At 45.7% G+C, this 57,557-nt stretch overlaps 6 protein-coding genes across 8 annotated transcripts; 4 read left to right on the top strand and 2 right to left on the bottom strand.

Annotated features, from left to right (window-relative positions):
• The first annotated feature begins 26,082 nt into the window (after positions 1-26,082).
• Positions 26,083-27,764, top strand: COX6A1 (cytochrome c oxidase subunit 6A1). The gene is made up of 3 exons (XM_069031361.1): positions 26,083-26,240; positions 26,548-26,690; positions 27,495-27,764. Exons 1-3 carry the CDS (start codon positions 26,138-26,140, stop codon positions 27,573-27,575), a joined length of 327 nt encoding a protein of 108 aa, XP_068887462.1. The 5' UTR covers positions 26,083-26,137; the 3' UTR covers positions 27,576-27,764.
• A 1,142-nt stretch (positions 27,765-28,906) lies between these two features.
• TRIAP1 (TP53 regulated inhibitor of apoptosis 1) lies at positions 28,907-30,479 on the bottom strand. The gene is made up of 2 exons (XM_069031362.1): positions 30,270-30,479; positions 28,907-29,541 (listed from the first exon to the last, which is right to left on the bottom strand). The coding sequence occupies exons 1-2, from the start codon at positions 30,414-30,416 to the stop codon at positions 29,458-29,460; spliced, it is 231 nt and encodes a 76-aa protein (XP_068887463.1). The 5' UTR covers positions 30,417-30,479; the 3' UTR covers positions 28,907-29,457.
• Positions 30,480-30,486: 7 nt separating this feature from the next.
• On the top strand, positions 30,487-32,364 carry GATC (glutamyl-tRNA amidotransferase subunit C). Its single transcript, XM_069031359.1, has 4 exons — positions 30,487-30,625; positions 30,899-31,065; positions 31,446-31,549; positions 31,929-32,364. The coding sequence occupies exons 1-4, from the start codon at positions 30,527-30,529 to the stop codon at positions 31,958-31,960; spliced, it is 402 nt and encodes a 133-aa protein (XP_068887460.1). The 5' UTR covers positions 30,487-30,526; the 3' UTR covers positions 31,961-32,364.
• A 3,271-nt stretch (positions 32,365-35,635) lies between these two features.
• LOC138119469 (dynein light chain 1, cytoplasmic-like) lies at positions 35,636-37,883 on the top strand. The gene is made up of 3 exons (XM_069031360.1): positions 35,636-35,761; positions 36,306-36,443; positions 37,516-37,883. Exons 1-3 carry the CDS (start codon positions 35,651-35,653, stop codon positions 37,651-37,653), a joined length of 387 nt encoding a protein of 128 aa, XP_068887461.1. The 5' UTR covers positions 35,636-35,650; the 3' UTR covers positions 37,654-37,883.
• COQ5 (coenzyme Q5, methyltransferase) lies at positions 37,815-49,313 on the bottom strand. The gene is made up of 7 exons (XM_069031358.1): positions 49,149-49,313; positions 48,639-48,788; positions 47,931-48,155; positions 40,653-40,759; positions 38,996-39,084; positions 38,733-38,844; positions 37,815-38,616 (listed from the first exon to the last, which is right to left on the bottom strand). The coding sequence occupies exons 1-7, from the start codon at positions 49,294-49,296 to the stop codon at positions 38,515-38,517; spliced, it is 933 nt and encodes a 310-aa protein (XP_068887459.1). The 5' UTR covers positions 49,297-49,313; the 3' UTR covers positions 37,815-38,514.
• Positions 49,314-51,287: 1,974 nt separating this feature from the next.
• Positions 51,288-54,506, top strand: LOC138119367 (dynein light chain 1, cytoplasmic). 3 transcript variants are annotated; one of them, XM_069031139.1, is made up of 3 exons: positions 51,288-51,432; positions 52,000-52,137; positions 53,901-54,506. In XM_069031139.1, the coding sequence occupies exons 2-3, from the start codon at positions 52,006-52,008 to the stop codon at positions 54,036-54,038; spliced, it is 270 nt and encodes an 89-aa protein (XP_068887240.1). In that variant the 5' UTR covers positions 51,288-51,432; positions 52,000-52,005; the 3' UTR covers positions 54,039-54,506. The 3 variants fall into 3 exon arrangements, with proteins under 3 accessions (XP_068887240.1, XP_068887239.1, XP_068887238.1); XM_069031138.1 differs by having other exon boundaries at positions 51,288-51,438; positions 51,997-52,137; XM_069031137.1 differs by having other exon boundaries at positions 51,356-51,438.
• Positions 54,507-57,557: the final 3,051 nt, after the last annotated feature.

The raw sequence follows: 57,557 nt of genomic DNA, 5'->3' as shown, positions 1-57,557 counted from the left end.
TTCCACTGCCCCCAGACACGTGCTAAGTGCCAGTCTGCAGCTGAACAAATAGGAACCTCCCCTCCACAACTTGAGAGAGAAAATTCACTCCACAGACATTACCTGCCCCTTCAAACTCATTCTGGTGTTCCTTGAGCCTTTTTGTAAGGAAGGAGAAATCCACCTTCACTCCTGCTCAAAGGACTGCTTTCGTTAAGGCCTCTATAGATTTGCAATGGCAAGTATTTGACCTGCTTCAAAAATATTCATGAGACTCACATGCATTCAGTAAGGGCAGACAAGGAAAATCCTCAGCTCATGTTCTCCTGAGGTCTCGGGGTGCTGATGGCAATATACATCCTAATTACAGTATATAACATATTGAGAACAAGACCTTATCAGCTCTGGTGATGCTTTATTTGAGTCAAAGAATCTGGAAGTGATTGTGATTATTTCTCAGTAGATCAGAAAAAAGTCTAACCATGTGCAAATACTTTCAAGTAATTGCACTTTTCCCTGGCCACAGTGAGAAGCTTTCAAGACAGGCCACAGGTAACATCTGAACTGTACAAGAAAACTTAAGTCACCTCCAGAACCTGGGGTGTGCAGAACATCAAAATCGGCTGCTCCTATGCAGAAGAAAAAATAAAATTCTCAGGTATGCAGATTGCCAAGACAGTCCATTATGGCATTCATTAAGCTCTGAAACAAAGATTGCTCTTCTTTACAGACAGTACATGGTGTAATGTGTGGACAAAATGAGCAGGAAAAGCAGCATTCATTCCCCACAGAATTCAGTTCCAAGCAGTTACTGCAGACTTCCAGAAATGTTGCAAAGCAGTGCAAAACACAATGCAAGTGGCCCCTTGTGAGGAAGAAAAGCAAAGTGTACTCCCTCTTATAACATGATCACTGCAAGGCAGAGCAGTTCTCACAGAGCCGGTGCTGCTCTTTCACTCTTGCACCTGCTGTGAAGACACCATCCCAGTAAGTAGCAGCATTCTACAGCTCCCTGCTCTGCCTGTCTCAACAAGATCCTTCTGTGCTGCCTATGGATTCATCTCAAGATAATGTTCTTTGGTAGAAGGACAATCTGCTGATGGACATATGTAATTAGTAGCCTGCTGACAGGAGCCCTTTTAGCCTGTCTGTGGCCCCTTTTACTCAGGTAAAGCTGGCACAGTGATCCAGCCACTCATCCTTTGTTACAGCTCTATAAAGCAGAGGAAATAATTCAAAAAGTCTTAAAGGGAACCTCAGGGTGGAAAGCAAAAACATGACAGGTATTCCATAACTGAGGGACAGGCACCATTTTATCACTGTTGAAACAGCTCCCACTACTGAATCAGTGAGTGCTTGAGCTTTTTATGATCCTCCTTAGCACAGGTAATACCAGAACAAGGCAAAGAACTACCTCCTGCAACCATATAAACAAGTAAATCTTAGAGGGGAGAAGGGGTGGGATAGACAGAGACCATTTCTCTTCCCAAATACCGTGTTCATCCCAACTGAACGGGGATACTTCATCTAATAGCCTTTCTTTCAGTCTTGTTACAATGTGACCCTGATGCAGATAATGCACAGGTGATGCAGAGAGCACACACACCTGACACCTGGGATGGTGGTGTTGCCCCACCAACCTGCTGGCCTCCTGAAAGTTATGGACTACGCACCATACCCAGCAACCAGATCTCCCAGCACCCTAATTACACAACCTTGCCACAGGGGTCAACCCCTAGGAAAGGAAATTCCTTTAGGCATATCACATCAGATCTTCTTGAGATCCTTCCCACTTATTTAAGTCTCAGTCCCACTGGCACACATGTGCCACAGCCTTGCATAGTTGTTTTCTGAACAAAACTGGAAGCAAAGTGATTCCAACTCATTTTAGTATGGAGCAAGAAAAACAACTTTACATGGCTACAGGACAGACTGCAAATGTTTACTATAACACCCTCTTCCACCCACAGCCCCACATCCTGATGAAAATCAGAGAAATCCATGCCTTGGGTACAGCCTGTTCTTGGCCACAGCACATGTGGGTGCCAGAGACAAAGCACAGGGCAGATCCAGCTCGGCTTACTTCACCACTTGAGGCCCTGACCTTGATCATTCCCTTGGCAGAGGATGTATGTGGCGTTCAGAGGTTGCTCTCTGCAGTGTTCAGGCTTTTCTCTTAGCTCACTAAATATGTTACACAAAACACAGCCCAAAGTTACCACAGGTTTTCATAGCTGTGAAAACCAGACATCCTCTCTATGGAAATCCACCAGTTTCCCTTTAGCCTACCACAGCCCACTCAGGTATTCCTACAAACCCAAGAAAAGTGGCTTGTAACCTGTTCTCATTTGCAGACCCTTACAGGATTTTCACTAGAAATATGGACCTATACACAGTGACTTCCAGCCTGCTGCAGATACACCACATTTCTGTTGCAAAGTACATAGCAAGAATCCTTACAAGCTGGAGAAGCAGATATTAAGCTGGGTCAACTGGGACAACAAGAAAATATTACAATTGGTCTTTACCTAGGGAAGGAACCTTTGTTCCAGTAAAAAAAAGCTGAGAATTGCAGAGAGCTTAGGCACACTGACTTGTGTAGCCCATCCCTCATTTTGCAGTGATCAGCCAGGCTGTGCAGCCCAAGGGAGAAATCTCTTCTGGCTTGCTCTCTGTCTTAGAAGAGAGGACCAAAGAACACACATCCGAATGCTACCCATAAACTCCACTGGAATTAAAAAGCCATTCATACAAAGCCATCAGTAACCTCCTATACCCTGCCAAAGTCTATGACCAGGCACAGAAATGCCCTCCCAATAACTCTGAAAATTCCCTTTCAGAAAGGCTCTGACAGCTGATCTCTGTTACACCATTTAGCACCTGATGAGCAGCAACCAGGGAAGGGGATGCTTACAGTGGCTGCCGTGATGTGCATCTCAATACTGGGGCCCTGCCAGAGGCAAAGTCCTGCACAGATCTGAGGGGAGGTGGATTTCATCACTCCGAAATTGTGTCAGTGCAGCAGATCAGCCCTCTTCTGCATTATCACTCTGGCCAGCTGTTTACAGACAGTTGGCTTGAACTCCAGGAGCAGCAAAAGCTACTGTCTCATTTCTTGTGTCTTCTGTGTTGTCTTAGCTCTAAAAGCCATATGAATCCACAGAGATAAATCCACCCACCTCTGCAATTCCAGAAGTGTTTGCATCCTTCTATTATACTAAAACTGCCATACTAAGAGTGCCTAGCAGCAATTCCCCATCCTGCCTCTTGGCCAATGTGAAAATAGCTCTGTTATGCTAGAAGAGTTTGTCAGCTTGTCTCACACCCAGTTCTGGGAATACTGGTGTATCCAAAAGGCATCTCTCAACAGCCCATCATAAAAACAACCACAGGGCTGAGTACCGAAACTGGCCATGGGATGTCTGCCCACAGCTCCAAGGAGCTAATTTGAACCAGGCCAGAGCTGTATGGACTCAATAATTAAGAAAGAATGTACATGTGATTCACATGAAGTCAGTATATTAAGGGGTGAGAATGTATTTCAGGTCTAGAGAATTAAACCATTGTAATCAGAGAAGAAAAAAGAAAAAAAAAAATAAGTAAAATTTTTGCATAGACCTTAACTATTCCTTCAGCAGGACAAACCTGATGACTAGTTGTTGTTTACAACGATAAGGTCAGAGGAAAGGCCATTTCCTCTCAACAATTGTCAGAAAGGATTAAAACCTGCATTCAGGCTCGCTTTGAACTAGCAGGTACTCCATTCCCCGATGGTATCAGGATCCATTCAGCTCGGTCTCCGGCAGCCTCCGGGGCATGTCTCCATAATGCCCCCATTGTGGAAGTATGCACAGCACCGCTTCCTGCAGTGACTCCATCTTTATGAAGCTTCACCCTTGTGGTCTGATACCCAGGGCAGGAAGCAATCCTGCAATCACTGTTTAATTAGTCATTTCCAAAATCTGCCTCAGATGAGAGTTGCTGCTGCTTGACAGCTTCTGGAGATGGCGGCTGGGAGTCAGAAACATCACTACCAGATTGGGAAAGAAAAGTTGCTCGCAGGATTTGAGGCGCATTATACTGCAGCTCGACAGGCCGCATTCTCCATTTCCACCTTTTTTTTTTTCTAAGTAGAAGGATTTGAGCAGATGAAGGGACCATTGCACCTTCTGCAAGTCGAGACAAAAGCTGATTTATAACAAAAGTGGCTTTATTTTTGTTGATTCATTGTTATGGGATGGGCTTTGGTTGGCTTGGGTTTTGTTTTGTTTTGAGGTTTTTTTTCCTTGAGAAATAGCGTCTTTGCTACAAAGCAAATACTTCAAGAGAGGTCTGTCCCAGGAATTCCAGTTGCATACTTTCCTTTGTGGAAGTAAGTACTGAGCCTGAGAGGTTGCATACATGCAGCTTCGGCTTTTCCAAGTGAGATCACTGGAAGAGGTACTTCTTACCACACAGTCACCAATTTGAAAAGAATGAGAGTTACATAGTATTAAAATATTTGTCTAGATAATGAGTGTTTGTGTGTGGAGGAATGCTAAAGGAAAAAGTATGTTTGTTGAAGTCAAACTGTTTTGACAAACTATGATTTCTCTGTTTAACTAAACTATTGAGGTATTTAATGTCAAAAATGCCTATTTTGGCATTTTTTATGTACTGGACATAGTTGAGAAAAGCTTTCCAAAATAAAAAAATATGTACAATTATATAAAAAGTTAGATGAAGCTATATAAAATAACTTTTTTTTTCAGTTTAAAGACACTGAAATCAGAGGAACTCTGATCAAAAGAAGACAATGTTTTCAGAGTTAAATTTTGTAAGAAAGCTCAATCTAAAATGTGGTACATTCGGTAATAGTTCTGAAATCTCAACATTTCCCAGTAAAATGAGAACTTCTTTCTCTAGTCCCATTTTCCTCTGCTGCAACAAAATAATTGTAAAAGTTGTGTATGCAAAAAAATTCCTTGTGGCAGTAGGACAACTCTGCTTTTGGTCAGTCGGTTGTGAAGCAGGAAAAAGAAAATCAGAAGAAGAAAAACCCCAGATCAGCGATCCCACTGAGAAATTTACACAATTTTCAAGAAACTGGAATTCACAGAAGACACTGGAAACTGACTCCAATGGACAGTAGAAGTGGCAAGAGAATGATGAATTATTGTTGCTATCATATGAGAAGTTCCCACGCTCTCCCCAGATCTAGCATGTAACTTCTTATAACCTTGTTCAAATCACATCCTGTAATATGCTGGATCAGTCTCTGTACAGGGCTAATGTACACAGCTTCCAGCAGCTCACAGTGCAGGCAGAAAAAATATCTATTTGCTACAAAAAATGGTGCAAGTATGTCCTCAGAAGGGTTTCCTCCCCCCTTCTTTCTCCCACTAAGGCTATAGTAACTTTGGCAACAAAATCGAGAAGATAATGGGGATGAGACAATGTCACATGAGCATCCTTTCTCCTCAGCCACTCAAGGAGACAAGTGGCATCTTCTCCATGCTCCTTTCCTCTGATTCCATGACAATACCCCCTTCTGCAGTGATGTTTCTGGAACCACACTATGCTCCTCTGTAATGTGATCTCTCTCTTAAGCTGAGGTTTCTTGCAAAGTGCCAAAACACAATAAGAAAAATTCTTGTTAAGACTGACACGGATGAGAGAAGGGTGCACAAGAGTGCTGTGAGAGAGCTCAGGAACACCTGTAAGGTTATGGGCTCCATCCCCTCACCTGGGGGAACAAAGGCTCAGCATCCAGCATTGCCATAGCACCAACAGCCATCAATAAATTGCTCTTCTAAGAAAAGAACAGATGTGACAAAGATTGTTCCAGGGTCTGTAGCAGACCACAGCCAAAGCAGAAGAGTCTAAATGTGCTGGGCTGGAATGGCAAGGGAAGTCACAACTGGGTTCAATATAGAGGGAATTATTCTTACACTCAATTCATCAATTTATGGGCAAGCAATTCCACAGGCAACATTGACTTGATTAAACAGAGCCATAATGACAGTGAGTGTAGGGAAGCATCCAGCCAAGTATGCAAACTAGCCTTCTCAGTCTAGAATAAAAGCTTTCCAACCAATAATTTCATGCTTTTATCTATACGATCCTTAATACAGATACTAAACAATGCCAGCTCGACGTGGTGTCAAAGGCTCTGACAACCTCTAATTGATAATAAATAATTCAATTTCTGTCCCAATCCAAAACTGCTGAATCTTGGGACATGTTCCAAATAAATGATTAAAAAGAACTTTGAATGTAATTGTATCTAACACAACTGAGGATATTGCCCAGATGAAATTTACAACAACTATTCAGAGCTACAAAATTTCAATGACACTGTCAACGCTTCATGCCTACTAGAAAATGAAATGTTTTTTACACAGGCAATGGCACAGAGTGCATTTTTTATCAACAGCTTTATGCCAGCAACTCACCCAGGCCAACAGTGCTTCCCACAGCAGTGCAGTCTTTCCCAAAAACACTAAAGAAAATTTGGGAATAGGGTTTTGATGCAGCCATATCTTCATTGTTCTGTACAAGCAGAACTGGATCTTCCTTCTGATACACCTGAGTCTTCCCCTCTCCCTAGACTGCTTACATTACAATTAGCAAAAGTTTCTTAAGAAATTAACACTCTTAGTTCCTGGAAGGAAACTAGGGCAAGGTGTTTCAGCAGGAAAGTGACTATCAGCACAATCCTGAAGGGATGAATGCAGCATCTCAGAGGCACATCAATTGTTCTCAGTAATTCCCAAACTCCAAAGCCAGAAGGATCTCCGAACACTTACTGAAAACACAGGACACACACTTACAGAAACATCCTTACATAACATTTGACTCCTATTTTTCTCCCATATGTATAAATCCTTGCTGAAATCTTACTTTCTGAATCTGTAAATAAGGGATAATATTCACTTTTAATTATTTGGATGCAAATTTTTTGAATGCAAATTTTTAATTTTCTTAGGAGAAGGGTATATGTAACTGACCTGAAGTAGTGACTGTAAGAACTTCGTAGGTTCACCATAGATTGTATGTTAAGTTATATAAAAGTGCATATATATGTATATAGACACACGTAAGATACAAAAAGGAGGGCAACTAACAGAATATTTAAATATCACAAAAAACAAGGATACTTTCTTTATGCAATCTCAGTTGCACACACAAACTAGACAAAGATCCCACATGTCTTCAGAGCCTTGGTGAGGTGGTTGTTATTTTCTACGATAATGGAACAGTGGAACCCAAGGACAAAATACTGTAATGTCAGAAATCACTCTGGAAGTTGCTGAGAGAACTGGATTGAGCTCTGTGACCCTGTAACATTTTCACTGCCAGGTCACAGGTACAGAATGTGTGTTCACAAAGTAACTTTTAATACTTTGTGGTTAAGCCATATATCTGTAGGAAGTGTGTTCCTAGCACTTTGTTATGCAAAGTTCATTAAAAGGGAGTTTGCAGCAGTTCATTCAGAAATTCCACATGTTCAAGTCCTTTTTGAAAGACCAGAAGCCAGTGGCAATAACAGAGGATTCAAATTAATATCCTGATTTCTCATTGCACACCTGCAGGTTGGAAAGGACATGGGATGTTACAACAGCTGTGTGCTTCCCCTCTAGAAAACCAGGCAACACATCCCTGCTGGCAGCTTTTCTGCTGAACAGAAGGGATAGCATGGGAAGACTCGATCTAACATCTCTAATGTTAAAAGAATTTCTCTACTAAAAAGCCCATAAAAACAAAACAAGGAGGAAAAGCATTTCAGAGCTCCAAGAGGGGCCAGAAATGGGATAAGAGAGAAGTAGAAATACATATGATGTATTAAAAAGATGTCATCACTTCTTTAATGTGTTTTGTCTTGTCAGCTGTTAACATCCATAGCTGCTCCATTTGCAGTGGTACAGAAGATGGGGAAAGGCTGAGCTTGGAGCAGCAGCTGTACTCTGAGGGATGGGTAACTAGATCCAGCCTTCTCAAGCAGACACAGGGCGAGTGCTGCTGAGGTGAACTCAGTTTAATAGGTTGCTACTAACAGGCTTAGACTGATTTACAGGTGTTTGCCCTGAAATATGACCATGTCATCACTGCTAATCCTCTCCCCTTCTGAAATACTCCCACTTCAACGGGTAGCTATTTTTGGAGGAGAAAACCCACATATATACCAAAAAGCAACAGTGCTCTCTAAATCTCCTCCCACAGGAAAGGCAGCCTGACTATCACAAGAGACAAGTTGTCTGGTACAGCACAACACCAAACCCACAGTTGCCTCTGTCATGGTGGGTGCCAGCCACCTGCAAGTGACAGTAATAACAGGGATGTTACAGGGAGAGCGCACACAGACCTCTCATCCTCCTCCCTGGCAGCCTGGTAGAAAACCTCCTGTTGGCAATGCCAAGCCTGGGAAGCATAGCTGGCTGCTCCCACTGTGTCCAGGGGAACAGTGTTTCCATCTTTCTCTGCTGAACACTTCTCTTTTGCTTGCCCTCTCAGGCTTCTGACCTCTTTTCTGCAACTGAGTTTCCATCCAGCCTGCAGCCCAGTTTTGGATCCTGACACACTGCTGGAGACACACACTGAGAGATTCAATGGCCAGGGCACTGTGATGCTCTGGACCTGGTGAATCAATTCCTATTCCCTGCACATACTGCCCCAGCACTGTGGTAATGATTTACAGACATATAAGAGGACAGGGTTCACAGTCTAAGTATACTAAACAAAAAATTATTTTGGGATTGAATGTAAATTTACATAAGTAGATAAACTTTTTTCCTTAAGTAATATATCATATAGGTACTGACTGTGTTGCATACATCTGTGTCTTAGCTAAGCTTAGAGACTGCTGGGTACAGTTTCTAGAAATCTACCGCTCACAGAAAAATGCAGCTTCAAGGAGCTCAAGGCCATGCCAAGTCTCACATACTGAGCATAAGATCTGGTATCCTTGCTGCTGTTCTTTACTTCATACCCACAGAACCTGCATTTTAGCTATTTTGAAGCATAGCAACCCTCCCTCTCTGTCACTTTGGGGTTTTTATGTGGCAGATATTTTGGTTTTGCAGGGCCTGCTGTGGGAGAGGTGCCCCATCTATGAACCACAACCAAAACTGCTGCCAGAAGGAATAGCCTGGTGTTGGGGACCACCTTCCCCATCACGTGGGAGCTGCCAAGTGGGAGATACACAAACCCATCGCAGAGCCAAGCAATGCCAATCAGGATCTCAGTCAACTCAGTGTATTCCATAACTTAAAGAATCAGATGCATAGGCACAGGAATCCAACTTTTTACCCTGAAAAAAATGTCCAGAAAGCTCCTAGAAATTTTCACAGACTTTCTAAGCAGAAACCAAACAGGAAGCCAAAATATGCAAGTTAGATACAGGGATAAAACTGGATGAAAGTCCACAGTGAATGCGAGTTTCATATCTGAACTAGCAGGGAAAATGAATCTCTGTGCTGCTGTAAAACAGTCACATATGGAGCTCGCAGCACTGCAGGAACAATTCTGTCTGGGATTCCCCACTTCTTTTCAGTACTACAGAACAAACACCTCCAGCAAAAGCTGATGGTGACTCTAAGTGATGACAGTGCAGGGATCCCACATGCTTCATGTTTCACCTCCATCTCTCTTATTCTTGGCCCTAAAAGTACCATAATATTTTGAGGTATCTAAGTGTGTGCCAAGAGACTGACATTGCCCTTCAGTTTCTGTGGATGCCACTGCTCTACAAAAGTTTTCCTTGGGATAGACAATCGCACATGTGCATTTCTATCCTTTCAGTTTTGCCAATGGCTTCCTCTTTCCATTCCCTCCCAGCTTTTTCCAATACATCCTGCTTCTGTTGTTCCTCTGCCATGTAAGGAGTTCTCTGTCTATTCTTGGTTTTTTTTTCTCTAGCTCTGCACAGCAGCTACTTGCTAGTTACTCAGAATCCAAATAATTTAGGTCAAAAAGCCCAGTGAATCTGATGTGGTTTGTTTCACATAAAAAGAGTGAAATTGAAAACCACCTTATTCTTCTCAACTGAAATGCTGCATCCCTATTAATTCAGGTGTACAAATAACACTCTCTAATGCTGCATCAAGGGTTCTGCTGTGTGATTAAACCTGCCTCCCTGACCTGTAATTAGAAACTTTGGTTTTGAAAGGCAGTTTGCAGAGAGAAAAGGAGAAAGAAAGAAAGAGAGAAAGGAACCAGCTCTCAGACCTAACAATTTTGTTCTTAATAAATTATTCAGTTTTTGAAAGTTGAGCTGGATTTCCATCTGCTAGCATTAAAGACCCAAAGGGAAGAAGAACTGAAGGATTATCACAGCAGAACACAACAGTACAGAGTGGGGGGCTGGAAACCAAAACCCAGATGAGAAGTTCACTGTCCTCTGCCAGTTCAGCTGCTGCCTGTGGACGCCTGGACTTCCAGCAGGTCTCAGAGTAATGCAGAGTGACCTTCCACCAGAGTCCCACTGTGCTAGTCATGTGTTTGGGACATAACATTAGAAGAAAACCCCCAAAATTCATGGATGTTTTACAAATGTCAGCAGAATCAGGCAGTGAACACACAAAATAGTGATGGTCATGAGTACAGAAACAACATAGACACCAGATTGCATGGTCATACACCAGTAATATATAGCTTTTTCAAGACAAGTAATTTAAAGATGAATTATAAATTATTGAACTGATTTTTTGCTCCGGGGCAGTCAGACAGTACAGACCATTGTTCTATTAGAGATGCTAATCACTGTTAGTTGCAACCCCAAGGTACACCTGCTGTTATAAGGTGAACTTCTCACTTGGAAGTGGGGAGATAGTAAATATCTTTTTTCTCCTGGAGTCATAGTAAAATAATTACTATTTCTTCAGCCAAATGTTGACTCATTTTAACATTAAAACAAACAAACAAACAAGAACCAAAAAACCCACCAAACACGACCCACAAATAAAACACTCCAATTTCTGAAAAGGATGTCAGTAAGCTTTCCTCTTTCCACAAGCTGGGGACAGAACAAGCTTTTGAGCACTGGATAACACAGGTGATGAACTGACCCTGGGAGAGGTCTCTGGCCTTGTGTATTTAGCAGCTGTTTCCAGGGCTCTGCTTGACTTCAGATCAGAGAGATTTTGTGATGAATTCCTCCTCTGGTTACACCTATAATCTTTATGTTGAGGGTGTGACTGACATCAGTTTCAGTCTTTTATGTTTTCAGGCTCAAGTTTGCAAGGCCTCACACCAGGGGAATCAAGAGTCTGATAATTTTCTGCACAATTGTTTTTCTCTAGGAACTTTACCAGGTTGATCCAAAGTTCCAGGGCAGTCTTATGAATTGAGACATCAGGTTTAAGGAGGCTTATGTGAGAGAGGGGAAATCTGACTTTTACATCTCAAGGACCCTTTGGTCAAAATACCAGACGTCACTGAATTCTCCAATGTTTTATATCTTCTACTGTGTTTTTTGACATGCACAATTTTAACAAAAAGAACAGGCTAAATCTACCAAAATAATAAAATGTCACTGGTGGAAATGTCTTAATTCCAGTTTGCCTAAGTTTGTAAGGTACAGAGCCACTGGGGACCACAAACTAGGTACGAGGGTGTGGATCCTTGAAACAAAAGTCCTTCAAATTCAATAACAACAAGTTTAAGTAATCTCTTGTGTTTGCAGTGTGGTAGAGTCCAAGTTTGTCACAGAGCTGCCAGAACATAAATCTGATACAAACTACTTTGGATTAGATAGCACAGCAGAAAGAGCTTTACTAGGGTATTGTGACAAGTTTTATGAACTTTTTAAAGAAACAGAACTTGGAAATACTAACACTGTTGTTATGTTATTGTCTTGTGGGCTTGAATACTCAGCACTAAGAAGGGAAGAAGAAAAAAGCTAACAAATTCAGAAAAAGAGCAGTACTTGAAACTTGTATTAAGCTGCATTTGTTTTTCCACTGGAATTTTATGTCAGTGGTACTTAAAGCTGAGTCCTGTGAGTCTAGCATGCTCTGCCCTCCTTGGATGCAACTGTGGGCTCTCCTCCCCCCATTTTTACAAATCCTCAGTGAATACTGTGTTGCTTCACTATGCTTGCCTTTCACGGTCTCTCTCATCTTTTAACACTGGCATGCAATTACATAAGCAAAAAGAGGTAAAAAGAACTAGGAATACATCAACTTCCAGTGACTACCTGTCTCTGACTACCTTCAGGGACAGGGAGTGCCTGGTAGCCCCTGAGATGCACCACCTCTGCACCAGCACAGAGGGGAGCAGCCAGACAGCAGGTCCAGCTCTCTGCAGGGACCACGTTCAGGGTAAGCTACTTGTGTGGCTCTTCTCGGAGCTCTGTCCAACCCTGGGCTCCACGCTGGCTTGCTTGAGTTACTAACCAGTTTCTCTGGTTTCCAGCAAGTCATACATGGCCAGAACCAGCCCACATGGCTTGAAACTTCCTTTCCCACCTGCTGCCAAGGCCCTCTCACTCTCCACAGCCATCAGCAGAGTTGCTCAGGGTGAGGTGGCTGCCTGCCCTCTACTTCTCATTTCTTGTGGGCAGTTCACTATCTACAGCCTTTCCTTTGAAGATTTTGCTCTCCCAAGCAGGGATTTATTCAGTAAGTCTCACAACCTCCCTACAAATGCCTCATATGCCACCTTCCCAAGCTTCTTAGCTCCCCTGGCAATGTCTGGGGTATGTGCATGCCCTCAAGCAGGCTGTGTATGCATTGCTGTGATCGCAGCATTTTCCTCTTCAGGAATCCCTCATTCTCTCTTACAATAGCATTTTAATGCCCCATCTACCTCCATTCCCTGAGTAAATGGGTTCTCTAAATGTCACTGTCAGGGTTCCTGTGGACACTTACACTACTGCTCTAGCAGGGCACCCTGAACTGCCTCACATCAGGGTTTCTCTTTCCTTTTAACTTCGGATCTCGATTCTCCTCCAGTTCTGCAGAGGTTGCATACAAGCCCTGTATTTATCTGGTGACAGACCTTTCCGTGTGCTCACATGATAGCTTTTCTAGAGCAATAGACAGAGATGAAATAAAGGTATTGGTATGCAAGAGCTATCACCCAGTTGCTTCACATCTACAAGTGCAGTGGTATCTAAATTACTGCTGCTTCCCAATTCTCCTTTTTTGATTTCCCAGTAGTTTCACAAATTAGTGGTGTTCTCTCTCACAGTAATAATAGGAAGTCACTGAAATTTTTGTAATTGATCAGATGAATCATTTAGAAGTTATCCTATATCATGAAGTCAGAGAGAAACAATGACCAGATGAGCACACAGCCTCACAAGTTTAGCCTTGGACATTATGAAAATCAAAGGGAAACTTTCATCATTCAAACATTGAGCTGAATCACAGTGGAATAACCTTCAGTTGGTCTTGGGAAAAGGAGGGTTTATGTGAGTTTTTCTTGGTGACATCCCAAGTGATTTCCCAGCCTCCAGGCTGAATATGGTACTACACTGAAAAATAACTCTCAAAAAACCCCAAACAAACAAACAAAAAACCCAAAACAAAACAACAACCAAAAAACCACCAAAAAAACCCAAACCAAAACGAGGAATTGTTCAGCATCTATTAAACTCCAGTGACTCTGAAGAACACCTTCCCCATTTCTCAATACAAATGTTTTTCTAGCCTTCAGAATGCAGAGAGGGTTCTAAAAATCAAGCTGGGTTTCTGAGCATCAACAGAGGTGCCATTTCTACACTGCAGCTTTGAAAATATGATTAAAGCCTGAAGCACAATGCTGTGCTCCATGGGACACATCTGACCCACACGCTGCCTTTTCAACTCCCTGCTTTTTCTAAATCATGTACATTATGAGTGAATAGGAAGAAAATGTGTAAACAAGAACAGAAAAGGTCATTGCGAGTTCATTAATTCTGATCACTTAATAAGCTGTAAATTGAAGTGCATGAATTCCATTCTCTTGAACACCAGGATAAATTTGAAGAATCTCTATTGACTTAATTTATGCTGATATGCATTAGAATAGTTTCTGGCACATTCAGAATCAAAATAATTATTACAGCAACATTCAGGACCAGAAGGCACCCAGTTCCCATTTAGTAACTAAATGAGGGACAGACTTACAAAAGTAAAGAATTCAACAATTAAAAAAATAAATCTTAATTATTTTTAAAGGTGGTGCAGAGGCACAACCATGAGGGTTGTAAAATTTAGGGCTGCAGGAGTGGCCCGAAGAAGCAGAGTGATACTTTGTACCTAACTAATGAAAACACTGTGCTGTGCAAAAGAGCTACTACTGTCCTCTGTACCCACTTCTCACAGAAGACAAAGGTGAACTGCATACAAGGAGGCAACTATTTGAATAACTTTGTCAGGCCAATAATCAGAGTGGTACTGATACATTTCAGAGCCTTTTGCTTGCAGGTCCTCTCAGAGGTCATGAGGACTCCAGGAGGACATCTTCCTATGCTAAAACAAATATTGTTTTGGAATTCTTTACTCCGTGGTTAGGATGCTGTCCAAGAAATCTTACACTAGCTTTCTTGGAAAATAAAACACTTGGCCACTTCTAAGGACCAAAAGGCATAGTTAGTATCTTCCTGAATACCTTAAGTATCTAAAATAATGACAGATAAAAGCATCACAGTGGAAGAAACAAGCTGAGAAGTCTAAAAAAAAAAGAATTTAAATAAATCACTGGGGCTGCTCGGTTGCAATACCACGAAGTTTCCTCTGTCTTCTGCTGCTGCTGGTTTGTCTGCAAGAAAGTCCCACGAAGGCAGATCTAAAGCGATGCCCTTGAAACATGCGTCTGTGACTTCCTGGGAATGATCCAGCGACGTGTCCAGCGAGCTCCTCCTGCCGGCTGCTCTCCCGGCATCCAGGCTCGTGCCGATAGACCTCAATTTCGCTTTGGCTTTTCAGGAAGCTGAAGGGAGGCAAAGCTAATGACATGTCTTCCTTATTGTCATAGCAATAATGTCTCTCATATCACTGCCCACCCCCTCTAGGAGTCTCAGACACACAGAGGTCCTGTGGTCCATGCCAGGAGCTGGGCAGAGCAGCCGCTGCAGAGGAGCTTGGGAAGCCTGAGGAGCAAAGGTGAGCAGGGCTGGAAGCAAGGACAGCGGGGGCCTCCGTTAAAGGGGTACAGAGACACAGTGACCAAGCAAGAAGAGCAGAGCAGGTCTGGTGACAGTGACCACATATAGCCAGGAGATCAGTGAGCCCACAGGGATGTGCCAGGTCTGAGGCCAAGTCAGGAAGTCATCAGGATCAGTCACAGCCAGGTCCACAGTCAGGCACAAACACCCCTACAGCCCATCCCAAATCAGGACTGAGGATAAGGGCAGCTCTGTGCCATGGCTCCCAATGGAAGTGGGGAGGCCCCAGCTGGCTTCTCCCAGCTCTTTGGCAGACAGCTCTTTTCACAGCACTCTGATCCCAGCTTACATTCCACTGTATCATGACAGACCTCAAACACAGGCAGCCAAACCTGTAGGACAGGGGTAGGAGGTTGCAGAATCAGCTGGTGCACTCAGGGCCCTGTCAACACACTGCCCAGCACAGCCAGGGGAGAACATAAAAATTATTCAAAGTGCTGACAAAGGAACCTGGGTACAAATACGCCACAGAGGTTAGCAGTGTGCAAGACTGACAATCTGTACTTCAGCTGTTTCAGGGTCTGATAAGGAATTACCTCTGCAGGGCACTGTATGTGTGCTCATGTTTTGCCAGTCTGTTGGGAAACCCTTCTTTCTAGGCTGGAATAAAGAAAACTGCCACTGAGATGTAATGACAAAGCCTTTCCACATTTTTAGCTTATAACTTAAACCAGAAAAAAAGCAAATGTAAACTAATCCTGGCTTCCCATTAAAAAAACCACCCACACCATATATTCCTCCGTGACATTTCAGTTGCTCAGTTCTTTGGTCAAACTATGTCCTGAAAGAAGAACACGGGCAAGACATACTGGTACCCCATTTCCTACCTCCTCACAGGTGATATCTGCCATGGCCCTGCACTGGCAGGTCTTGCAGGTATGGGCATCAGTCCAAACTCCCAACCCTGCCTGCATGGACAGGTGAAACTTCCTGAGGTAACAAAGCCCAAGTGGCAGATAACAACAGTTTTCAAAAAGGGAACTTGTTGAATCAATAAGGAAAGACTAACCCTTTGGAAAAGGGTGTCCATGATTATCTCATTGAGTTACACCAGGAAAAATCATAGACAGACAGAGAGGGGAAGGGAAAAAGCGTGAGGTGAGCATCCCAAAAGTGTTCCCAGCTGCACTGACACACTGCTCTGATAAAGCCAGTCTGCCCTGCAAAGTTTACATGGATACAGTAGAGAGCAACGGTCTACTGAAAAAAACCCCTTATTTTATCAATATTGATTAGAAACCCCTCCAAATTATATCAAATATTTTGGAAAAAAGTCACATTTATGAAGAGGAACCCATAATTTTGCTGAGGTGGCCAGGAACATATTGTGTCTCCCTCCATATAGAGCACTGAAAGTATACAGGACTGTTACTAAATGTGGCTTCTCTGCCATGTAACTGTATCCCTGTACTTCATATTTCCAGTGTGAAAACTCTAATGAAACATTTTAAACGAAAGCAGTTTCCTTGGAGCTGCCTTCAACTTTCTTTTCCTTCTCTCTCAGCCAAATCTTCCTGCCAGGATGAATTCAGACCTAATGTCTGCTCCTCCCCACCAAGCTTTTGGATATGTGACAATATCCTACTCACTGGGAGCTGTGCCTGCTGGTGCCCATTGTCTTGTGTCCAGTTTGGGAGATGGCTTTTAAGGAAAAGCCCAGAATTAAATTTATGAAGAGTCCAATGATTTACAGGAATGACCAATGCTGTAACTACTTTGTGCACACATCTACCAAAAACTTGTGAGTCCTTAGTAACTAATTCACAAGACTCCAGCATAGGAATGGTTCAGGGTCCAAGAAAAAGCTTTTGAAAGCTTAAAAAAGAAAACAAAAACAAACTTGAAATGAGGGTCCAATCTAAAAATACTACAAGCCTGTGCATCCACTAGAGGTGTGGTAGTGGGACTGCCTACCAAGCTGCTGTGCAGAGCCTGTTAGATTCCCGACAGGCACCAAAAGGGGTTACACACAGCCCAGACAGAGCTGCAGGGCTCTGTGGAATGCATCTGTCCCAGCAGTTTGGTGCAGCCTGATCACAGCCACTGCCAAGTACAGCCAAGGCACTACATCATGACACTGAGGTCCCAGTGCAGTGACAGAACACAATGAAGGGTCTGAGAAAGGTGCTGCTCAAAATGGAAATGCCAGGTGCATCGCCCAGGTAAAAGAGGAGTGGGTCTGTGGGACAGGAGACACAGAGCAGCAGCCAGGTGTAGCAAAGTGCAGCTGATTAAGGCCCTGCATAATCCAGCAATGGTGCTGATGGTATGGTCAGACACTACCAGAAAGAAATCACATTATATGCCTTATTTACAATCAGTCCAAATCTGTAGAAACATTGTATGTATCATCTGTGTCTCACTTTGTGTGATGTCACCTAAACTGCCTGCCCTATATAGTTTTGGTACGTGAACAAATACATACCTTGGGAGAAAGTAAAACTGCTTTCTCTGTTAAATCTCCTCTGATAACACCACAAACCAAAAATCCTTTGCAGATATCTATCCAATTCCCACATTAAATCAGTATGTTGCTTGACAAACGTTTTCATTTAAAGACCGAGTACCTGCTAGGAATTCACAACTAGGCTTCAGCCCTTTGTCTACAAACTCTTAACTTCTCTTCTTCAGCCCCCCTGTCTCCCCTTCCATCAGTGTTCTGCAATTTGCCAGCCTCTTTTACATCTCAGTTATGTCTGCACGATGTGAGGCAGGCAGACTCATGTGCCCACAAACAGAAAAGCTCCTCCACCTCACAATAACTCAGCAGGCTTCTGCAGTTTTCAGAGCCTGCATTACTGTGTGCCCGTATCTGCTGTCAAATTACTGTCTGGACACAGGCTCCACAGCTAACTTCAGCCTTACCCCAAACATGAAACTGTCTCTGAGCCCTCAGGAACATTCATCTTCTCCTGCAGCTCTTCCTACACAAAGTGGTGTAAACCTGTCTGATGCTTCTAGGAAATAAAGAACAAGCTTACCCCTCCAAAGATGTGTTATGATTTTATGGCCTCTTTCTGCAACCTACTGAGAGTGGATGTGCTCCGTATAATGCATTTAAAACACATCAAAACAGATTTGAAGGGTGGACAGTTCTCCTGAGGTTTCTAAAGGAAAATAGAGATGAAAGCCATAAAAAACAACCCTCCACACACAGCAGAGGTTGAGAAGTAAAATTTAAACATAAGTTCATTTTTCCCTTTAGTGTAATTTCTGGCAGTCCCAGGACTGTTCTAACTTCTAGCTGCTTGTCATGGCTGCAACATCACAGCAGTGAGAAAAAACTCTGAGTACATTTACTCCAACCTTAGCTGCCTTCCCTTAAAACCCTTGCCCTGCCCTACTCTATCTGAGGCTGTGAAAAGACAATGATAATAACAGGAAGCTGCTCCTAGAGCTCCTACTAAGGAAACAGTTATTTTCATGTCCTGCCTCATTGCAAATACCTGTACATAGGAAAGATGACATGCACAGAACACACATAAACCTGTAATCGAGGCAAGTCAAGATGTTATTGACTGTAATTGCTGTTGTCTGTGTCCACCTTCTCCTCGAGGTGTCTCCACCTCCCATTACAATGTCACAGCTAAAGGAGTTCCCTGGTGGTCTGCAAAGAAGCAAAACAGCAAATGGCTAGAGAGAACTGATACTGTTTATATAACATTAAAGTTAATTCTAAATCAACAATTCAGAGAAAGTAATGTTGCATAAAAGTAGACTAAAAGAGATTTCACTGACAGACAGTGCTAACAGTGATATTTTGTATATATAAAGCATTCTGTACCCCAAATCCTCAGGATGTTACGAAAAACCCACTACCTTTCTTCAGTGTTTTGCAGAAAAAGTGAGGCATTCATAGGGTTTTGCAGATTAACTGACAATTTGCCACCAGAATGAAGAAAAGAATCCAGGCTTTTTAATCTATTAGTCAGTTATGTGCATTATTTTAAAGCAGCCCTTAGATTTACTCATTTTAGTGTAGGTTGGGTAAAAAAAAGAGCACTAAAGCAGAAATATGCATGTGTTCTGCATCTTAAACCAAGACTTTCCTCCTGGAATGGCAATAAGGATACCCTGCAGCCCAAGGTTTTCTATGCAGCCATAAATCCTTCATCCTCTTGACTGTGCTGGTAGCCAGGATAACCAATCCATATTCTATACCCAGTGCATGCTGCAGGAGGGAAAGATAACAAAGGCTGTGACAGAACTCCATCAGAGAAGTCCTTTTGGGCCCCATTTCCATCAGCTCATAAAAGGAACAGCCTAGACCCACATGCTGGGCTCTGCTAGGGCTGCTCCAGGCTGCAACTTTTCATTTGCAAGAGAAATGACCCATTCATTTCCCTCTAACTTCTGCAGATACTTCAGACTACTGACCTCATCTGCCAATGGCTCCCACCACTATGAGCCAGCATCATCAAACAGGTGCTCCCAGACAAAACCCTCCACCTTCCCAGGCAACCTGAACTAACACAGCTCCAAGAATCCCCAATCAAGGCTCTCAGGAGATTATTTGTGCATGGGCTGGGAATGTTCAGCCCTCAACTGAATTATTTCCTGTTCAGAAAAGCAGAGGCCATATATGACAAGGAGGTACAGATGAGGAGGTGTAAATTTCTCTTTGTCAAGTGAAGTTAAAACATGTAAGTGCAGACTCACATGCTTGTATGAGCGTGCACTTGACAACACAGATTTCTTCCCTGCAACTGCAACTCCTGTCAGCTACACCTCCTATTAGTGTGTGGTGCCTCAAGCACTCTGAAGTCCCTCCAGAAAACTCAGTGACTTGTGACTGGGAGTTCTCACCTCTGCAGTAGGTTTCCAGACTCAGTTTTATGACCAGGGATGAAAGATGACATTGCTACTTCAGCAGAGGAATCCCCGTGCTTGTATTGTATCCCAGGAAAAAGACACATCTCTTCAGACACACCCGTTTACCTTGGCATTCACAGCCTTATTACCAAGAGTATCACAATACATATTGACTTTTGTTCTTAACAACCCCATTCTAGAGAGATTACTCCATTCCACAGCTAAGGATACAAAGGCATTCGGTGGCTGAACTGGGAATTCAGTTTCAAGTTCAAGTTCAGAGTGCTGCTCACTGGACTAATCTCTGGACACTTTTTCTACTTGGCAGAGAAGTGTGAGTTGTCAGATCTGAAAGAATACTGAGGTCTTCAGAGGGAGTCACAAATACATGTATCACAGACTAATATCTTTGTCAATAAAAGTAGCATAAAAACAAAGCAAGCTAGGTCAGCTCTTCTGTTGGTCTCAAAAGAACACCCAATTATTAGAGTCAGCATAATCATCTTTAATAACTAAGCTGTTTTGGAAGCTGAATAGTTTGTTCCAAGTGCCACATAGACAGCTCTTGCTACTGGCAGAAGAGGACTGTGAATCAGAGCCCGAAGTCTGATGCAAGAGAAATTTCGGCGTTTCAAGCTGATTTCCCCAGCAGAGAACAACCCTGTTAATTTGAGAAAGTCCCCTGCCTGCTTTCTCTCTGAGTAATTAAGAGTGAAATCCTCCTCTCAGTGACCCCAATGCTCTCAGCCTAGGCTGATTTACACATGAAAGGAACCCTCTGAGGGGCTTTCTCCCTTTCACATTCACAACCAGGCAGGACCTATAAATAAAACCTTTCTGAAAACAGGAGCTTTCAAAAAGGTCTGTATGTGCACAAATGTGTATGAGAGAAAGGGAATGGCTGTGTGCACTCGAGGATGTGTGTTTGCATGCGTATGTGAGGCGTGGGTAAGAAGAATGTGCATTCACACACCAGCCCTCATGCAAACAAGTATACTCAGAAAAGCATCTGCATGGATATGGGAGCGTGCACAGGTGCTGGGGGCACTTAAGGAGCCAGAAGGCATATCCAGGCTGGTTTCCAGCTAGCACAATCCCAGGGGTTTGCCCCAGTCAGCTGAGTCATTCTAGAGTTACACATGGAAAAGCGAGAGCAGATTCAGACCCAATTGTTCATGAGACCATGCTTGTGATGCACTTTCCCTCCACAAAGCAGTAAAGTACTTGGAGGACAAACACCAGTGGTTTACACTGCTTTGGCTTTAACGAGGGAGGTAGCATAGACTCAGGTCTCAGGGTGCGTGTTCCTATGATTTTGACAGAAGGTGGGGTTTTTAAACGGCCACATATTCTCAGCTGTTTGGGAGAGAGAGTAGTGTTGTGTTTTCCAGGGCTGTCATTGCTCAAAAGTAATTTTTAGTTTTCTGGAACATTAAACCCCTCAAAGTTTGAAAAACAAACAGCGAGACAGATGACCCAATAATGAAGGTCAGGAAATCAAAAGGACTATGACTGCCTTTACAGTAGTTATAAACACAAAAATGCCTAGATATCTATCTGAACTATCCCTCCCCCACTGTCCTGTTCATCCATGTGGCTACAAAGTCAGGATCTCTCCCCTTCCATGAGGCCTACGGAGGACTCTACATAACTTCCAGGAAACTTGGCAGTTACTGTGACCCTGCCCTAATACAAAACAGGTGACAAGGAGCTCAGAGCCAAGCCAGGACAGACCACAGGATTTCACAAAGCAAGTTCTGCTCTGTGGGTCTTTGCCCCTGTAAGAGGTGGCTTTTTAAGACCTGGCTACATGATAATTTCACAACTGCAAATTATTCTACTCCACTACTCCTGACCAGCTGAATCATTTGCTTTACTGAAACTGTGCCTGTGCCATATGCTAATGCTAGCAATCGGGATGTAGGTATGTTAGAACCACTGCAGCTGCTCCACTGCTTGGTGGAAGACTCGAGGATGTGAAAGGGGGGCAGGAGCGGTGCTGCACCCTGCACCTTCTGACTTCATCGCTGCTAATCGCAGCTCTTGGATCTCTGTCTCTCCACCCCCCCCCCCCCCGCCAATTCTTATGCAAACATTTAGAAGAAGTAGACAGAAAAAAAGGCACAAATCAGGAGACATAAAGAGTGCGGAGCCTCACAGGAGCGCACAAAGCACAAAATGTCTCTTCTGCTCATTCAAAAGACTTCCCAGCTCCTTGCACTAGGCAAGACTGTGTGAGCACGGATTCAGAGCTCCCCTCCCACTGAGCTCGGAGCTAAAGCCCTCCCCCAGTTCCCAGGGTCTTCAAATGAAGATTTGCATAGTTGTTCCAGATCATTCCTGAGAGAAGGGACAATGGCTCTCTCAACGTCATCTTCCCCCCATCCTTCCCTCCCAAAGCTGATAAAGCCCTGGTGAAAAGGGGAACAAAGGATTTACAGATGTCAGATTATTGATTTCTGCCATTCCAGGACTACAGGGAGAAGATGAAGAAAACTTTTGCCCCCAGAAACTCTCTGAAGTTTGAGACACAGACGCTATCTCTGCAGCACGAATTCCGCGTTTGTTAAAACAGTATCCGATGGAGACAATATTGCTATTCGAGAAGGATGAGCAGGGCCCTGAAAACGCGAAAATGCAGGGGGATGAGATTACAGCCTCCAATCCCAGAGAGTGCATTTTGTTGTTCCCAGACCTGAACGGAGAGGCACTTCCAGTGAAAGCAGTTTGCCACCAGGCGGGCCGGGCCGGCATTGCTCTGAGCGCCGGAGATACACCCCTCCCATCTCATCGTGACTCATGCTGGTATCCGTGCCCTCTCTCTGCCACCCACCACTGCAGCTGGGAAAAGTAACAGAAAGAAAGGTGAGAGACGAGTCTTTGGCAAGTGACCTTTGCTTCTGAATCAGAGTGGAATGGAGGTTCTTAAAACTCACTACATTTAGGACCATTACCTGAAAGCCAAAGCTTTCTGCTCCCACAAGCATTTCTGTGCACGGTCCATATAAACCCGAGCTTGCTTTTGCACAACAAACATTCTTTTTCACCATAGTGTGTCAACTTCCCCTCTACTGAACTCCACCTCTACCAGCTTGCTGCAATCATTCAAATTGTGCTAAACAGAACAGCGACATGATCCAAAGTGTCACATGTCACTGCTGCACACCCAGCAGGAGAGGAGTACTGGGCAGCCAAGTCAGGTTACAGGAGTTCTGGCCTGACCTCCACCTGTCCCACCACTACTCTGAAACACCTTTCTCTTGGTGACTGGATACTACCACTTTATAGACATATATATATATATTTATTTTTTTTTTCAGAGATAACTCTGCAGCATTTCTGCACTCAGAAAATTCCTGGGATGCTGGATCTTTTGTAAAAATGTACCTGTTGAAAATTCCTCAAAATGCTGGATTTAGGCCTGGATTTTTAAAGGTGATCAGCTATTTTCTTATTTTAAAGCTATTTTAAAGGTGATCAGCTAAATCAAGCTCTAGGCCCTCAGGTCAGCTTGGGGAAAACCCACCTGAAGCCCTTTCTGCAAGGCACAATAATGAGTACAAGAGGGGTTTCCCATGCCGTGGGTCAATAATTTAGACAGAGCTCCAGAGCCAGAGTTGACTGTTCACTCATTTTCCACACACCTTTGTAAAAAAAACATGCTGTCAGGAGGACTGCAGTCATCACAGTGATAATAACCATCACATATTGCACAGTTAAACACATTTCATACAACTACATCAAAACATTATTCACAGTACTCTTAAAGTATCTAGGTTTCTTTCAATACCTGCCTGTCTTCCCTCAACTAAAAGAAATTATTCTTCTGGAATATTTTGTGTCTTGCAGCAGTCACTCCTAATTTACATTTAAAGATGTGAATCAGACCCACTACACTCCTGATACACCTCATACAGAGATTAATCACAGCTGTTGGAATTATAAAGACTAAGACAGACTCATTTTAAATCAGTCTGTTGCAGACTATAATGAACCTCCTACCATGCCCAGGTTCAGGACAGACTCAAACCCCATTTTCAGTTGCTCTCCATGAGCCCCTTGGAGCTCCATGGGTAGGACAAGGTGCACTTGGGACAGTTATGCTAAGAGTTGCCACTACTGCCTTCTCCAAAGAGCATTTTCCAGACTGTTAGAGGAGAAAGGGTGTCAGAGAGAACTAGGGAGAAGCAAACCTTGGCTGCTCTCACCTCCTGCTGAACACTTGTATGTTGTGTTTTGAGGCTACTGCAGCAGCAGCACAGCTCACAAATTCGTTTTATTTTAGAGAGAATTTTTCCTCATCCTAGACAGATGTTTTCTTGTTTTGCTGATTCTTTGTTTTCGCTCATCATAAACATTAGTGTCTGTTGCTTACCTAAAGTTCTTTTTGCTACAAACAAGAGTAGTTTTGTTTATGTAGCTCCCACTACAAATTTGCTTTAGGATACAGAACTTAATCTTGGTTTCATCAGTGAAATATTGTACAAAATAATTCTCGGATCTTCTGTTCCCCCCCAAAAAACACATGCAAATTACTTTTAAATTAAAAGTCTGATATATTAGATGTCCCATAAGCCTGAATCCAAAGGATGAAGGTGTGGAAAGGCAAAATCTACCTCCAGTGTGGATTTAGCAAAGCAGGTGTGTGCACATGGCAAGCCCCAGTGGTTTGAGGGCTGTTTTGTACAAAATGAATCATGTCCATGATGACAGAACAGTTCTGCAGATACACACAGTACCACCTGGGAATAACTTCTTTCAGTATGGAAGCAAAGCTGTCCTTAAAATTATTTATTAAATAAAATAATATTAAATTACTGGAAGAGGTAATTGTAATTAAAAAATAAAATAAGAGAAGAACAGAGAAACCAAAGCACTTTTAACAGTTGACAGTGCCCAGATACAGTAAACAACTGTAGCAATATTTTCATGCCAAAGTATGTTTCACAACAGCCTTCCAAGATTCTGGCTATCTTACCGTTCCTTTATGCCATATAGTAAATTGGACACAAGCCCTGCTCCAGGTGAAAAAGGGTAAAGAAATCCTGCTCCCCAGTAGCAAACACAGCTTCCCACCATCTAACAGCCATGCCACACTGCATGCCTTGGTCTTGGCAAAAGAGAAGTGACCAATTCCATGGGACCAAGGTGTGCACATTACCAACAAACCTCCTCCTTCTAACAACAACTGAACCTTGTTTGGAGTAAACCACAATTCCTTCATGTCATTCTTCTCAGACCAGCCCCTACCACTGCCCTTCGCAAGAGCTAAGTTTCTTTGCTTTTCTGCTGTTACAGTTTCTACATCCACCATGGGAACCCTCTCATTTTGCTGTGGTGCTTTAAGTGCTGAAAAATGTACTCTACACCTACACAGCTTCTGCCAAAAGTCAAACAGCTAACCATAAGGCTCCAATAAAGAACTAAAAGAGAACCTAGATATTTGTAATTTTTTTCCTGGAAATCTTGTCTTCATTCAAGTGATGTTATTATTTCAATAGAATCATCCCAGGAATACATGTAATTAAAAACACATTCGTGGTAACAGAACTGCCCCATTTGAGGGGCCCCTTGATCCCCTCATGCCTGGGACATCCCCAGAGCTCTTCCTGTCTTCACATCCCCAGGACTTCTCACTCTTAACTACTTATCACTCTCTATTTGACAGGAGGTTGTAGGCAGGTGAGGATCAGTCTCTTCTCCCAGGCACTAGCAACAGGACAAGAGGAAATAGCCTCCAGCTGCACCAGGGGAGGTTTAGCTTGGGCACCAGGAGTCATTTCTCCACAGAAAGTGTGATCAGACATTGGAATGGGCTACCCAGGGAGGTGGTGGAATCACTGGAGGTGTTCAAGAAAAAGCTGGACGTGGCACTGAGTGCCATGGTCTGGTTGACACGGTGATATTCGGTCATACGACGGATACAACGCCCTCAGAAGTCAACACCCACCTAAGCGAGTCTGTGTCTCTGTCACCGCCCCCAACACAAGCTCCACAAACCCCGACCAGCCTCGCTCCACCCTCAACACCAAGAAGGCGCCCGCCCCTCAGGACACCCAGCGCGTGACGTCACTGCCCCGCCCCTCCCGCCCAGGGCGGCGCGTGCGCGCAGGAGGCCCTGCTCAAGGTCAGCGCGGCCGCTGCCGCCGTCGGTTCCGCCCAGCGCGGTTCCGGTTCCGGTTCCGGTTCCGGTTCCGGTGTGCGGACGGGGAGGACATGGCGGTGCTCGGCCGGGTGTCCCGCCTGCTGCTTGGCGCCGCTGCCCCGCGCTCCCCGCCGGCGCGCGGCATGGCGGCCGCGGCACACGAGGGCGGCGGAGGTAACGGGGCTCTGCGGGGCGGGGGCGGAGCCAGGGCGCGCGGCGCTGCCCTTGACAGCCGGTGCCCTTCTCTGTGGGAACGGGGCATAGCAGGTGCTTGGTGTGAGCCCCCGCCGGGGCACCGGGGCTTAAACCGTGAGCCCGGATCCCTGTTACAGACGGGGAGGGGACACGCGCTTGAGCGTGGGACACAGCGTTCATTAGTGCCTCGTTAATGCGCTAATTGTATTTAACGTGCTGTCAAGTCAGTAATGCTAATGAAAATGGTGATTGTTGTTCTAATTGCTGTCCCGCTGCCCCCGCCCAGCCCGGATGTGGAAGACGTTGACCTTCGTGGTGGCGCTGCCCGGCGTGGCCGTGTGCATGCTGAACTCCTATCTGAACGCACAGCACGGGGAGCACGAGAGGCCCGAGTTTGTGCCCTACACCCACCTCCGGATCAGGACCAAGGTACTTCCACCTGCGATGTTTAGGAGCCCTCGTTTCCTCCATGGCTGCAGAGCTTCCTCTGAGATTGCCCCAGCATTTCTTTTTCGTTTGCTACATTGGCTGTGATATCAACTCATGGCTGTTTCTGAGGCAGTAAAAGTACCCATGGTATTCACAGGTCTTCCCACCCCAAAGTGATCCTCCTAATGTCTTGCTGAAAAGTTTTCAGTCCTAAAGGTGCTGTACTTAAACTAATACAGATCTAAAAACTAGCAGTGGAGATGCTAAATACTCAAACTTGGGGTCCTTATAATACAGCACAGTTGATCTTTAAGTAAGAGCAAAGACTGTGCTGTTTATAGACTGTGACTCCCAGCCAGCTAAGGGAGATGTTTTCCAACTCTTGCTTCCTATGTCCTGGGAGCCAGCTTGCTTAATTCACCAGCCTGTTGAGCTGTGTGATCATAGAATCATTTAGGTTTGAAAATACTTCTAAGATGGAGTCTAGCCTGTGACTCATATCCACCCTGTCAACCACATCATGGCACTAAGTGCTACCTCCAGTCTATACCTAAACACCTCCAGGGATGGTGAGCCCAGCAGCCTGGGCAATTTATCCCAACGTTTAACAACCCCTTCTGTGACGAAATTCCTCCTGATGTCCAGCCTAAAACCTTCCGTGGCACAGCTTGAGGCTATTTCCTCTTGTTCTGTCACTAATGGCCTGGGAGAATTGATGTTTGAGTCTGTATTGCTCTTGGTTTCTGATGCTCTAGGGATTGCTCAGGAGCTGCCACTGGCCTATTTTCTTTCTTCTTTCAACAGCGTTTCCCCTGGGGTGATGGGAATAAAACTCTGTTTCACAATCCCCACGCTAACCCTCTCCCAACTGGTTATGAAGATTAAAACCAAGATTCTGACCACAGCCGGAACTTTGGCTCTCCCCATCTTGAACCAGAATGTTGAGTGGGAACCATCATTTCATGGGGTCATAGTTTCAGAAACTGCATTTCTTCTGTGATGAAGCTGAGTGGTAGTGTGGTCCCCGTGTGTATTTGTGATGGGGTCCTTTAAATAAACAACTCTGGACATGAATTTCGGATTTGACTTGTTTGTTAACCTGAATTCTTAGAAGTTTTTTAGTTCAGTGTTTGCATAAAGCATTAAGATTTCCCAGAGAACACAGTGTATGAGCAAAGGGGTTTGACTGCCTGAATGTTAACATATGTTCCTGTGTCTGATAACACAAACAACGGGAATGCACTTGGCATAGGACATGAATCAATTTCATATTCTTCATGTCTGGTTTAGCTGATGACTCTAAACTCACAGCCAGAACAGATACGTAGATTAAAATTCAATATATACTGAAGCACATTCTCCATCATTGGCTTTTACAGTATTTATTAACAGTCATGAAGGTGGTCTTCTCTTGGTTCCTTCTGGCAGAGGGAGTGGCAGCAAAGATATTGAGCTAAGCTCTGCCTTCACACTGTTCACCTTTAGCTCTGAAATTTTCAGGTACATCAGCATATATCTTGCTCACCACTCTGCTTTCCATAAAGCTGCAGTCTGCACCAAAGTCTCTCACACAGGTTTTGCAGAAGAAAACACAATTTTGGCTCTACTGCTTATGTCTGTATAATGTGTACTGTGTCATGCAGAAGCTGCTTAAAGTAGAAGGGATTAATGAGCCAACAGCCTGGGCCTGTGCCAGTACAACCTTAATTTTCAAGTTTTTGCTCGCTAAAAGTCAACCATTTCCCAGTTCTTTCTATAACTTCTGTATTTTTTTTACGGTATGAAACTGAGCTCTCTCTCAACTATTGTTAATTTGGTTCTTCCCAAAAGGTAGAATGCAGCAGCTGCTTTGGCATCTTGCTGTTGAAAGGACTGATGGAGAGCAAGAGAGAATCTCAGAGTGGGTACTGCAGGATGTCCTTCCCCATGTTTCCATATGATTTTTTTCATCTGCTTACCAGTATGTCCCCAGGCCATAATATCTTTTACTCTTTCAACTGTGTTGGTGTAAGTAGGGGAGCAAGTGTTGCCCCATCCCTGTCTGAGGATCAAACCACAGGAATGTGTAAAGCTAAAGGAGAGAGAATTCAAGTTTGTGGTTGCATCAGTACCTCAGAAAAGGTTGAAGTAACCTCAGCATTAAAAGTCTTCAGCTGCTGAGCAGGCCAGCTCCATCACTCCTAGAGGTCACAATCAGACTCTACTGCACAGTTACCTACTTGAACAAAATATAACCTGGTTGTATTTATTTTAGCCAAGCTGTTGCAGGTCCAGCACTGCTTTTAAACCATCTCTCTTGCTGACACAAAACAGTGCTTAAGCCCTTCAGCTTTCAAGATCACATGAAACCACCAAAATTCAGCAGCATAGAGATGATACAAAGTATATCAACCCCCTCCATATTCTTCTTAAACACTTTCAAGCGTTATATAAATAAGCAAAAGAAATCAGCCACAAAGAAACTATCTCAGCCCACTCCAACCAGCATTCCCCCATTACATTCAGTAGGAAGTTAGTTCACATAGATTTTTAAGCCATTAGATGCTGAACCACCAAGAACTCACTGGAAAGGAGGCAGCAGTTAGCACATGATCCAGTCTTTTTTTTCCTTTTAGCTGTTTGTTTTCACAAGCAGAGAACATTTCTCCCTTCCTACGAGGGAGTTAACAAAGGTCCAAAGGTCTTCTCCAGGTGGCATCCACGGTATACCTGATGATGGTGCTTAGTCCAAAGGCTTGTATTAGTGACTCCACCCGTACAGCCAACATCAAGAGGAGTTTTCAGTTTTTCCTTTACTCGGGCCCATGAACTCCAGGCCCTCAATGGGTATGTCCTTCTCCTTGATTGCTTTCTGAAAAGAGGAAAAAAGAAAACCAGATAATTCAACTTGACGCTTTGTTATAGGGCTACATGATGTAATCTTTGGTACAAAACACAGAATCACAGGATCAATTAGGTTGTAAAACACCTCTGAGATCATTGAGTCCAACCTATGACCCAACAGCATCACGTCAACCAGACCATGGCCATGCCCAGTCTTTCCTTAAATGCCTTCAGGGACACTGACTCCACCACCTCCCTGGGCAGCCCATTCCAATGTCTGATCACCCCTTCTGTGAAAAAATTCCTCCTGATGTTCAACCTGAACCTCCCTGGTGCAGCTTAAGTCTATAACCTCTTGTCCTATCGCTTGTTGCCTGAATAGAAATTATCTAAAAATAAGTGATCTAGAAAAAGTAGTCTTAAAGCTGGTTTGAATAAAGCTTCAGTGTTAGAGTTAATGAAGGACGTACTGAGAACTCACTCAACTATAGTCCGGATCGTATAAAAGAAACGTGCTGCAGCCTCTACAGAAGTAGCCTTAAGGAGTTACGTACAATAAAATTAGGAGACACCTGTAAAATCTTCCATGTCATGACCGACTAAGGGCGAGATAAACCCAGAGCTGCGTGTCGGGGTCACTGCTGAAGGCTGAGGCTGCTCCTGGGGTACCAGCACGCCGGTAAGAAGGGTCAGAATGGGGGAAGGACGCTCGGGGCAGGGAGCGAAGGGGGCCCGGGGCCCCGGGGCCGGACGCACCTGCACGCAAAGTTGGTAGCGCTTGAAGAGCTGCCCGCAGGGGTCGCCGGCGCTGTCGCCCTTGAGGAACTTCTCGGCGAACCAGCGGTTGAAGCACTGGTCGTACTCGCGCTTCAGCTCCGTGCACGCCTCGCCCACGCTGTTCATCGCGACGGCCGCGCCGGGACGGGACGGGACGGGTGCGCCGCCGAGTGACGCGCATCCGGCGCGCGGGTGACGCCACGCGCGGATATGTGAGGTCACGCGGCGGTGGCGCGATGCGAGCACTGTCCCTCGAGCGGTGGCTCCGCGCCTGGCGGGCCCCTCCGCGACGCCCCTCACGCCCGGTGAGGTGGCACAGCGGGCACCGGCCGCAGGTACCGCCGCGGAGCCGGCTTGCCCCTCGCGAGGCAGGACAGTAGAAACGGGATAAAACAAGGGTTAATTTTCCACGAAAGTAACAGGAATCAGCGGGTCCCTACCAGTAGGTTGGATTTGGTGACCTTAAAGGTCTTTTCCACCCTTAACGATTTTAGGATTTTTTGGTAAACTCTGGGTTTGACGTGTAACAAGTTATTAATTAAAAGAAAGTAGCACTATTAAACTTGTTAATTTCTGACTTTTTTGTCCATATTGGTGCTTTTGTGCAGCAGAAAGTGTCGGTGGAAGTGCTGGACCACTTGGAGCACCTGGCCCTGGTGGATTTCCGGGATTCGGAGGCCGTGGAGCAGCTGCAGAAAGCTATCCAGTTTGCTGATCAGCTTCGTGAAGTAAACACCGATGGCGTGGAACCGATGGATTCAGTGCTGGAGGACAGGTGGTGAATCACAGCAGTCTCCTTTTATCTGTTATGCATCAAGCTGTTAGCTTTTGTGACCTTTTTTCCCTGGGAATCATGATGCATGTGGCCACTTTGCTCAGAATGTCTTACTGTGCTTTTGTGGGGGATAAAGTTGTCACTGGGACATGATTTTTATGTGTGAGCAAAGTGAAGGTGAACTTCAGTTCTTTAATCTGTGTTAATTGTCACCCTGCTCCCCAAATACCTGCTAGTGGCATTCTTGGGTGCTTCAAAATGTTCCAGTACTTGTCCAAGTGTTTATTTAAGAGACCAAAACCAGGTTTAGAGATAAGCCACCCTTCCTACCTCATATTTACAGAATAGCTGAAAGACAGGCAGTAACCTTTGTCCTTCAGGTGTCTGTATCTTCGAGAAGATGATGTGACAGAAGGCAACTGCACCAAAGACCTGCTGGAAAATGCCAGAGAGAAAGTAGAGGAGTACTTTGTAGCTCCACCAGGTATTGACTTTCTTACAAAAATCTCTTAATCTCACCTGAATTAACCTGAAGAATATAACCTGCCATATCTGCATTTACTTTCAGAAATACTAGTTAATAATAGGGAGTACTAAAATAAATTACTGTAGCCATCTATGTAAAATAATGTGCAATTTATTGGTCCAGAAGCAGTACAGAGGCTGACCTGATTCTGAAGTTACTGCACATGTTGTGAAATTCCTTAGAGGAAGTCAGACAGGACTTACTTTCCTGACTTTCTCAGGATATTTAAGCTGCCTGTACATGGAGTAAACTGGAGAAGCACTTCCATGCCAGGCTGTCCTGCCCACAAGGTAACTTACAGCTGGTCCCACACAACTTGTTTTTTGTTTTCTCTCAGGTAACATCCCTTTACCAAAGCTGGAAGAATGAGACACTTTTCTGCAGGGCTTTTAGTGACAGCCCAGAGCCCAGATGCCCTTTCAGTATTTTATTTGGGAAAGCAAAGTTTTGTGCAGTCACAGCTGAAACACCCTGGCACACATTTTGGTCAAAAGAGCACTTGCAAGACAGAAGAATGAAGATGTTAAAGTCTAGTAGTGCTGCTGAAATATTCAATGTCCGTGCAGCTGGAAGGCAGCATGACAGATGACCTTGGTGCTTTTATCTGGCAAAGTGAATTTGCTGTCTGGAGGTGAGAACAAACCCTTGTCCCACTCTGTGCAATTACTTCATTATTTGTTTAAGCATCCATAATATAGTCACATATATGCATAAAACGTAATTACTATTCAGTGGTATTAAAATAAAGCTTTTGTTTAACACCACTAATCCAATCCTCTGCAAAGCTGTAACACTGTATTATTGCTTTAGTGTCAGACTTGTCAAGATTCAGACCCTGCAAATGCTGAAGTTTTACCAATATACAAGCTCAGCCTAAAAGAAATTTATAATGTGTATATAAATCATAACAAGGAAAGACTATCAATCAATCAATATGATTGATATCACAATCATATTAGCAGATAATTCCCGCTTTGAGAAGTTCCCCCTTGTTCTATCCATTTTGGCCTCCTCCTTTGACCACCAGAGAGAATGGGGACGATATTATTTACATAGAAGAAGGAAGAGGAATTTGAAAGTGAACTGCATGGCTGCAGGAGCTTTTAACCCAAAATAGCATCAAGTAACTATTTAAAGGCAACAGCTAAACCAACAATTTGGACAAGATGATTCCACATTCCCAATGCAGCACAGGCCAAACTTAAAACTGCCAGTTCAGTGCTGCTCCCACACACTCCAGTGAGAGAACAGACTGCCTGATGCTTGTTCCCTGCAGCCCAAACTGCATTTGCAGTGGAAAACACACATTTCCTTAATGAAGGGGTTTGATGCAACTACACGAGTAAGGGCATTGCAACCTTGACTCAGACACCTGCAACCACCAAAACAGAAAAGCTCACAGAGGGCAGATGAGCTGCCTGTGGGGCAGGGTGAGTCAGTGCCTTAGTGGGTCTAATGTGGTGGTGCTGAGCCCCACGGGATGGTGCTGAACCCCACTGGGCCCTGGCTGCACTTTGAGAGAGGGAGAGACACCCCTCATGTGCTGGTTCACCTGCATTCACTGCAGGACTCAGTAAATGGATCCAGTTTCTCTGGAGACCATGGAGATAACCTCACTTAAACCTGCTAACATTTTTCTACCACCACAAATTTGTACATATAAAATTGGATTGGAAGCCCTTGCATATAAATCCCAGGTTTACAAAGAAAATTTCAATGTGGGGATTGCTTCACTTTTGTGGAAAGAAAAAGAAAATGGAAATTGTTTTATTGCTAATAATGATTATTTTAATGTTTTGGTATTAAGTAGGAGCCCCACTAAAAATCTTTATTAATACAGTGATACATTGTGCAAGACAGACTAAAAAAACAGCTCACGCGAAAAGTGCTTACAGTCTAACCTCCATCTGTGAGAGGAATCTCATGATATGCCTTATCCATTACCCAGATTTCTTAAGCACCTCCTCTACCCCAGCTATCATCTCCTGTGTTTGTTTGTTCTGCATTTCCCTGCAGCTCTGTCCTGAGGGAAACTGTAGTTTTATATTCTTGATTAACAAGTAGGACTCTAATGTCTCTCTGTAAAGCCATGTATCTCAGGCTTTAATGTTTCTCATTAATGACATATATCTCACCCACACTGACATTTCCTGCAGTTGTCATTGCAATTGTTCCTTCAGCAAACCATTTCTTAATAAATGCAGAGAAACTTGCCTGCAGCTACCAAACACAACCACCTCCTCAGAAATTCATGGGTATTTCTGAAGTTCAGTGTAAGCACTTGGAAGATTGTTAAATGGTTCCATTCTGTCAGCACAAAACTGTCCAATACTCAAAGAACTACTGCAAAAGCTGCAGATACTGAACACAGTTCTGTAAATTAATTACTTACTGTGGCCCCAAGACCATTCAAAATTTCTTCAGATTTCTAGCACACAAACAAAGTTGTGAACTGTATCTCTCCTAATTGGAATGCTAAAATCTAGGAGTCAGGAGTTACTCCTGAGATATTCTAGAGTGACAAAAGTATTACATTATCCAGTTTCAATATTTCTGGGGGCAGTATATTCTTCTGAGGTTGCCTTAGAGTTTGCAAAAGCAAAGGGTTGCTTGCAGTTATGCTACTTTTGCTCTGAATGAGATTGAGCAGGTTACTACACTGTATGAATATGAAAAATATATACATTTCAAGTGAGGTAAATGCTCGAGGTGTTTTGTTTTTATTTTTTTTTTAATTTCTACAAGGAAATCTGAGTCCTACCAAGCAGTATTTGAAAATTTATTTTAAGTCATCCTGTGCTGTTTGCTATAGACATGGTTCAGAGTCCTGTTATTAACAGATCACCAGCTGTGGAAGACTCCAACAGCAATGTTCTATCTGCTGACAAGAGTGTAAGTAGAAAGTGCCCCAGGGAGAGTGAAACTAAGAAAACAGACCACTGGGGACCTACCAAAACATCTTGCTTCATTTAAACAAAAAAAAAAACCAAAACAAAACCAACCCAACCAACCAACCAAAATAACCCCCAAACCAAACACAAACAAAAAAAGGCAAGAGTTGCAGAAATAGTGAGGTCTGCAAAAGATGGTGTAAATGTCTGATAGATTTGCTTCACAAAAGGAATAAAGTTTGCAGCTGACTTGATCATACCCAGTAAATATGGGTCAGAGATTTCTATCAGAGGTCACTGAATTGAAAAGACACAACTGAAAACAGACAAGTGAACAGGATAGATGATCAAGTGTCATTTACAAGCTATGGAACTCCTTCCTTCAGCATGGGTGGGCTTCACTCTCAGTAAAGGGCATATTACTGAAACAGCTACCCCAGGTAATATCCCAGTATTCTTTCAGTAATACCACATACTATTGAAAGGGCTATTCCCAACAAGAGCTTGTTTCAAAGAGACAGTCTGTTGCAGAGATTATTGGTTAACGTCAGCATTTCTGTGATCCAGGCTGGGGCAAGTAATAAAATGGCTTTTGGGGCCCATATATCAACTATTGAAAGGCGTTTTACAGGAGCTGGTGGACACATTACAATGCCTTGGAGACTGAGCATACTTTAAGGAACAAGTTTTTTACCCAGGATCACCTGCTGATGCCACACAGAATCACAGAAATAAATTGGAAAAGACCTCTGAGATCATCGAGTCCAACACCACCGTGTAAACCAGACCACGGCACTCAGTGTCATGTCCAGTCTTTCCTTAAACACATCCAGGGACAGTGACTCCACCACCTCCCTGGGCAGCTCCTTCCAGTGTCTAATCACACTTTCTGTGAAGAAATTCCTCCTAATGTCCAACCTAACCCTCCCCTGGCGCAGCAGACGAGTCGCACGGGAGCCAGGACTGAAGCTTTGCATACACAGCCCAAATCTACGTGATCATCCCAAAACATGCGCCTTGTGCTCCCGTTACCTCCCCGCATCCCGCCGGTCGCCATGGGAATGGACGCGGCGCGAGGCATCCCGGGCCGCAAGACAACGCTGCAGTAAAGGCTTGCCGGGCGCCGCGCCGCAGCCAATGGGCGCTCGGGGGACGGTGACGATAGCCAATGGCTGGGGGCCGGCGCGCAGGGGGCGGGGTTGAGGCGCTGCGAGGCACGCACGGACCAGAGCGCAGCGCCGTTCGCTCCGCACCGCGCCGATACCGCAGCGCCCTAACGGTGAGGGACGGGGCGCGCACGGCTCCGAGACTCAACCATTCCGGTACCCGGGGATCCCGCGTGTCCTGGCGGCTCCGCCGTGCCTGGGCTCTTCCCCGGCCGCCGCCTCCGATTTTTCCGCATCCCCGGCAGCTGCCGGCGGGACGCTGCAGCCACGCGGGGCTCCGAGCCCTTGGCCGCGCGTGCCGGGCTTTCTTCGCTTCCCTCAGAGGAGGGAAGGGCCGTCGGGGCCGGGCGATGGAGCGCCCGCGCTCTCTCGCGGAGCTCCCGGCCGGAGCGGGAGTGGGGAGGGCGGAGATTGCGGCGGTGCTTGTGTCGCTGCCGGCCGGAGAGCGAGTGCTTAACGTGAGCCGGCGTTTGAGCCGCCGCTGCTCGGGCTGTGCCCGTGCCCAGCGCACTCGGCCGACGCTGCCCGGCCACGGCGGTGGCACCGCGCGGCGCCCGAGAGCGCGCTGGGAATGACGATACCTTTGGGGCTGCTTGGCAGGTGGTTCTGGCAGGCGCTTCTGCAACTTTGAATTTCCTCCTTCTTTTCTCCAAGCAGGCAATCATGAGTGATCGAAAGGCAGTGATCAAAAATGCAGACATGTCAGAGGAAATGCAGCAAGACTCCGTAGAATGTGCTACTCAGGCCTTGGAGAAATACAACATTGAGAAGGACATCGCTGCTCACATAAAGAAGGTAGATGTTGGCTTGTAATGTACTCGTGAAAAATCAACTGGGGAGAACGCTGGTAGGCAAGTAGCTCCAGAGAAACGAGTTCTAGAGGCACTAGATAATCAAGTTAGACTTTCTCTCTTTCTGTTCCTTTCCCCACCTTTATGTGGACCTTTCTAGGTCCTTCTGCTTTTCTCCTGTAGTGCCTTTGTCCGGACTAACTAACTGTCCCATTGTCCCGGTGAGCATAGTGGCAGCTGACTGTCCCTGTGACTGATGAGCTGGTACAAGACATAGGCTCTGTGCAGCCTAAAGAGTGGTGGTTTGCCAACCATGTAATAAGTGCGTTTGGTTTTTTCCCTTTCCCACCACGTGTAAGACAAGCTGTTCATGCTAACGCTGAACAGATGGTTCATAGCTTACAGTTCGTCACATTTTCTCTCTTCACTCCTACTGAGAGCCTGACTGAGCTGCAAGTAACTGAAGGGTTTGGTTGAGCAGAACAGAAACTCCCATGTCCTCACAAAAATATCTTCAGCTGACAACTCTTAGGTACTGCAGTAGAAATCCACTGACTGCATGGGTTTGCTCACTGTAGACCTGTAAACAGGAGTTTATTTATAAGTTGTAGCAGGCTCCTGACAACAGTGTGTCACAGCATCATCTGATGACCAGGTGTCAAGGATGTGGCAGAGAATTTGCCATCAAGTGTCCTTTCAACATCCTTATTGCAAAAAACAGCTAATGAAGCCAAAATACCAGTTTTGTTGGAGATTCTGAACAAGCAGTGAAGTTCTTAGAAGTTATGGTTTGAGATCATGGCCTGACTTTAGGGGAAAAGTTACTTCCCCAACCATATGTTTTAAGCTTATTCCTGCTGTTTTTGGAAGCGCTTTTTTTTTATATGACTAAGCAGCAAATGAGTTATAAAGTGACAGATGATCCTTGTACTTAAGAGCATATGCTGCTCCTTAATTGCCTTCTTCCCAAAGTGAGACTTGTTAACAAGTGACAAATCATTGCCAAAAAAACCCTCCAACTGTTAGACAATATTAGTATAATTACCATGAAAATGCTGAGTTTCTCTCTTCTGTAGGAATTTGACAAGAAATACAATCCCACTTGGCACTGCATCGTGGGAAGGAACTTTGGCAGCTACGTGACTCATGAGACCAAGCACTTCATCTACTTCTACCTCGGCCAAGTTGCTATTCTTCTTTTCAAGTCTGGCTAGAACTGTGGACTGTTACTGAAACTTGCACCTGGGTACAGGACTGCACACTGACTCCCACCTTCAGCCTTCCTGATCTTCAGGTCTTTTGTTGTATCGTTAATGGTCAGGGATTTTGCTGTAGCAGCTGGTATTTTCGTTGTGGCTATAGAAAAAAGCAAAAATGTCTTCCTTGTATTTATTTTATTTCAAAAGACAGCTTCTTTGCTAATAAAACTGTTGGAACAAGTTTATCCCTTTGCCCTCTTGCATTACCCTCTTTATTGCCTTGTGAATGAAGGATGAACATCCCCACCTCTGTTCCCAAATCCATCCTTTCTTAGCAAACCTTCTTACAAGACTGATTTAAGTGGAAAAATGTTGATGCAGAGCCCTTTTATTTCATAAGACATTCCATTTGCCTTTGAAAGAAGTAGAGGAGTCATGGGAAAAAATCCTTAAACTCCACATAACAAAGATAATAACAGCTACATAGAAGTCCATAGTTACTTCATAAATCCAAGTTACTTTTCGCAAGTATAATATCCTCCTTAAAGCTTAGTAAAAAGAAAGGCATCGTATTTGAAGACTAATCTGTCTATTTCTGTATCCACACCCACTGCCAACTTGCTTCACTTGTTAGCACTGCTCAGTTTTGGCCATGTCTTTTACATTGCACTTGAAGGGAAATGCAAGTGTAAGAAACGCCATTGGAGTCACTCCACAGGTTTCTTGGTGGCGATAGGTAACTTGTATTCTTCTGAGTTTGGCTGGTGAGCAAGTATCTGCTGCACAAGTTCTTGGAACTCTTCTTGATGCCATTAAAATTCCACAGCTTTCATAACCTTCATGAAAATTATACTTTTGGAGTTTTGCTACACAGACTCACAGTTTGAAACCTGAGTGAATGGCAACAATGCCAAAGTTTAAATTCTCATAATCCACTTTGAAAAAGCCTACGTCTTCTATCATTGCCTTCAGCTCCTCCTGAAAAATAAGTGCCATAATTATTAACAACCTGAAGGCCTGTAAACCAGCTGGCCACAAGATTATGCTGGAATTGTGTTTTGTGTGTTAATGAATTTGGGGAAATACTACCTTACCTGAGGGGGGAACTGTCGGATGCTCTCCACAAGATACTGGTAAGACTTCCAGTCACCAGCAATAACCTCACCCAGGACAGGGATAACCTGGAAACTGTAGAGATCATAGAGCCTGCAGAGAGAGACAACAAATACAGATCAATAGAAACAAATTTTAAACCCTCTCCAACATGAGCTGGTCTCTGTGCCACTATGCTATGCAGCCTGTAGCTGATTTTAAAAGTGCACCAAGATGTAGCCTCAAAGTGTCTCCATGTTCCTACCTGGAAAGAAGAGGGTTGCTGACATGACTGAATTCAAGGCAGAGAAATCTTCCTCCTGGTTTCAGCACACGATAGGCCTCTTGAAGTGCCTGAGACAAAGCAGATGAGATAAGTTTGCTTCTATAGAACAGCACCTGCCTATTATCATGCCATGTGATATTATCATGCAACTCTGATGAACTGAGGGGAATTAAGAGTATCCTGACTGGCAATCTGCAATATTTAATGTAGAGAAGGATCTCAAGACAAGTAAAAAAAAAAAAACAAACCAAAAACAATATGACACAAACCCAAAGCACAAATACTCTTGCTGCTACATAAATAGACTTTTACAAGGCTTTGTGTCAAAACTGTGATGTCGGGTTTGCAATTTTTCTTTTCTTTCCCTACTCCCAGCTGATGAAAGTTTGTTGGCAGAGCTCTTCTAATTACATACCAAACAGAAAAGGGAGAAGGTGACTCACCTACAAGAAACTGAAAAAAGGGCATGATAGGGTTTTTTTAATCAAAAGAAAGGATTTTACTGTGAGGCACACCCAAAGGTTCAAAGAAGGAATGATACTGGGTTTCGGATGAGCAATGTACAAGAACAGGAAGGAAGGAGAAGGAAGAAGAAAATCTTTGGCTACTTTGAAAATTCCATCCTGCATTGAAATAGAATACCTAACAAGAATCTGGACAAAGTTCTGTTTAAAACTGTATATTCTTTCATACAAGAGCAGAGCAGAATTGTATTCCAGAACCTCTGAAGTCTGTACATCTGCTTGACTTCAACTGTCCCGTTCCTACAGGATAAAATATAAACACTACACAGGAGCTCTGCTGCCAGACTGCTGTATGCACGAAGGCAAAGAGCCTTTGCTTTGGAAGGGTGCAGACAAAGCACAAGGAGAAGCCATCCACATTAATTTCAAATGCATATGGTTCAAGGTGGTTTGGATCCAAATGCTACACCTTCCACAGGAGCTCTGCCAAGGTTGTAACACACTCCTCCAAAACAGACAACTAGCATATCCAGTCAGGTGTCACCCCCACAGCCAGTCCTTCTCAAAGGACAGAAATAGTTTATAGGGTAAGACTTATCCTAATTAAAACCATACTTGTTCTTTATAGTGAGCTCTGCCACCAGCCAGTGTAAAGACACTGAGCAGAAGTGGGCTGAACAGGTTAGTTCACCAGCAGTGGGGGCAGCAGCCTCCTTCCCACTCTGCTCTGGCAGTTCTGTTGGTTCAGGGAGGGAAACAGAAGGGGACAGGAAGCATTGGACCCACTGTCAGTGGGATATAGATCAGGTGCTTCAGGAAGATTTGAGATATACAGACTACTGCACTGTGCATATGCATATCCAGCCATGCCATTGGTCAGGAGAAGGTGGGGAATGACTGTAGCATCCAGCCCTTTGCCTTAGGAAGAGACTGTGTGGCTTGCCAAGCTGTAAGGATTGGGTGCAACTGGTATAAATCAACGTTTTTATGACAAAGGTGGGGCAGTTGATTGCATTCTCTATTCAAAGAAGTTGCATACTACATGCCACTTATTTTAAATGTTTCAGGAGTAGACTAGGACCTTCCTTTATCCAAAGGAGTTCCTACTTTGCTTCCTTTGTAGAATAAAAAATCATAAGGACCATATGTCAGGATACATTCTAGTAACTTACCAAATCAATACGAGTTACATTTCTTATTCCAAAGGCAATTGTGTAAACATCAAACTTATCATTATCAAAGGGCAACTCTTCGGCATTCCCAAGTACCCAGGACAAGCCTGTAGTAAAAGACAAGTCCCAGAATTGAACTCAGACTGCTCCAGAAAGGCTAGAACTTACCCATTCTAGAAGGAATTCATTAGTTTTAAAGTGATATTTAAACCAAATGTTTCCATTTTGCACTTTTGTTGGAGGAAAGACACCTTGACCTATACTCACAAATCTTTCAAGACAGAGTAGTTAATTCTGCAGATCAGCCAAAACACTGTTCCGCATAAACACATAGTATGTATGTGCCAGAAAGATTTTACCCAAAACTTGCATTATGTTTGAAAGCATTGTTGGCTGCTGTCCTGGGTTGAGGTGTATTCTATTACCATCCTCATGAGCTGTGGAAATCAGGTGGGGAAGCGTTTCCTTGCCTCCTCCCCCCAGACTATCTTGCTGTTAATGGCCCATCATTGTCCTGCTGCATGACTCAGAGATAACTCCCTCCGGACTATCTTCTGTTAATGAGCCTAATCAACACTTGGCCTCATGACTCATTACCCTATTGTGAGATGCCCCACCCAGAGGGAGGAACCAAGCATCCCATCATGGATATAAACTGGGACTCTAAACACCAGAGACTGGCTTTCCACTGGATTTCCAGAGGACAGGAGCCCCACAGCCACCACTGGACTTTCTGAGAAGAGCAGACCCCTTCTACTACAGGATCACTACTTCAGAGGACTGCTACACCACCCTGCCTAACAGGGACTCAGGTTGTATCTTGACTCTGTCGGTGTTTTCTTCTACTTTCTTTTCCTTTTCTTTAATTTCCATTAAATTGTTATTCTGACTTGGTGCCTCCCACTGGTTTGTTTTCAAACTAGCACATAATTTGGCACCCAACGTGAGGCAGGCTGCTGAGAAAAGTCAGAATTACAATTTTGTATTGTACAAGCCACCTACTCACTATGATGCTCAACATGCTTACATGGGTCTTGTACCTAGCTCTTTATATTTTTCCGCACATGGGGAACTATCTGCCGATTGTAATGCTCCTGTGTAGACCAGGGTATGGTATAAAATTTACTTTATTAGTGTATTATGCCTACTGCATGATAACCTCCGAGACAATGAACATAATTCGGAATATATACTCAACTTTGTCTGCTTGTCCTACTTTAGGCTGCTACATCTGGGGCCTCAACAATCATACCCAGCCCCTGGGGGGAGGATTAAACAATGTTTTTTCCCAGCCTTTCAGCCCGGACACAGCAGTTTTTGAAAATATTGAGTTCCCTGTGGATGTTAAGGATGGCATAATCTTCTTGTCAGTTCTTTTCTCTTTTTTCTCCATGACCTGCACTGTGTACACCATGCTTAGGATCAGAGCTATGGCACAGCATCCTCAGGATGAGAGGAAAGAAAGGAGCTGAGCAACAAGCACAATGTCTACACAGATTGTCGCAAAGAAAAAAGGAACCAAAAGCAAAGTGACAGCATCCATGTCCACGCAGACTGTCACAGAGGAGAAAGAACCCAGACCCAAGACCACAGCGTCCATGTCCACACAGACTGTCACAGAGGAGAAAGAACCCAGACCCAAGACCACAGTGTCCATGTCCACGCAGACTGTCACAGAGGAGAAAGAACCCAGACCCAAGACCACAGCGTCCATGTCCACGCAGACTGTCACAGAGGAGAAAGAACCCAGACGCAAGACAACAGTGTCCATTTCTACGCAGACTGTCACAGAGGAGGAAAAAACCAAAGGAGCTGTAAGCATCTCCACACAAACTGTCACTGAACCAGAACAGCCTAAACCGATTGCAGTTGCCCCTGTTCAGAAGAATAAATCAAAAAGCAAAGCAGTCCGCACAGTGACTGACGAGGATGCAACAGGATCTTCGCACCCAGCAGAAGAGGCAGAGCCAGAGATCATCACTCGGTCGCTATCCCTGGGTGAGCTGCGCGACCTGCGGAGGGAATTCACCCGCCAGACGAATGAGTCCATCCTGACCTGGCTGCTCCGCATTTGGGACGCTGCAGCCAATGACACCATTCTGGACGGAAGTGAGGCCAGGCAGCTGGGATCTCTGTCCCGGGATGTGGTCATTGACCAGGGGATTGGGAGAACCCAAGAAATTCTCAGCCTCTGGCGGCGACTGCTCATAAGTGTAAGGGACAGGTACCTTTGTAAAGAAGACCTCCAGGTGCACCAAGGGAAATGGAGCACAATGGAACAAGGTATCCGGTGCCTGAGGGAATTGGCTGTGTTGGAGATCATTTTCTCAGAAGACGAGAGATTTCCTAAGAGCCCAGATGGTGTCCAGTGCACATCACAGATGTGGTTGAGGTTCGCACGCCTTGGACCAGAGATGTACTCCCGTTACCTGGCAACGCTGCAATGGAGGGAAGGTGAGGACAGGGTGGGCGTTTTGGTGAACAAGCTGAGGATTTATGAGGACACCGTCACAGCCCCGTTTCGCACCCATGTCTCATCTGTGCAAACAAGGCTGGCTGAGCAAGTCCAGAGCTTGATTGAAGAAGGCCATCAGAAATTGAAAAAGGAACTTAAGGAAGAGATTTATCAGATCTCGCCAGAACCAACAAAAGTCTCTGCCATTAGGAGCCGGCATCCCCCAACCAGGGAGAGAGGATACACCCCACGAGGTAATATCTGGTTTTTCCTTCAGGAACATGGAGAAGACATGAGTAAGTGGCATGGAAAACCCACCTCCTCTGTAGCAGCCTGGGTACGTGAACTAAAAAGAGGGACAACTACCACAAGAAGCGCATCTAGAGTCAACATTGCTCCGGTCTCTTGCACACAGAACTCCAGACGGTATAGGAATGATAATACGACCGATCCTCTTGAAGGGACCTCAGGAACGTATTCACCAGAAGGGAGCAACATGCAACATGACCAGGAATAGAGGGGCCCTGCCTCTAGCCAGGTAGAGGAAAGGGATAATCGGGTCTTTTGGACTGTGTGGATCTGATGGCCTGGCACATCTGACCCACAAAAATACACGGCTTTGGTTGACACTGGCGCTCAATGTACTCTGATGCCATCAAGGTATGTGGGAACAGAACCCATTTCTATTTCTGGGGTGACAGGAGGATCCCAGCAGCTGACTGTACTGGAAGCTGAAGTGAGTTTAACTGGGAACGAGTGGCAGAAACACCCCATCATGACTGGCCCAGAGGCCCTGTGCATTCTCGGCACAGAATATCTCAGAAATGGATATTTCAAGGACCCAAAAGGACATCGTTGGGCTTTTGGGATAGCTCCTGTGGAGACAGAAGATATCAGACAACTGAGTACATTGCCTGGCCTCTCAGATGACCCCTTTGCTGTGGGACTGCTAAGAGTTGAAGAACAACAGGTACCAATCGCCACAGCAACAGTGCACCATCGGCAATACCGCACTGACAGAGACTCTGTGGTTCCCATCCATGAGATGATTCGCAAATTGGAGAGCCAAGGGGTGGTCAGCAAGGCCTGTTCACCTTTCAACAGCCCTATATGGCCAGTGCGTAAGTCCAATGGAGAATGGAGACTGACAGTGGACTACCGTGGCCTGAATGAGGTCACGCCACCATTGAGTGCTGCTGTGCCGGACATGTTGGAACTTCAGTACGAGCTGGAGTCCAAAGCAGCGAAGTGGTACTCCACTATTGACATTGCCAACGCCTTCTTCTCCATTCCTTTGGCAGCAGAATGCAGGCCCCAGTTTGCTTTCACCTGGAAGGGTGTGCAATACACCTGGAACCGACTGCCCCAGGGGTGGAAGCACAGTCCCACCATTTGCCATGGACTGATCCAGACTGCACTGGAAATGGGTGAGGCTCCAGAACATCTGCAATACATCGATGACATCATCGTGTGGGGAAACACAGCAAAGGAAGTATTTGAGAAAGGAGAGAAAATCATCCAGATCCTCCTGGAAGCTGGCTTTGCCATCAAAAGGAGCAAAGTCAAGGGACCTCCCCGAGAGATCCAGTTCCTGGGAGTAAAGTGGCAAGATGGACGACGTCAGATTCCCACCGAGGTCATCAACAAGATCACTGCGATGTCTCCACTGACCAGCAAGAAGGAAACACAAGCTTTCCTAGGCGCCATAGGTTTTTGGAGAATGCACATTCCTGAGTACAGCCAGATCGTGAGCCCTCTCTACCTGGTTACCCGCAAGAAGAACGATTTCCACTGGGGCCCCGAACAGCAGCAAGCCTTCGCCCAGATCAAGCAGGAAATCGCTCACGTGGTAACCCTTGGCCCAGTCAGGACAGGACCAGAGGTGAAGAACGTGCTCTACTCTGCAGCCGGGAACAATGGCCTGTCCTGGAGCCTCTGGCAGAAGGTGCCTGGTGAGACTCGGGGCCGACCCCTGGGATTCTGGAGCCGAAGCTACAGAGGATCTGAAGCCAACTACACTCCCACAGAGAAGGAAATCTTGGCCGCCTGTGAAGGAGTCCAAGCTGCCTCAGAGGTAATTGGCACAGAGGCACAACTCCTCCTGGCACCCCGACTACCGGTGCTGGGTTGGATGTTCAAGGGAAAGGTTCCTTCCACGCATCACGCCACCAACACCACATGGAGCAAATGGATTGCTCTCATCACACAGCGTGCCCGTATTGGAAACCCGAATCGCCCTGGGATTCTGGAAATTATAACAAACTGGCCTGAAGGTGAGACTTTTGGATTATCTTCTGAAGAAGAGGAAGAGCAAGTGACTCATGCTGAGGAAGCCCCACCATATAATGAGCTACCGGAGACTGAAAGACATTATGCTTTCTTCACTGATGGTTCCTGCCGAATCATAGGCGCTAACCGGAAGTGGAAAGCTGCAGTATGGAGCCCCACACGACAAGTTGCACAAGCTACCAAGGGACAAGGTGGATCGAGTCAGGTTGCAGAGCTTAAAGCTGTCCAGCTGGCTTTGGATATTGCTGAATGAGAGAAGTAGCCGAGGCTCTATCTCTACACCGACTCGTGGATGGTAGCTAATGCTCTGTGGGGATGGCTGGATCGCTGGAGAAAAGCCAACTGGCAGCGCAGAGGGAAACCCATCTGGGCCGCTGAGATCTAGCAGGACATCGCCGCCCGAGTAGAGAAGCTGACTGTGAAGGTTCGACACGTGGATGCGCATGTACCCAAGAGTCGGGCTAATGAAGAACATCGCAACAACGAGCAGGTGGACCGAGCTGCCAAGGTGAAAGTATCACAGGTGGATCTAGACTGGCAGCACAAGGGAGAATTATTCCTGGCTCGTTGGGCCCATGATGCCTCTGGTCATCAGGGGAGAGATGCAACATACCAATGGGCCCGTTACTGAGGAGTGGACCTTACCATGGACAGCATCTCACAGGTCATCCACAGTTGTGAGACCTGTGCTGCAATCAAACAAGCCAAGCGGGTGAAGCCTCTCTGGTATGGCGGACGATGGTCAAAGTACAGGTATGGGGAAGCCTGGCAAGTTGATTACATCACCCTTCCCCAAACCCGCCAAGGCAAGCGCTACGTGTTGATCATGGTTGAAGCAACCACTGGATGGCTGGAGACCTACCCTGTGCCTCATGCTACAGCCCAGAACACCATCTTGGGCCTGGAAAAGCAAGTCCTGTGGAGACATGGCACCCCTGACAGGATCGAGTCAGACAACGGGACTCATTTTAAGAACAGCCTCATCAACACCTGGGCCAGAGAACACGGTATTGAATGGATATATCACATTCCTTATCATGCACCAGCTGCTGGAAAAGTTGAACGCTGCAATGGACTACTTAAAACTACCCTAAAGGCACTTGGTGGGGGGACCTTCAAAAATTGCGAAGTGAACTTAGCAAAGGCCACCTGGATGGTCAATACCCAAGGATCCATCAATCGAGCTGGTCCTGCCAAGTCTGAACCCTTGCACACAGTGGATGGAGATGGAGTCCCTGTGGTACAACTGAGAGGTATTTTAGGAAAGACTGTCTGGATTAATACCACCTCAGGGAAAGGCAAACCCATCCGTGGGATTGTCTTTGCTCAAGGACCTGGGTGCACTTGGTGGGTAATGCAGAAAGATGGGGAAACCCGTTGTGTACCACAAGGAGACCTAATCTTAGGTGAGAACGGTGTGTAGGGTTTCATTGTATATGTCTGTATATATATATGTATGTATATATGTATGTATATATATATATGTATGTGTGTTTAGAGTTTAAAAAGGTCTTGATTTGGGATGATGTGGATGGTAATAGAATAAGGGGTGGATAATGTCCTGGGTTGAGGTGTATTCTATTACCATCCTCATGAGCTGTGGAAATCAGGTGGGGAAGCGTTTCCTTGCCTCCTCCCCCCAGACTATCTTGCTGTTAATGGCCCATCATTGTCCTGCTGCATGACTCAGAGATAACTCCCTCCGGACCATCTTCTGTTAATGAGCCTAATCAACACTTGGCCTCATGACTCATTACCCTATTGTGAGATGCTCCACCCAGAGGGAGGAACCAAGCATCCCATCATGGATATAAACTGGGACTCTAAACACCAGAGACTGGCTTTCCACTGGATTTCCAGAGGACAGGAGCCCCACAGCCACCACTGGACTTTCTGAGAAGAGCAGACCCCTTCTACTACAGGATCACTACTTCAGAGGACTGCTACACCACCCTGCCTAACAGGGACTCAGGTTGTATCTTGACTCTGTCGGTGTTTTCTTCTACTTTCTTTTCCTTTTCTTTAATTTCCATTAAATTGTTATTCTGACTTGGTGCCTCCCACTGGTTTGTTTTCAAACTAGCACAGCTGCCATTTGTTTGTGGCAAAGTTGTAAAAAGAAAATCTCTGCTCAAAGTGTAACTACAGACAACTACTGATGTTTTGCCATGCAACACTGACCAAAACACTTAATACATTTTGCTAGAAAGCTTCCAGAGTCTGAGGAACATGAAAAGTCACACTCCCTCCATAAGGACTATCAGTATGTGATGCAGTTGCAGCTGTGTTGCTTCCCAGTCTCCAAAGAATCAAGACCACGCCTATCTGTGGAGCATGGATGTCCAGGTTACTGATAAGCCCACCACTCATGTAGACAAAATGCACAATCACTGACTGTGTAACTCATGTTCCTTCTCCCCATGCACAGTTCCCACTCTTGGTGAATGCACACAGGGAAACAGCGAAAAAACCTCTGCCACTTACAATTTCTTGCTATCAGGAATGTTACTGCCATGGTATAATGCATTACTTACCTTCAGAGTAGCCAAGATGCTGTGCTTTCTGCTTCCCAACTTTTAACATTTCTCTGTTGATGTCACAGACCACCACTTGGGAATCTCCTAGTGAGTTAAATTTGTCTTTCTGGTAACTCTCAAAAATTTCCTGCCATGACAGATTCTGACGGTGCTTGAGCTTCCTCTGGAGCTGGCGTTCTCGTACAGAGCGAACATAGTTAATGAATCGAAAGGCAATATCACCTGCAATTGTTTAAAAGGAAAGAAACAGATTTTGGAATGTTTTCTAACTCCAGGAAGTTGAAACATAAGGCTTTGAACATCCAACTGAGTTAATATTTCTTTTTAGTCATATATATTTATAAAAACACCCTCTCAGACACACTGCATAGACACAGAAAGAGTGTGTGCACATGTATATAAGGGAACTTACTAAAATCAAAGAGTCCATGACTTTCTACAAATTCACTCAGTGTTCCACAACATATCATTGCAGTACTATAACACTCTCAGGCCCTTAAAGCAAGATACTAAAAACCACAAAAATATTAGCTCTCAACCCTTCTCTGGGAAAGTCAAGTAGAGTCAAGTAGATGCTTCACTAGTTTTAAAGACAGGGAGCTAAGGGGGGGGGGGGAACCCCAACAGGCAACATAATTCTGAGCAGACTCAAACAGCTGAAAAACAGTGTGGCATTGTCATGTGGAACTCACCAAAATTATTTACCTGTTCCTCCAGCAACATCTAGGAGAAGTGTTCCTGGGGAAGGGTTCATTTTATGCATGAGGATATCTTTCCATACCCGATGAATTCCTAAAGTCATTGAATCATTCATGACATCGTATTTCTTGGCCACACTTTCAAAGACCTGATAAACTGCAAAGAAAGGACATGGGAATGAGATGCAATTTACTTAAAAATGCTCATGTCAAAGTAAAATGTGTCCTTCATTGCCTTGTAGAAGTCTGTCGCTACGTGGAACTGAAAAATACCACACGAAAACTCATTACAAAATAATATGACTGAATCCTACTGAGCCTGTTGCCTGACAAAGGTCTCTGGAGAAACACAGCCTTCCCGAGCTGAGGGGAGTAACAGTGATATTGACTCCCCATAATGCCTCAAACAAGGCCCAGCCCCAAACACGTCCCCAGCACCCTGGAGAACGATCACCGGCTGCCCGGGACCCCAGCTCGACTCCAGGCCCAGCCTCCCCTCTCCCGCCGCCCCCCTCACTTTTCTCCCTCCTCTCCTCCTCCGTCACGGTCTGGAAACCGAAGTGCATCTCCGGCCCCGTGGCCAAACCGCGGCGCGCCCGCAGTCTCCCGGCGGGCCGGGAGAGCAGCGCCCAGCAGCGGCACCGCCACAGCCGCACCGCCGCCATCTTCGGGGCACCGGCGGGGCGGGGGCGGCGCGGGCCGGCGCGGGGCGGGAGCCGCGCTCCGGCGAGTGTCTGCTCCTACCGGGGACGTACCGGGAAGCGTTTTCCGCAGCCCCACGGGACGCCAGTTCTGCCGGACACGGTCACCGAACCCCCCTCGGTCCCACCGCTGCTTCACGGCACGACGGAACCTGTGCTGCGAGGACTAACATGACAGGGAAAAAAAACCCCAAAACCCAAACCCAACACAATCCTCACGGTGTACTTGACTAATTTCGTAAATAGTTTTCTTTAACTTTTCTTTATTTTCTTTAACTTTATTTAGTTTTTCTTTTGTTTTCTAATTTTGGAGTTTCCTTCACTTAAAGTGAAGCCTCGTGGGGAGCAGGAGGGAGAGTTTGTGGGTTCTGATGAATTGCAAGGAGTGAAAGGTGCCTTGATTCCTGTCAAGAGCATTAGGACACATTAGAAACCTTTTCTACCCTTTCCCTCCCCCCCCCAAACCTGCCCTGTTTATCACTTTATTTGAATCATTCAGGAGTTCTGCCAACTTGTAGATACAAAGAAGTGATTTAACCCATTCTCAGGAGAGATGACATCATGCTGTTAAGATCAGCCCAGGGACTGCATTCCCAGGGCATGAGCTGGGGTCCCTCACCAGGATCTTCCTGCCATATTGAGACTTTTAGCACCGTCATCAGACCACACCATGATTTCCCCCTATTTTTCTCATATAATATTTTTAAATTCTATGTTCCTTGCAGCAGGATGCCCTCCAAAGCATCATATTTGATTTTGTTGGGTATTTTTCTCAGCCTCGGCTGTAGTGACAGATGATCTTTGCCTACCAGAGCAGTGACTGGGAGAGTCCCTCTCACACTGTAGTCACAGACACTGCACAGACACCAGTGACGAGCTGCATGCACAGAGTCACAGAATGGGGGAGGCTGGAAGGGACCACTGTGGGTCATATGGTCCAACCTCCCTGCTCCAGCAGGGTCATCCCAGAGCACATGGCACAGGATTGTGTCCAGGCGGTTCTGGAATATCTCCAGAGGGAGATTCCACAACCTCTTTGGGCAACCTATTCCAGTGCACAGTCACCTGCAAAGTGAAGTTCTTCCTCATGCTCAGGTGGAACTTCCTGTGCATCAGTTTCTGCTCGTTGTCTGCCTCGTGTCCTATTTCTCAGCACCACCGAGAAGAACCTGGTCCACCCTCTCACACCTACCCTTTAGGTATTTATATACATTAATAAGGTCCCCTGTCAGCCATCTCTTCTCAAAGCTGAACAGGCCCAGCTTCCTCAGGCTTCCCTCATAAGAGAGATGCTCTGGTCCCTCAATCATCCTTGTTGCCCTCCACTGGACCCGCTCCAGGTGCTCCATGTCTCTCTTGTGCTGAGGAGCCCAGAATTGGACACAGCACTCCAGAGACACCTGACAAGGGCTGAGGGGCAGGATCATCTCCCTGACCTGCTGGCAATGCTCTTCCTAATGCTCCCCAGGATTCCATTGGCTTTCTTGGCCCCCAAGGCAGACTGCTGGCTCTGTGCCCCACAGCTGGCTCAGGGACAGCATGTTGTCCACCAGGACCCCAAGTTCCATCTCCACAGTGCTGCTTTCCAGCCAGTCAGCCCCCAACCTGTACCGGTGCTCGGGGTTATTCCTTCCCCTCCCTCCTTCCTGCGTTCAAGCAGCTCTGCCGTGAAGCAAGAAAGAAAGCGACAGGGAAGGGCTGAGCACGGCCTGAGAGCCACCAGTCCTGGCCTGCCCTGCGCTGGCCCGGCGGGGCTCCGGGGTTGCGCCAAGGCCGTGCCCCGCCGCGCATCACCGCGACCGCCGGTCGCTGTGGTAACGGCCGCAAGGCATGCCGGGCTGAAAGAAATTGCTGCGGCAAAACCCCGCAAGAACGCCGGACCGGGGCCAATAAGATCTCGGAGTGATGGTGGCCGTGACCAATGGCTGGACGCCGGGGCTGAGGGGGCGGGGCTGGGGGCGCTCGGAGGCGCCGGCGGTCCGCGCGGGTCGGTTAAACAGCCGCGGCGCCGGAGCCGAGTGTGTGGGTTCTTCCGCACTGTCGCGCACCCTCAGTGGCTCTGCATCCGCACCGCGCCGATACCGCGGCGCCCGCTCAACGGTGAGGGTAAGGCGTTGATGGCCTTGAACGTTGGGCAGGGACAGCTGCCGAGAGGGGCCGGGTCCGTTTCGGGTACCGGGACGTCTGGGACTGGGCAGCCCCGTGCCTGGGCTCTTCCCCGGCCGCCGCCTCCGATTTTTCCGCATCCCCGGCAGCTGCCGGCGGGACGCTGCAGCCACGCGGGGCTCCGAGCCCTTGGCCGCGCGTGCCGGGCTTTCTTCGCTTCCCTCAGAGGAGGGAAGGGCCGTCGGGGCCGGGCGATGGAGCGCCCGCGCTCTCTCGCGGAGCTCCCGGCCGGAGCGGGAGTGGGGAGGGCGGAGATTGCGGCGGTGCTTGTGTCGCTGCCGGCCGGAGAGCGAGTGCTTAACGTGAGCCGGCGTTTGAGCCGCCGCTGCTCGGGCTGTGCCCGTGCCCAGCGCACTCGGCCGACGCTGCCCGGCCACGGCGGTGGCACCGCGCGGCGCCCGAGAGCGCGCTGGGAATGACGATACCTTTGGGGCTGCTTGGCAGGTGGTTCTGGCAGGCGCTTCTGCAACTTTGAATTTCCTCCTTCTTTTCTCCAAGCAGGCAATCATGAGTGATCGAAAGGCAGTGATCAAAAATGCGGACATGTCAGAGGAAATGCAGCAAGATGCTGTGGAATGTGCTACTCAGGCCTTGGAGAAATACAACATTGAGAAGGACATCGCTGCTCACATAAAGAAGGTAGATGTTGGCTTGTAATGTACTCATGATATCTCTATGCGCATGAAAAATCAATTGGGGAGAACGCTGCTAGGCAAGTAGCTCTAGAAAAACAAGTTCTAGACACACTAGATAATCAAGTTAGACTTTCTCTTTAGGCTGGTGTCCATGTGTTCCTTTCCCCACCCTTTATGTGGACCTTTCTAGGTTCTGCTTTTTTCTTGCAGTACGTTCAGTTTAAGGCCTTTTTTGCCACTGTCCCTTTGTCCACGTGAGGACAGAGTGGCAGCTGACTGTCCCTGTGACTGATGAGCTGTTACAAAACACAGGGACTCTGTTGAGCTCTCCTGTGGCTTTTGTCTGACAGGAACCCTGTTCTCCTTGGTTTCAATTGTATTTAACTTAATCTTGAGGATCTCTTTACAATTCTTGCCAGCTGGATCAAAAATAGCAGGGAAAAGCAGTTTTCTGCAATTCTCTGTAATCACACCTCTTCTTATGTAGTGATACAAGCACAAAAGAAAAAAAAATCTGGTGGCACTGATTATCTGTTCTTTGCAACATCTATGTCATCCTTTATGTAGGATTAACAATAAATCAGAAAGATCTAGTTCAGATTATATTTCCTGCTTTGTCAGATTGGGAGAACGGAGAAATCAAAGTGCATTAGTAGAAGTTATACTGATCTGAGTGGAAGAGCTGTTGAAATGTTAAGGCCACTTGGACTGAAACTGTCTAGATTTAACTGCTTGGCATGAGGAGCTAAAGTGATAAAGCTTTAGGCCGCAAGCTGAGAATTTTCACATAGATACGTTAACTTTTACCTAGCACTGTGAAAAAGGGCCTCAAGACCTAGTTCAGGCTGAAAAATAAGGAAGCTATAACTGTCAGCAGAAGCCACAGTAAGAGATAATAAAGACTGTCCAGAGACAATGAAAAGACCCAATAAAGAACAAGAAGTCCCCAGACCCTAATGTTCTTATTGGTCTGAACCGTGAATGGTGGGGAGCTGAGATTGGGAGGGTGTAATTGTGTGCCAATTTCTTTGTTGAGGTCCTTCTGGAGGTACCCAGCTTGAGCTGTTCTACCGCTGTACCACTCAAAGCCTGAGGCTCTGCTCCAGGACACCTGGGGTGGAGATAACTTTAAAATACAGGATGCCTGGGGTGGAGAAGCTTCTCTACCATGAGAAGTAATTCAGCTATGCAGAATGATTGCTTCTGCTAAAGAAATACTTGTTTGCTATGACCACAATACAGAAAGGCTTTTTTCTCCAGATGCAGAAAGTACCTAAGAAAGTTAAAAAGAAAGTTTAATACTTTTCAGATATTCTTTGCAGCAACTACTGAGAATTTATAGAGGATTTGTTTGAAAATATGTAAAACACAACTGCTAAGATGTGTTGATCATACTGGTGTTACAGAGCATGTGGCAGAGAATTTTCTGTTTAGCAGCTGTGCTGCTGATAAACAATGAAGTCTAAATTATGGCTCTGTGGGTACAAAACTAATGGTGAATCTTTTACTTGAGGATTGTATTCAGTCATGTTATGAGTTATGGGGGATTAAAGACGGCTTTCAACAAAAGTAATGTTTTAAACTTGCTACTGCTTAGTTGGGAAGCACTGTGGGGTTTTTGTGTGTCTGACTAAGCAGCAGGTGAACAGTAAGATGTAAATAAGATAATTCTAGTACTTAAGAGCATCTGTTCTTCCTCTGATTGCCTTGCTCAGAAAGTGAATACCTATTAGAAGAGTTCTTAATTTGTAGTGATCTGTTTTGCAGGAGTTTGACAAGAAATACAATCCCACTTGGCACTGCATCGTGGGAAGGAACTTTGGCAGCTACGTGACTCATGAGACCAAGCACTTCATCTACTTCTACCTCGGCCAAGTTGCTATTCTTCTTTTCAAGTCTGGTTAGAACCATGGACTGTTACTGAAACTTGCATCCAGTTACGGGACTCTCTGACTAGTTACTGCAGCCTTCCTGAGGACACAGGCCTTGATCTTCAAGGGCAATGGCAGGGATTATGTTGTAACAGATGACATTACATTGTGGATATAAAAAGGAAAAGTACCAAAAAAGTCTTCCTTGTATTTATTTTTTTTCAGAAGGCTCATCCCTTGCTACTAGAGCTGTTGGAGCAGTTTTGCTTTTGAGAGTTTTATAGCCATCTACTGTATTTCCCAATTACTGCTAGTGCTATGCAAGTACTGACAGTGTTTAGTTCTTTATGTTCCAAACTTCTCTTACTCCTCTGATTTTACTTTTATAAAATAATTTTCCCCCTCTTGTTATGCTGGATGTGCTCTCCCAAAACCTGAGCTGTTTCTTTTTCTGTTGTCTCTGGAGAAATGTGCTGGAGAATAAAAGCTGAGTTCTACCCCAGCCAGGTTGTTATTTCTGGCTGATTTGTAATGTTGTGGTGACGGTGGATGACTCAGTCCAAGTGAGCTGTGGGGAGTGCTGTCTCAGGGCATATGCTGCCTAAGAGGGTATGCCAGGCTCGAGGTGTTCCTGTCATAGCCGATTACTATGAGTTCCCACTGTGCCTGGGGGTCCCCTGGGATCAGCTCCATCCGGATCTGGCCATGGCTGCGGGCGACTCATCACCATTACCAGGCATCAGTCGTGGTCCTGGGCATGGAGTAGAGCCACCCCCACTGCGGGCCGGCAGCGAAGGGCAACAGCTGCACTCTGCCTGGGCTGGTACGGGGGAGGGGGAGCCCCAGAGCCATGAGAGCCTGATGTGGGCACTGGGGATCTGCAGTGCCTGTGTCACGGGCTGCCGGCCGGAGAGCAGGTGCTTAACATGAGTTTGAGCCACCTCTGCTTGGGCTGTGCCCAGGGCTGTGCCAGTGCCTGGCACACCTGGCCCGTGCTGCCCAACCACAGTGGTGGCATTGTGTGGCGCTGAGGGCATGCTGGGAATGGTGATACCTGTGGGGCTGCTTAGCAGGTGATTCTGGCAGGGGGCTGCTCCTGCAACTAAGCCCTCTTCGTTCCTTGATACAGACATCCATGTATGATCAAGCAGCTATGGTAGAGGTTACAGATGTGTCCAAAGAGATGCAGCAGCAGTCTCTGCAGTGTCCATTTGGGCTGTGGAGAAATCATAGCCATTATAAAGATGGTAAATGTTTGTTATATCCTTTCATTGAACACTATCCACACCAGACATCAAGCGGGATAGGTGCTACAACGCTTCAGAAAAGTAAAATACCGTGTTCACAAGATACTTTGGACTTTTCCTGGGGCCTGGTGTCACCTGTTAAAGAAATCTCTTCTGAACTCTGGAATACCTGAATGCTGAGCTAAATACATAAGTCAGTAACCCAAAGCAGCACCGAGGAGCACTGTGGTTAGACAGGCTTGTCCTCTGTCAGGGACAAGTAGGAGCTACAGCAGCCCTTGGCCTGGGTTGAAGACCATCTGTCTATCCCTCCTGGTCTATCACCTCCTGGTGATTTGCTGCAGGCAAGGAAAATATGTGGAGCCTTGAAGATAAGCCCAGTCTCCTCTGTGTTTTTCCACTAACCACATACTCTGCTGATAGCAGACTCTCCGATAGTTTTTTGAGAAAAAACTCAGAAACTCTCCCCAGTGTGGGCTCAAAGCTTCTTGACGAACTGGAGAGTACCCAGCCAGGCTCTTGCTCTTGTACAGCAAACAGTGTTTCCAGGAAGCTTTTAGCCTAATTGCCTTCCTGTTCATTGCAGCGTCCACAGCATTACAATTGCTTCAGGCAGAGTTAGGCAGCAGCCGATCTCCCTGGTATCCCCGGTCACCGTGGCTGCAGCGGCCGCAGAGCCGGCGGCGTTCCCGTCGCCATGGAAACGGCAGCGGGCGCGCGGCACGCCGGGCGGGGGGAGCGCCCCGCCCATCTTCCCGCGCCGCAGCCAGTGAGCTCCCGGCGAGCTCCTGGCGGTGGCCAATGGCTGGCGGTCGGCCCGCAGGGGGTGTGGTCGAGGCGCTCCGGGGCAATGGCGGCGGAGCGAGAGGGGCCGGATCCGTGGGGCGGGGATGGCGGAGCGCGGCCGGGGCGTGAGGGGAGCTGCGGATCCTTCCACAACCACGCCCTTCCCGCACCCGGCACACCCGGCCAACGCTGCCCGGCCACGGCGGTGGCACCGCGCGGCGCCTGAGAGCACACTGGGAATGACGATACCTGTGGGGCTGTTTGGCTGGTGGTTCTGGCAGGTGCTCCTGCAACTTTGAATGCTTTTTCATTATAGGTGACCGTGTGTGATAAAGGACTGTGATAAAGGATACGGACCTATCTAAAGAGATGTTCTGCAGGGTGCCAGTCGGTCTCTGGAGGAATGCAGTGTTGAGTGTGGCACTGCAGGTCCTGTAATGAGGACAATTGTTTGCTCCTAATATCTTCCTATTAAACACTATTTGGACTATATGATTGTTTTTATTTCGGTGCTGGGTGGGGGAGAAGACTTCCTTGTATTTCATTTCTTTCCACAGCCAGCTAATTTGATTATAAAAATGTCGTATTTTGCTTTTAAAAGTATTGTGTCCCTATAGTCTCTTTCTAGTATTGCATGTGCTATTTCTTATTTCCTTTCAAATGTGGAAATATGGAGGAGCAACTTTGTTAGAAAGTTGATGTCGAGCTTTTGACGGGGTACCTTTCCTTCTCGGACCAGGGTAAAAGAGCAGAGGAGGCTGCTGTTCTGCTAAGCTCTTTATTTCATAGTCTCATAGCTTTTTTGAAGGCAGCGTTCAAAGGGGGTTACATAATAAAGCCAAGCAGCAACAGCAACAACAGGCAAAAACATCTTCTTCTATATGCTCTATATGGTCCATATATTTTTTCTTACAGAAGTGTGGATTATATTTGTTAACTGACTGATAAGATTAACACACAATTCTGATTTTTCTTTTCTTAACCTGTCCTGGTCTAATTCTAACAATCGTAAGTCTTACACAAGTGTTACATAGGTGTTACACAGATTTGCGTGCACAGTTTCTGTCAGTTCTTATTGTTTACATGAACACTCTATTTTAAAAAAGTGAACAGTATAATTCTATCTATATTTTGTCTAAAGTAAAGAATTCTGTGAAGAGGTAACACTGCTGCAGCAAGAACTGTGTTTAAGGTCTCTGCTACAGCTTTTTAATGTTTAAGGCACTTAGCATATATTTCTACTAAAAGTTAAAAATCTATATTTCTATTTCACTTTGGTGTGGCTTCATGTATCTCAGCTTGTCCAAAGGTTTCAATTCAACCCCTGTGCTTAGGCTTCCCTCTGGGCCTGAGTCCAGAGAAGCCTTCACTCCAGCATCTCCCCCTCCTGTTTGAACCATGAAGACTCCTTTAATAGCTTTGTTGATCATTTGCCTGATACATTGAAGCAAACAAGGCACCATTATTAACACAACTATAATTACAACTAATATGTAAAAACCCATCTTTAAAAGCTCTTT

Source organism: Aphelocoma coerulescens, chromosome 15 (assembly GCF_041296385.1).
Source record: "Aphelocoma coerulescens isolate FSJ_1873_10779 chromosome 15, UR_Acoe_1.0, whole genome shotgun sequence".
Taxonomy (NCBI): domain Eukaryota; kingdom Metazoa; phylum Chordata; class Aves; order Passeriformes; family Corvidae; genus Aphelocoma; species Aphelocoma coerulescens.
This window is presented reverse-complemented; position numbering and strand designations above follow the sequence as displayed.

Bases quoted from the DNA above. Each gene is read 5' to 3' on its own strand.
- COX6A1 (XM_069031361.1), top strand. From the start codon at position 26,138: ATGGCGGTGCTCGGCCGGGTGTCCCGCCTGCTGCTTGGCGCCGCTGCC. The intron at 26,241-26,547 runs GTAACGGGGCTC...GCCCCCGCCCAG, and splicing joins GGCACACGAGGGCGGCGGAG to CCCGGATGTGGAAGACGTTG. The intron at 26,691-27,494 runs GTACTTCCACCT...TTCTTTCAACAG, and splicing joins ACCTCCGGATCAGGACCAAG to CGTTTCCCCTGGGGTGATGG.
- TRIAP1 (XM_069031362.1), bottom strand. From the start codon at position 30,416: ATGAACAGCGTGGGCGAGGCGTGCACGGAGCTGAAGCGCGAGTACGAC. The intron at 29,542-30,269 runs GTGCGTCCGGCC...TCCTCTTTTCAG, and splicing joins GCTACCAACTTTGCGTGCAG to AAAGCAATCAAGGAGAAGGA.
- GATC (XM_069031359.1), top strand. From the start codon at position 30,527: ATGCGAGCACTGTCCCTCGAGCGGTGGCTCCGCGCCTGGCGGGCCCCT. The intron at 30,626-30,898 runs GTACCGCCGCGG...GCTTTTGTGCAG, and splicing joins ACAGCGGGCACCGGCCGCAG to CAGAAAGTGTCGGTGGAAGT. The intron at 31,550-31,928 runs GTATTGACTTTC...GTTTTCTCTCAG, and splicing joins GTACTTTGTAGCTCCACCAG to GTAACATCCCTTTACCAAAG.
- LOC138119469 (XM_069031360.1), top strand. From the start codon at position 35,651: ATGGCTGGGGGCCGGCGCGCAGGGGGCGGGGTTGAGGCGCTGCGAGGC. The intron at 35,762-36,305 runs GTGAGGGACGGG...TTCTCCAAGCAG, and splicing joins GATACCGCAGCGCCCTAACG to GCAATCATGAGTGATCGAAA. The intron at 36,444-37,515 runs GTAGATGTTGGC...TCTCTTCTGTAG, and splicing joins TCGCTGCTCACATAAAGAAG to GAATTTGACAAGAAATACAA.
- COQ5 (XM_069031358.1), bottom strand. From the start codon at position 49,296: ATGGCGGCGGTGCGGCTGTGGCGGTGCCGCTGCTGGGCGCTGCTCTCC. The intron at 48,156-48,638 runs GTAAATAATTTT...AAACAATTGCAG, and splicing joins AGATGTTGCTGGAGGAACAG to GTGATATTGCCTTTCGATTC. The intron at 39,085-40,652 runs GTAAGTTACTAG...GCTTTGTCTCAG, and splicing joins ATGTAACTCGTATTGATTTG to GCACTTCAAGAGGCCTATCG.
- LOC138119367 (XM_069031139.1), top strand. From the start codon at position 52,006: ATGAGTGATCGAAAGGCAGTGATCAAAAATGCGGACATGTCAGAGGAA. The intron at 52,138-53,900 runs GTAGATGTTGGC...TCTGTTTTGCAG, and splicing joins TCGCTGCTCACATAAAGAAG to GAGTTTGACAAGAAATACAA.